The sequence below is a fragment of the Malurus melanocephalus genome, unplaced genomic scaffold (assembly GCF_030028575.1).
Source record: "Malurus melanocephalus ecotype Western Australia unplaced genomic scaffold, MMel_1.1 scaffold_8, whole genome shotgun sequence".
Taxonomy (NCBI): domain Eukaryota; kingdom Metazoa; phylum Chordata; class Aves; order Passeriformes; family Maluridae; genus Malurus; species Malurus melanocephalus.
In genome coordinates, this window is record NW_026623240.1 from 4,029,873 (window position 1) to 4,100,779 (window position 70,907).

The 70,907-nt window shown below is 41.3% G+C and overlaps 3 protein-coding genes across 3 annotated transcripts in view; 2 read left to right on the plus strand and 1 right to left on the minus strand.

The window, feature by feature from the left end:
• COL24A1 (collagen type XXIV alpha 1 chain) overlaps nt 1-14,422 on the plus strand; it is a 110,820-nt gene extending 96,398 nt beyond the window's left edge. The window contains exons 48-60 of the mRNA XM_057374503.1: nt 103-210; nt 1,717-1,824; nt 1,912-1,965; nt 2,260-2,322; nt 3,459-3,512; nt 4,341-4,376; nt 9,233-9,268; nt 9,364-9,390; nt 9,557-9,622; nt 10,342-10,510; nt 11,228-11,337; nt 12,449-12,664; nt 13,168-14,422. Of these exons, the coding sequence (XP_057230486.1) occupies nt 103-210; nt 1,717-1,824; nt 1,912-1,965; nt 2,260-2,322; nt 3,459-3,512; nt 4,341-4,376; nt 9,233-9,268; nt 9,364-9,390; nt 9,557-9,622; nt 10,342-10,510; nt 11,228-11,337; nt 12,449-12,664; nt 13,168-13,314 (1,194 nt within the window). The 3' untranslated portion in view covers nt 13,315-14,422. The remainder of the gene's footprint in view (nt 1-102; nt 211-1,716; nt 1,825-1,911; nt 1,966-2,259; nt 2,323-3,458; nt 3,513-4,340; nt 4,377-9,232; nt 9,269-9,363; nt 9,391-9,556; nt 9,623-10,341; nt 10,511-11,227; nt 11,338-12,448; nt 12,665-13,167) is intronic.
• A 1,758-nt stretch (nt 14,423-16,180) lies between these two features.
• On the plus strand, nt 16,181-48,360 carry ZNHIT6 (zinc finger HIT-type containing 6). The gene is made up of 10 exons (XM_057374517.1): nt 16,181-16,274; nt 17,476-17,541; nt 17,627-17,733; nt 17,816-17,901; nt 19,150-19,253; nt 27,147-27,215; nt 28,010-28,090; nt 28,599-28,679; nt 41,821-41,945; nt 44,367-48,360. The coding sequence occupies exons 1-10, from the start codon at nt 16,207-16,209 to the stop codon at nt 44,450-44,452; spliced, it is 873 nt and encodes a 290-aa protein (XP_057230500.1). The 5' UTR covers nt 16,181-16,206; the 3' UTR covers nt 44,453-48,360.
• Nucleotides 48,361-54,621: 6,261 nt separating this feature from the next.
• CCN1 (cellular communication network factor 1) lies at nt 54,622-56,748 on the minus strand. Its single transcript, XM_057374532.1, has 5 exons — nt 56,624-56,748; nt 56,298-56,514; nt 55,612-55,959; nt 55,274-55,476; nt 54,622-55,164 (listed from the first exon to the last, which is right to left on the minus strand). Exons 1-5 carry the CDS (start codon nt 56,681-56,683, stop codon nt 54,865-54,867), a joined length of 1,128 nt encoding a protein of 375 aa, XP_057230515.1. The 5' UTR covers nt 56,684-56,748; the 3' UTR covers nt 54,622-54,864.
• Nucleotides 56,749-70,907: the final 14,159 nt, after the last annotated feature.

Below are 70,907 nucleotides of genomic sequence, written 5' to 3' on the forward strand. Positions count from 1 at the left end.
CATGTGGTTTTGACTGATTTTATGTTATTTGCCTGTTTCAGCATACAACAAAAAGCATGCTTGGCTGTTCTGCTTGTAATCCATTCTTTTCTATTTGTTMAGGGCAATAAAGGAAACTCAGGCTTACCGGGTCTGGCAGGTTAYCCTGGAGCTCGAGGTCCCAAGGGAYTGCCAGGCATGCCAGGGCCCATGGGAGAGCCTGGGCTAAAGGTACACACATGGCTATCTTGTTTAAGTACATTTTTGCTGATATTATTTATTCTCTATGCTGATTTAATGGCTCTGGAGCCACCATACTACTGTTAATCATGTGAGTAACAGGCATCAAATCCTATTTGGAGGGTAAAGCTACAAGTTTTGTTTACCTCATTTTATAAACTCTAACTTGAAAATAGAGACCTCATCCATCTGAATGCTATTCCCAGCTCCAGCAGCCATCAAAACCCTTTGTATTTATTCACTCCAGCTTTAGGGTCAGATATTTCTTGACTTTTATTTCTAAATTTCAGTAGCTACTAKAACAGTTGGGGTGATTTAAATATCTAAGCAATCTAATAACAGAAACTTACCATAATTTCAAGCCTAAGTCCCAGATTTGGGGGCTAATAAGTGTTTCTRGGATGTCAGTTTACCACAGGACTTAAATTGTTTCCGTTCAGTCCTGTCAGAAAGAAAGAAATCTGAGTGTGCAGCTCCAGGTACTTGATATCAGCACATCCTTGTATTAATTAGACTCATTTCAGTTTTAAAACAAGTAAACAATGGAAACATTACAGATAATTTTCTTCATTTGGAATAGAATACATAGAATTTTCTTCATTTAGAATAGAATTTTTATCTAAAATAATTATTTTTATATAAACTCATTTTCTTTGTAACATTTTATTGGTACACCATTCTTTAAAATGTTTTTGGAAACTGTAAATACTGACTTTACTATCTTTTCATTAATATATTTTAGTATCAATTGTGTTAATTATTAGTAGTGTTTATTGTCAGTGCTCTAAGTCTGAATTTTATTCCTTTACCTCGACAATGAGCTGTAGGAGGTAGTTCCTGCTCAGAAGTGCCTGCAATCTAAAGAAGGCAAGGAATAGATGAGTTGAGGAAAAACTGTTGCCACATACAACAGAATAAGCATTCAAATTGCCAAAATTCAAGCCAAAATACTGTATTTGTTAGAACACTGAGGTAAATCCAGGGAAGGAGAATAAGCACAAAGCATGAAACCTGTATATTCACAGCCTTTATTGCAGCTTTGTAACTTCCTGAGTTAAATATGACTTCTATGTATGTGATAGCCCTCAGAGGATTTGTCTTGCAGGAACTTGTCCAGTTTATATTTGAATCAAAGTAAGTTTTTAGTGTAACAGCAGGAGTTCGACAAGTATGCTATGTCATGCCCAGAGGATTATTTTTTAAATTTACTTTTAACCTCTCTGTTCTCTATTTCATTTTGTCAATTTTACTGCTTACASTGGGGGATACCATTCTAGAATTGATCCAACATGCATGGCTTTAATGTTTCCAAGTCAGGGAACAGTCAAGTCACATTTGCATTTTAGTGTATGTTTATTTTTCTGAGGGAAATAAAACAAATGGAATAAGTTTATTTCTTAGAGAGAAAGCATGTTCCACACTTCTGACAGGAAACCTGTATTTATTTCTATAACTTCCATAATTGTAATAAAAGACATATTTTCTTCTTACTGACAGGGTGAGAGAGGGCTTCTAGGTCATCCAGGAAAGAGAGGCAAAAGAGGCTTTCCAGGATCACAAGGTGACCAAGGACCAGCAGGAGACACGGGGCTGAAAGGACAGACTGTACGTAATCACAGTGGTTGATGCAAAACAAGCAGTCCAAGAGCTACCAACGTGAACTAATAGTAAGGATGCCTGCTCCTGTTACAGGGAGAAGATGGAGATCAAGGTTTAATGGGGTTTCAAGGATTCCCAGGTCCAAAAGTATGTGCTCGTTCTTTTCTCTTAGATTGTAAGCTATTTACAGAGTGAGAACATTATGAAAGCATAGAATTAATCAGCTTTAACAGTAATTTTTCAAAATATCTCTGAACTGTTGGAACGTGGCAGGCAGAACTGTGTACTCCCTGTTTAAGGACAAACATTCTGGGTCAGCGCACTTGGTGTTTTCACTGTTATTGCTCTTAGAAATTATGTTACTTTCACTGATTACAAGAGTTTGAAACAAGTGAATAGCTAATTTCCATGTTTGATTAAATTGTTTSTTTGCATTTTCAGGGTCCTGCAGGGGACATTGGCTTAGTTGGAATTCTGGGCCCGAAAGGCCCAACAGGMCAAGTTGTAAGTGTTTCACTCCATGAAAGATTGTTAGGATGGTTTGCGAGTGGCACACATTTTTAACATAGGGAATCATCTTTTTTTCTCATTAAAAAGGCCAGAACCCTGTAAACAAACTTTCCTGAGTCTAGATGCTTGTACTGCAGCACTGCTCTGGTTACATCATGCTTACAGACACAAACAGAAAATTAATGGGCCCTTAATCTCAAAAGAAAAAAGCAAGCTCTGCTGACTAATTGTGGATCTCACAGTGTAATTCCACCTACCCAAGTAATCTTATGACTGGTAGTTCTTTGTCTATTGTGGTTGAACATTCTTCTTACTGGCAAAAGTTCTGATTTGATCGACTATGTTCTCCAGCAAAAGCAAAAGGGGTCAAACTATGCCTGCAGTAAGACAGAGTGGTGCTCAGGCATTATTGATTAATAGGTAGACTGTTGTTAACGAACATTTTATTTTTATCTAAAATGTTCCTAACCTTCATTAGCTCATTCTTCATGACATTCTGCTTYGCTACTCACCAAAAACGTGGAAGCATCTTTAGCATCCACTGAAGGCATCAAGTGTGAAATGTTGAAGCTTGGAAGGCCTTACTACAAAACGTTCTCTCACTGCTGCCTTTGCCATCACAGAACTGAGTTTGTTCAGTTTATCAGATGCAGAGCAGCAGCTAAAAGCTGCTGTTCTAAAAGCTACTTTATTTTTCTAAAAATTCCTATAGAAGATAAACACCAGAGGTGAGCAGTTTGCTCATATCCAGGGAAATGGAAGAGTGGCATTTTAGCAGCACTTACAAGAGKACTTGTGGGCAGTAATGCAGTTCAAGACAAAGTTAATTGTAGCTCAATAAATATGTGGTCTTTTGTAATCAGAATACTTAGGTTTCCACTGTTTTTAGTGCATCAGTTTTCACATTCTTTAATGTGTGTGAGCTTTCCAAGCACAACTACTACAAATTATTCAAATACTTCCCTTACTGATTTTGTTGCAACATGTACTCACTATTTAGAGAGTATAACCATGATCTTTTGGATATTAGACAGGTCTGTGTGCTGACAAATTTTAAACCAGGACATGTCCTGAGGATTTTCTTCACTTTGGAAACATGGTGGACTAATAAATTCTTTGCTTGTTTACAGGGATATATTGGCCCTGTTGGTCAAGAAGGCCTAACAGGCCCAACTGGTAGGCCTGTAAGTTTCCTTTCACTGTTGCCTAATTTGGTTATTTCACTACTGTTTTATCAGTGGAAAAGAAAGAAGATAAATGTCCCTTCTATAATTCTTTCCATTTGTCAGGAAAAAAATCAGTTCTTTGTTATGCTCCATTCTTTTCAATTGCACTGAGGAGAAAAATCTTTACAGTTGTGTGCATTGTATGAATTTTAAYATACTTCATATTGGATGTAAGCATTTGTCATTATGCTTAAGAAAGCATTTTAGTTGAAGATTACTTCTACATGTTATGAAATGTAGCCATCAAGATCCAAAATTTTTCCAGAGAAGAATTTTATGATTGTTGCCATCCTTGGGAACACAATTTAGATGCAAAACTAGTCAAAAATAGGGACAGAAAGACAGTTTCTAATATGATTAAAAGAGTAGAACTAAAAATGGAATAAAAACATAGATGTGGTGAATCAATTTCTYCATGAWGATGGAGAATACTGAGTTATGTTCTCTAAAGATGGTGAAGCATTGATGTGTTGAATGTGGATGAAAGTATGGAGGAAACAGTTGATTGGCAGGACAACACAATTTAAATTACTGAGAGGAAACATATTTGCAAGCTGAAGAAAACAGGTTTCCACATATCCTCATATCCACAGGAATTACAAGGTGTTTTCAAGTAATTTCATTTTCTAGTAGTACAGGAAAATTCTACCCACAGAGMTGTAAATACYTCCACAGAKGAGACTGGACTTTTCATGTGAGCAGCATAATTCTCGTGGATATTAATCTGCTTATTTCAGTCCTAGGCAGCTGAAAGCATATCAGATTAACAGCTGCTCTTTCTTGCAGGGACCGAGAGGTGAAAAGGGCACAAGAGGTGAAATGGTAAGATGAAACAACTTTTGTGCTTTCATTTTTTTGGCTGTGTGAAAACTATTCCTGTGTTAGGCTGAATGTAGTCCTGCGTGCTCTGAATGCCAGGCAATTGTGCTGAGCTCCTGGAGAGCCCTGGCCAAGAAAGCTGGTGGCCTTTGTTGGAAACCTGACCTTTCCTTGTCCAAGTTGACTTCTGGAGATATGCCCTGCTGGGCTGTGTGTCATACAGYAGTCACAGACTCCAAATCTGGCCATGTTTCAATCTAAAAGGAAAATCTCGTGTCACACTTGTCAAAGGTCTCATGTCTCACAGCATGCATGCACACGTTCATAGATCTGTTTCACCTTGTGTGGAGAGGGAGAAGCTCAGGAGAAGTCTAGACCTGTGGGGAAGTGTCCATGCAATGTATTCCAACTGCAGGAACTATGGGCAGTACTGATAGGTTATGAATTTCCCATCTTTCATTTTTCAGCAAGGGTCATTGTACATTCCTGAATGTTGGATTTAATTTTAAATTTGTGTTGGAGCCAGTAAAGTCTCCATAAAATTAATTATGGCTACCTGAAAAGTCATAAAGTTACTATGTTTACAGCAAATATGAACACAAAGTTGATAACTATGCTATTACCTTCTATGACAGGTCTATTATTAGTTCATTTTCCAGTAACTATCAGATGTGATCTTGTTCCTGTTACTCTTACCCTGCCTTTCACCCCATCTCACTTTAAATCATTTAATTTAATTTCACTTATTGTATTTTGCTTTTGGCAGCCACCTCCAAAAAAATTCAATCTAACTGCCTTGTAAAAATTTTGAAGATCAAATGAGAAATATTCAAAATGTCTTAAAGAATTGAAGCTTGGAATGAAGCTTCTTGTCTATGACTTGGAGAACTCTCCTCTTTGATTCTARTGCTCTTGAGGCAATTGCTATCTCAGAATATGAGGAAAACTAGTTTCTCARTTTGTACTGGTGWTATCCATCTTAGCTGTCTTTTTCTYCTGTTTGTTCATAAGAATTGTTATGACTGCATAGAGCTAAAAATGCTGACACTTAAAAAATAATCCAAAAATAATCCTTAAAGAAACATCCAAAATGGTGAACAAGAAACATCTGTTTCCATTATTGGTGCTGGTATTTAAGAAGTTATTTCCTAAATAAGTTCTTGAATTCATTAAGATGAGTTAATCTAGTCAGGCTGTCTTCAGAGGAAGAATGTTTAATTTTAAATCATATACAGTGGCATTACTTTCCCCCAAGAAAGGGATTTATTTCCAGCTACTTTCACATACAAAGGAGACAAAATTGTTTTCATCCAACTGTGTATTCTGAGCTTTAATTTATAGCTTTAAAATTTATATTGGCATTCTTCCTAGAATCATGTAGATTTTAGCCTTTCTGTAGTATATTTATTTATATTTTTTAGTCTGTCAGGGTTACAGTGTTTGTCACGAGAAAGAAATGTCCTTTTATCCCCAGAAAAACATAGAATGTAAAATCATGACTTCTTATTRAGGTCAATGGTGAAGCACACATTTTTTGTTAAAAATACTCTCTTCAAGGGTTTTTAAAGTCTTCAAAAATATGAATGTCCTTGGGATTGCTCATGCTTTCAAAGTTAAACATATGTACTTTTATGTGTAAAATCAGGGCCTCTCAGCTTTAGAAAAAGATTGGGATTTTGGCCTTTGAACTTCTGTTCAATCAAATGGAGTGATTAAAGAATTAAAGAACACACTGAACCTAACTGGTTTTGTCTCTGCCTTTGTTTTTGTGAACTGGAATTACACTTTTCTCACTTAAATKCTAATGCGATCAAAGGTTAAATTAGGTAGATTTGTAAAAGTAATCCTGTACATTCCAATGAAACATTTAGCAATTAACTTAGTCCATGAAAAGTGTAATTTAGCCTTGTTTTTCTGCTCTGCAACAGAAAGAACATTGGTAAAAGCCCTACTCTGTGCAGTATCATTATATTTTAAAGATTTGTAAAGATAATTGCTATAGCTCTCTGAAGTTTTAATGCATTTAAGAAATGTGATATACCACAAAATAATTCACTATAGTTAACAATTAGCATTCAGTATTTACCTTTCTTTTTCCCATGGGTTTCACTGGCAAGGAGAGTGTGGATCAAGACAAATTACATTCCTCTTTTGCAAAATGCTTTAAACCAGTTGGAASAGTGCAGGTTTTTATTTTTAAAACATTCAATTCTATCTCAGAAACCTCTATAAATTTGAACTGTTCTTGTCCCAAAACTTTTTGAGTCTTGAAATGGTGACACATGCCAAGAATATAGAACATTAACTGAAGCATTCAGTCATCTGAAAAATACACTGGAATGTCTAAATCTCAGCATTCAGAACAAGGACATCTATTCATCAGAGAGCAGTGATTACTTAGGGACAAACTGTTGAAGACTTTGTACCTTTCCTTGACTTGGTATTTGCATAATCAAGTCCTGAACCAAGATAAACAAATCTGTCCTTACAATGTCAAATTTGTTTCTCAAGATTTTTTTTCACACTTTCTCTTTTATTTTATACTGAACATACTTGACCGAGCATGATCAGACATGTCAGTAATATATTCACATGAGACTAAAGGTATCCTGGAGCAGTTTAGCAGCACTTGAACACTTGATCTGACTCATTAAATGTGGAGACAGTCTTCCTAGCTGGCATTCAACAGTGTGATTCTGTGAAAATAAATTGATTTGCAACAGCTGAGGAACTATGCCAAAATAGTCAGTGTAATCTTTGTAAACTCATACCAATCTTGTAATAATGAATAACAACAATATTTTATGTGTGCTTAATAGTAGTAGGATTTCAAAGAAAATGTCAAGCTGAGCAATAATCAAACTCAGAAGAGTGAAAGAAAGCTAAGTACTCGACACAGAACCCACAGCGATTTCCATAATACTAGTACTACATGTGCTAAAATTACTTGTTCTTTTATTTCCATTTTCCAACATTAATGATTAAYACCTTTTATAAAGACATTAATAATTAAATATTTACCTAAAAGATGGCTTCCAGTCCCTTCTATTGGTGTGAGTGAATGAACATTAACAAAAAGGGTCAGGATGTATCAGTTGAAATGCTGAAAGTGTTAACAATTCATGGAGCTTATTTTATTCAGATCTTCTTGGTTAAATATCAGAAAACCATCTATTTAAACATCCACAAATTGCTTCCTTTTTGCATTTTCTCTATTCTCCAAAGAACACATGCAAGACATAGATCTTGCCTCAAAGCCATTTAACAGTCCATCAACATAGCCTTGCTTAGAGCTGGTGCTTGGAATCATATGATGACCCCGACTTTTCACACTTCATAACCAGYACCTGAGCCCCTCTGGCATGGCCATGGCGGGTGATGCCCAGAGACATTTCACTTGTGCAGCTCTCATTGTGACCCCTGCTACTACCATGTGCTCTGCCTTAGGACCTAAGAACTGATAAATTTGCAGCCTCAGTGACTTAGGTACATTACTCCTATCTGGTCTGAGATCCTTTCTTTTAAATATACATGAATTAATACGAGATGGAATCTGACCTTTCTTTAACCATTTCCAGCTGCCCTTGCTTTTGGCASAGCCCAAGTTCAGCAGTTGCAGCATGAAGTGACACACCCATCTTGCTTGCTGTGAAATCTCACAACAGAAACTCTTATTATTACATCAAGTGATTTACAACTTAATTCCTATTTGCTGGATCAGTTTCACAATATTTGTCAGCATGACCACATCACATAAGATTATTTCCCTTTTGGCAGAGATTTAGTTACTAGCGTGACCATACTGACGTATGAGGGCTTTCACTGGAACAGCTTATTGTGCTCAAGTAATTGGTACAAGCATCACTGACAAAAGAATGTTCTGCTTAAATTGACTTAGCTGTGTTGACAGATTTTTACTGATTTAAGGTGCAGATCAAGCCCATGCCTTTCATTCCTTCTCTTTTGCCTGTTTTAAGGCATTGCCATTTATTCTTTTCCTTGTCATTGTGCCATTTTTTATGTTACAACTCCTAGAAGCTTTGAGTACATAGAGCTTAAAGATAAAAATCTAACAGAGACACAAGTGTCACTGCATATTAATAAATACTCACAACCATTCCATCTTACTGTRAATAGTTGATTAAAGAAAGAATAATTCAGATGGGTTTATGATATTGGAAGGGACTGTTCAATCCTAAGACAGCCTAAAACTTAGACTTGAGGATATGTGCATTTTAGGCACTGTGAGCTAGGGAAAAGCAATTGTTCCTTCTCGTCCTCTCCTCTGCGATCACCTACACACTAAAATGATGCCACTTGCAATGAGAAAATAAGGGCATAACTTCTTGAATGAAAAGGAAGCCTGCCATATCACTGTAAAATAATTAGTGTAACATATTCTGGCTGAAAATTGATACTGTTTATAAATGAAGAAATGCCTGGCACATACTCATGGACTAAAGTGGACCAGTTAGTTTTTTGCGATTACTGAAAACATTCTTTACGATGCTTTTATGATTATTTACCCCTTCTAGTACTTATATTATCAACATACGTATAACACTGGCACAATATATAGCACATTATATATTAATACTTTCTATGACATCTAATGTTCCCGTCACATCCGAAGTAATGGAGAGAAAGACAAACAAGGAACCAGACAGTGCAGTAGTTCCAACATGAATATTCATATGTTAATAGAGTAGGGTGCTTTAACAATAGTATCTAAACTTTACCACAGCTGGTATCACACCTTCCTTGTACACGTTGGGACACTTTGTGACTTGACAAATACATAAATGTAAAACTAGAGATTTTTATATATAACTATTACATTCTGTCTCCATTTTTTGTAGGGGCCTCAAGGACGGCAGGGCCAGCCTGGGCCACCTGTAAGTGCATAAAAAACTGTGCCTCTATCCTTCTGCTATGATTGCACCATAGAAAGATGTGAAGCACCTAATATCTGCTTTTTCCTGCTTTCCAGGGACCACCTGGACCACCAGGACCAAGGGTAAATTCTGTAGCAACCCAAGCCTACGATACAGTGCCTTATTGAAAGTGAAAATAGCAGGACCCTCTTCAAATGCACTACTTGTTGCAGTGCTCAAAGAATTTACCACCTGCATCATTGTATGGTTTTGTTCATCTTTTTATATTCCGAAATACCTGTTTTTCAGAAACAAGTGGATCTCAATGCTGCTGTTCAAGCTTTGTTTGAGTCAAATGCTGCCTTGCAGATGGAGGTATATATTTAAATGTATTTATWTTATCACAAAGGGTATACAATTATAATTTTACTTTTTGAGGACAGAACAGGGTTTCTTTTCAAAGACTTAKTTTAAAAGGAATAATGGGTAGCAAGTAATTGTAGAATGTCATGAAACATGCTAGGACTTACATAGTTGAAATTAACAGAAACCTCTTTTGTTATGAGAGGTGGTAATGGAAATTTACTGACCATCACAGTCCATCATATGGACTCTATCTGTTCAGACAGAGACAATAAGAGTGGTATTTAGGGTTTGATAAAAAAAAAAGTCTGCCTATATGCATATGGCCCCATTGATTGCAAGAGAGTCCCTTACATGGGTGAAGTCAAATAAATTCGTATRTATTTTCTAGGTGAAGCCTAAGAGTAGATTTCACTATTCAAAATCTGAAACCTCTAAGTTTACTTTTAAAATGTGCCCATTTTTTTCCCTGTATCCATATTTTTATGCCAATATATCAGAATGACAAATTTGCATGACCTAAACCTGCCTTAACACACTGCTCTGACAATTTTAATAAAGTATACTAATTTGTTTATTGGGATATGTTATCTTTACTCTGTTTTACATGCTGATTGCATTCATATAAACACTTWGATTCTGTCTGGCTATTCAATGGCCATTTGACCTTTACTGCATATACTGTTGTGACACTTCTTTGTGGTAACACGTTTGCTAATGGCCCTTGGCAGAAATACCAGAATACTGAAGTAACTTTGCTAGATCACAGTACAGAGATATTCAAAACGCTCCACTACCTTAGCAATTTACTGCACAGCATCAAGAATCCTCTTGGCACACGGGATAACCCAGCACGCATCTGCAGGGATTTGCTTAATTGTGAACGTAAAGTGTCAGATGGTAAGTGCCCACTTTCACTAAAGCTTGAACACAAGTACCTTTGGTGTTGCTTCCAAATGTTGCTTTCTACATTCAGATCCTGATGTGCTAGATTTAATGATTTTATTCTTTTTWATTGTATTCTGTTCAGTGTGTGCCTGTCACACCTGTCTGTATTTCAACTTTAAGATAAAATTTCTAAATTTTAAAGGTGGAAGCTGTCTAATATTATATAAATATTAGAGACAGATTGTATCTATCAGTAAACAGATGTATCTAGAAAATTTGAAATTTGTTCCACTTTTGTCATTCCAAGTTTTCCAGGTTTTTTTAAGCTAATCTTGCAATGAATTTTGTGTGGATCAGATTTAGATTCCTAATGAGAAAACAGTATGCAATGCATTACCATTACCACTCTCAGATACACTGACAGGTGTTGTACCTCAGAAGTTCCTGAATATTTTTTATTTAGAAATATTTAGAATATTATCTCTAATAAAAAAATCCCACCCTATTTGAACTGGTATCATTGTAATTATAATGGTATTTTCTCTCAGTATCTGTTAATAGTATAATTTTTATAGTGAAAATATTTTCATGGTCCTTTTCTTTCATTTCCTTGTGAAGATATGGTGATAATACATGTAATATTTGCCAAGAAATATGAATATTTTAGCAAATTGTTTAGTAGTAATTATATTTTGGTTTTATTTTCTGTCTGGAATTATATACTAATAGGAAAATACTGGATTGACCCAAATATTGGATGTCCTTCTGATGCCATTGAAGTTTTCTGCAACTTCACTGCAGGTGGTCAGACATGTTTAACACCRCTGTCTGTGACAAAGGTATGCATTACTCCTAAAGAAGCTGTGTCTGTGCTTGAACTCTAAACAAATGCATGCTTATTTACTTAACTCATGACAATGTGCTAGATTTGGGGGAGGGGGGGCTGGGTTATTGTGCATCTGTTTGGAAGGACGTGTTATATATTCTGGTACAGAAGTTACAAATTTTCTGGAGCCTATTTATATTGGTAATTCTCACGGTGTTCATTTACTCACCTGTGCTGATAGAATTATTTTATTTTGCTTTATACTTTGTTGTRCAAGGCCTGAAATGCTTTTAAGCTACATTAGTATCTCATCACTCAGGGCACCTAAGTGTAGAGATGCTGAGTTTGTTACAAGGGGAAGGATAAAAATTATTACTGCTTTCCAACACTTAGGTACTTTCAAATGCCATTGATGGAGACTTTTAGTTTTCTCTAATATCATTAGTTCATGCTCCTCTTTACATGTAGTTCTTGAACCCTTGGGAATATAAATTTTATGTTTGTGAAGTTTTGCATATACACTGCAGTCATTGAAGAGCATCAGAAATGCTCTGAAGTTCACATATGCATTCCTACATTTGGAAGATCCCTGAATGTGAAATAATGTTGGAGAAATTGTTGTTGAGTAATGAGTAACTGTATATTCTGTCTAAAATCAAAATATACTTACAAACTTTTGCATTTGTAATGGGGTATCAGTATTGCCAAAACCTGTGGTKTGAGAAGACTAAACAGCAGAATGATGTGGCTTCAGTTAAAACACTGCTGCTGATAATATCTTTGTTTGAATCATAAAAGCATTTGTTTCAGTTTCTTTATTTAAAAATAGTGTATTCCGACCAGCTGTGCTTCAGCAATGTTGGAAGCATTAGCAAATGTTTCTATTTAAGCTTTGAAAACATCCTATGAAAGCTTCTGTTTATAGTAGTCACTGTAATAGAACCTAACATCTCCCCTGAGGAATGCAAATCGTGCTCTTTGGCATTGACCCCAATGTATATAAACATGTATACATGCTGCCATGCCTGAACATCACACTTACATGTTCATGGCACTTGGTGTTGCTGTGACCATTTAGCACAGTCCAGCTGTAATTCTAACAATGCTTTTCTATCGGAATTTAGCTGGAGTTCGGTGTTGGGAAAGTGCAGATGAACTTCCTTCATTTGCTGAGCTCAGAAGCAACCCACAGCATCACAGTCCATTGTCTGAACACACCCATGTGGGGATTAAATAAAGCMGGTGGCCGGAAGACATCGGTTACCTTCAAAGGATGGAACGGTCAAATATTTAAAGCAAATACGCTACTTGAACCTAAAGTGCTTCTGGAYGAATGCATGGTAAATACCCTTTAGTATCAGCATTATCAAAGCAATGATGGAGGTTTAGACATTACTAACTGTTTTCACATTACTAACCTTCTGCTGATAAATAACAATCTAGATTCACATCCTTTAAAGCTTGCTTCTTTACGTAGCTCTGCATATGCCAGCCATTAGATACTGAATTCACCATCTCTTCAAGGGTGACAGCAATTGCAGTGATACAGGGTATCTATACTTGCTGTTCTCATCCTGTCTCATGTATTTTGAGACTGGATGAAGACACTGCAGAGATATCAGCCCAGAAATAGAGATGTCCTCCGGAAAATTAGAAACAGTTACCCTCAAAAATGAAAATTCAGACTTCAGAAATTGCATTTGTTAAATTACACAGTTTCTTTAGGAACTTGTAAGAGAAATGTTTGTGTGTGCTACTTCTCTTTCATGCTGTACACACAATTTTCATTTGTGTTTTGAAGCTCAACTTTTATACTACTCTAATATTTTTTGGTATTTTGCAGATTGCAGATGGCAGCTGGCGTAAAACACAGTTCCTTTTTCACACTCAGGACACAAATCAGCTTCCAGTTGTTCAAGTTAATGCACTTCCTCACCTCAAACCAGGACAGCAGCACTTCATAGAAAGTGGCCCAGTATGCTTCCTTTAAGATTTCTGTCCTAGATTTCTTTTTGCATCGACATGGAGTTAGTGCATAGATTGAATACGAAAGGAATGATCCATTACAGGCAAAATTACAAGGAAGGTGAAGATTCATTTCAAATGTTCTTGGTTAAAGAACTTCAGGAAGAAAAAGACTTCCTCCTAAGGAGAAATGGCATTGAAAAATGAAAGAAAAAAAAAAAAAAAAAAAAAAAAAAAAAAAAAAAAAAAAAAAAAGAAAAGAAAAAAAGAAAGAAAGAAAGAAGGAAAGAAAGAAAGAAAGAAAGAAAAAGAAGACTAAAGCAATTTTCTTAAAGTATTTAAAAATAAATTTATTGGTGCTTTCTTGCATAATTTTTTTGAATGGAGTACCTGAACATGGATTTTTCAGGACCTTGATCAAGTGTTCTTAGCAATCTTTTTATAGCACTGCACAAAAACCATCCTGAGGAAAGCTGGAGACACATGATACTAAGGAGCAATACCTGCTAATGCTCCTAAATGTGCAATAGATTTTATATGAAAAGTGAACCATGCCACAGTACAGTATAATACATCTTCTTTTCTTAAACATTATTTTATTCTAGTCCTCTGTGGACACACATCTGAACAGATGGCACACTACCTCTTTTGTGTTTCCTGTCCGTGTTGCCTTGGTGCTCTTCATAACACAAGGTGCTTGTGGCCTTAACAGAGATTGAGTCCCTTTTTATCTTGCAAACTGTATGTGCTGGTTACATCAGGATATGTTTCTGTTTTAAAGGTACCTATTTTAAACCATTGGTCACATATTTCACATAATGAAAACATTATTTATGTGGATTTCTTGTTTAAAATATTTTTGTGTACTATTTTGGAAATGGTGTATAAGACAGCATATTGTATATGATGCATATAGTCAGAACCGTTTGCTTTACAGCCATTGTAAAAATTGTTGTAGAACTACCTAAAGTAGTCTTGACCTTGAAATTCTGTATTCCAGTTAATGTTGCTAATGCCAAAGCCATCTTAAGATGATATATTCTGTATATATTTTGTAACTTCTGAAAAAAATCTACTACAACATGTCTTCTGAATGGCTGCTGTTAAATTATAATCAGCATTTCATCCTCTTAGAAATTCCATTTTTTTTCAACATTTATTAGATCATTTTGGGTTTTTTAAATTAAGCCTAAAGTGTTCCATGAACTTTTTTAGAGTAAAAATGAACAATTTTACCATTAGGAAATGCCCTCTTTATATTGGTATGCCTCTATCTATTACCAGTTCGAAGTGTGCTCAGGAGTACACGGCAAGGTGATACTGGAACGTATTTGGGAGAGCCCAGGAGTGTTCAAACAGCTTGTCTTGATCTGCAGGAAGCCACACCTACCAAAGTATAATAAAATAAGCTTCCAAGATACCTGTTTGTCTTTTACTATTCTGTTTCATGTTGTATAGGTCATTCTTAAAAATTACAAAAATATTCTAGAAGGGCACTTGTGTTAAATGGCAGTGGTTCTTTTCCCAAGGGGAAATGTATATGCTGTGTGCCATGGAATACTTCTGGAGGAGCAATGTTTGCTTTTACGTAGTAATATACAAACGTATCCCATTTTACATTTTGTATATAAGCATCATTTTTGACCACTTTGAGCAAAAGCTGGTAAAATGAAAGACAAAGCAAGATTACAGAGTGATGAGAAATTGTCTCACTTTTTGCATTTTCAAGATTAATACACTGACATTATGATTTGACATTTGCTCTTAGTTTGATTTTGGAGATGATATTTTAAACGTTTGACAGTATTTTGTAAGATTATCATTTTTTAGAGAAATGTCTACTTCATGTATATTTTATATAATAATTCATCTTATTGCCCTATTTTCGAAATTCTTAATCTCAGAAATCATCTATTTTAAAAAACAAGGAGTCTTAAAAGGCTGCTCGGATGTATGTGCATTTAYGTAGGTGAGACAAAAATGTACATCCCACGCAGAGAGCGGGGACGAGGGGCTGGTGCAGTCTGGGGCCTGSACAGGTAAGGAGCGATGTCCCTTGTCACCTGGACAGGGAGCGCCAGCGCTGTGTGCGGGTGTGCGGCACAGTGCGCGTCATGGGGAGCCCCTCTGCCCTCTGCGCTGCGGGGAACCTCCTCTGTGCTGTGGGGAGCTCCTTCTGTGCTTTGGGGAGTCCCTCTGTGCTGTAGGGAGCCTCATCAGCGCTGTGGGGAGCTCCCTCTGTGCTGTGGGGAGCCTCCTCTGGGCTGCGGGGAGTCTCTCTGTGCCCTGGGGAGCCCCTCTGCACTGTGGGGAGCCCCTCTAGGCTTTGGGGAACCTCCTCTGGGCTTTGGGGAGCCCCCTCTGTGCTTTGGGGACTCCCTCTGTTATTTTGGGGAGCCTCCTCTGTGCTGCGGGGAGCCCCTCTGTGCTTTGGGGCGCCCCTCTGTGCTGTGGGGAGCCCCTCTGTGCTTTGGGGCGCCCCTCTGTGCTGTGGGGAGCCCCTCTGTGCTTTGGGGCGCCCCTCTGTGCTTTGGGGAGCCCCTCTGTGCTTTGGGGAGCTCCTTCTGTGCTTTGGGGAGCTCCTCTGTGCTTTGGGGAGCCCCTCTGTGCTTTGGGGCGCCCCTCTGTGCTTTGGGGAGCTCCTTCTGTGCTTTGGGGAGCCCCTCTGTGCTGTGGGGAGCCCCTCTGTGCTTTGGGGAGCCCCTCTGTGCTTTGGGGCGCCCCTCTGTGCTGTGGGGAGCCCCTCTGTGCTTTGGGGCGCCTCCCCGGCCGGCCCCGCGGCCTCGCAGCTCCCGGGAGCGGCGGCTCCGGGACGCCTGGTGCGGCTGTGCTGGTGCTCGCTGCCGCCAGGCGGCGCTGCCGCGCGGGAGAGGCCGTGCGTGCCCCGCGCCGGCCCGTGAGGCCCCGCGGCGCGGCCATGGCGGAGCGGGACGGGCGCGGCGGTGACGGGCGGGCGGCGGGCGGAGGGAAGATGTCCCTGCACAGGTACGGCGCGGCCCTGGGAGCGGCTGCACGGGTTCGGGAGGACAGCGGTACCCGCCCCGGTGCTCGGCCRGCGGCACTGTGCCCTGCAGCCCCCGGCTGCTCTCCCGCGGGTGMGGCCCGGCCGAGCGAGGCACCGCGCAGGAGGCGCCGGCAGAGCCTCGCTGGAGCGGGGTCGGGCAGCGGGAAGTGCGGAGATCCTGCAGAGCCGGGAGAGGGAATCCCCCTTGAGTAACTGCCCGTTTCTGTTGTGCAGGGTTTGAAACGCCTTTTCCGGTTCTTAGAATGGTTTTGTGCTGTTAATACTCAGAGCTCGTGAGGAGATGGTATTGCTGAGCTTGTCTTTCACGCCGTCGCTGCCAGCAAAGAACGAGCACGTGGTGGGGAGAGGAAGAGGGATGTGTTCGGGCTGACATCCCCTAGTAGCTGAAATGGTGGCGTAGTACTGTTCTTGAAAAGTTTACTGATGTGGGGGAAATGTTACTTCTCTTTTCCATTTGTAAGATTTTAAAAGGAATGGTGATTATTTCAATTGACATATCATGAGCTGTTTCCTAAGTGTGAGAGAAGCATCTGCTTTAATAGCCTGGTTAAAAACATATGTAGAGGAATTTAATTTTTCACTGGTATTTATTATTTGTATTGATAAGGCTTCCACATTGTTACTGAAAGATGCCCTGACTTTGGAGTTTGCACTGCTGACAGCCAGAAGTTGTTTGGCTGACTSTGTTGTCCTTTTTTTCCAGTGAAAAAAATGGGATTATTCAGGCTTTAGGTGAATCCTTGAGATTTATTTWCCATCTGCCTAAAACTGGCAGTATTATAAGTCAGCATGGTACRGTGCACATTATATGTGATGCAAAAGGAGAAAAGCACTGATACAACTAGGCCACAAAKCATAAGCTGATAAAGGCTTGCTGTGCTTCCAACTTTGTAGTTAGCATGTAGGGGTTTTTTTTCTTTCAGGCATCTTCTGTGCTTTAATATGTGTGTGTTTGGAGATACTCGCCATAGCTTGTGTTGTTTGCCACCTTTCTTAATCCAGGGTATTTGTATTTTCCTTTTCACCTTTTCAAGGTGCATATAGCTTTTCCTGAAAATGCTGATTGATGGCCTAATGCCAGGTTGTTGAGCAGACACTTTCATAGGCCAGTTAAGTGCAAAAATGCTGCCTTTATTGAAAAGTGTTTTTTACTTCTTTCAGGTGTGAAACGTGTAGCAAAGAAGAAGCTAAGTACAGATGTCCACGATGCATGAAATATTCGTGCAGGTATCTATTATGTAAACTTTGTAGTTCKGGTTATTTTCCCATTCATATGCTGAACATGCTAATGTTTTCCTTTGTGTCATTTCAGCCTGTTGTGTGTAAAGAAACATAAGCTTGCACTGAGCTGTAATGGAGTCAGGGATAAAACAGCGTTTGTCKCTGTAAATGAGTTTACTGACTTGAACCTTTTGAGTGGTAAGAACATACCTTGTGTGTTTTGAAACTCAGGTTTTACTAGGTTGGCACTACATTTTTCTTTGTTCTTTTTAACCTTCAGATTATCGTTTCCTGGAAGATGTAGGAAGGACAGCTGATGCTGCTGCTCGACACTGTATTGTGCACAATCCAGCAACAAAAAGACTCGTAAGTTTTTGGTTATCCTCTTKCTCTGTTGGAATTAAGGTAGGCTACCTTTGAATTCCCACTGAGGCAGTCCCAGTCCAGATTCCAGAGCTGGTACCTCTCTTACGGATGTATGATTGACCCTGAAATTTAGAGCCAGAAATCAAAAGAAGTCTCTAGTTTATGCAAKAACAGTGTTGATGGCTACCTCCAGTTGTTTAGAAGAATAGGTTGTTAACAATATGCATTCTTAAAATTTATGCATGACCTCTGTTGCTGTTGGATRATAGATGTGTGTTAAGAAAGTCTGAATGTTTCCTTCCACCTTCACAACTTTTTTKAATTTTTAAGTACACACTTCCCAGGTAAACAGGATTTATTAATTGCCTAAAAATTGTTACATGCTTCCCTATATGCCAGATGAAGRCAGCTAGAACTCTTCGAAGAATAAGTGTTAGCAACACTGACATAAAAAACAGTCTTCTAACAGAGAGGGTTTTTTTGCTGAAGCTCTTTCAGCAACCAAACACACTCCCCGAACTAAAAACAATAAACAAATCAACACAACCCAAAAAAGCCCAACCCAGTCTACTCCAAAATATTTTGACTCATTGATAAGTCACAAAAAGGGATCAGGGCCGTTTTGTTTTCCGATCATGGGGACATATCTTGAAATAAAGCACTAAACTCTGAACTCAAATTGGTGACAATAAATTCAGAAGACTCCAGCTTCCTTTGTGGCTGGAGTGATACTCTCTGTGTGTGTATTTAGCACCATGATGTGCTGAAAATGTGTGCTTAAAATGGTGAGAYGCTGCACAGGTAGCAGTTTTAGGGATGTGGTACTGGGCATCTAAATGGGATGGTGCCCTTAGTGGTACCTTCAAATAGAATTTGTCAGTGGCTGAGAGGGTGCTTGTGCATCTGTTCTGTTAGCAAGGTTGTAACCCTAAAAGCATCTTCTTGGTGGTATTGCACCCACAGTGGTCACACTGTGACTTTCTTGGTGTGTCAAAGAGCTTTTACTCTGAGGAGGTCATTGGCATGTTCTTTTTTAATAATAAAATAAACTTACAAGAATATTTCAGAGAGTTTCTAGGTTTGCTTCATTTTTTTTTTATTCAGGATGATTTTTTAAAATTTCAGGATAGTTCATTAACTATGGCCTTTTCTACAATTTTCTCATAATTCCTGTCAGCTTTTTATTGCTTAATTTTCAGGGGTTTAATATATTCAGAGGTTTTTTTWAAATGTTTGTATTTTTTCCAGTTGTACTGCTTGAGGAACAAAGCTCGAGGGTGTAATATTGAGCTAAAAACACTGCCCGTTGGATTTACAAAAAGAAGAGAAAATTCCACCACCTTCAATTCCATGTGAGTCTTCAGTAGGTTACAGTCAGCATAATTTTATTTTCACTGAGCATATAATGATGAGAATTTGAGTTCATACTAATATGCTTGCTTTAAAATCTGTTAGGTGCACCTGKTTTTTTTGCAAAAGCTATTTAAAATTTAATTCCTCTGGTTTTCTTTTTTTTTAGGTTCTTTGAGCTCAGTTTTACAGCTTACATAATTTATGTTTTGTTTTGAAAAATGCTCTCACTGAGTAGCAGTAGGAAGAATCAGAAGTGCTGTTTTGTTTTTTTTCTTTTAATTAGCACTTAGGTATTTTGCTGGAAAAAGAAAATGGTTTTTTAGAGGTTTATGATAGAGGATTGATGTAGAAGGCTTGCACAAATCCCTGTCTTTGAAAAGGCTGAGTTCAAATCTGAAGAGGTGCTTCAGTACCTGTGTTGCATTCTGTGATGGGAGTCRTGCTGGAGAATGTAAATATTTGATACAGCACAGCTTAGAGACAAGTGCAGACAGACAGATACAAATCCAAGAAGGCGGCTAAGGAAAACTTTAAAAATCTTTCCCTTTATCCACTCTGTTTTTTCTCTGATATCCAGAGTTTGTATTTTAAGGTATTTTCACAGTAAAAATAAAAAAAATTACAGAGTAGTTAGTTGTGACAGAAATCAGGCCTACAGTTTAGCTCAGTTATATATTGGGGGAAAATATAAATAAATGCCTTCTGAACTTATCACAGCAATGATATCCCTGATGGATCTGATCCCCCTGATGGCTCCTTCACTTGTTTAGTTCAYGGTCTCAGTTTTGGTGACAAATTGTGTTTACAGAATGCATTTTCCCTCCATTCTGCTAGCTGTGCAGTGTCARTCTCTGGCTGGCCACCAGAGGTCTGTCTCTGACAAAGAAATAACCCACCTGGAAACTGCTCAACACACCCACCTGGATCATTTCGGCAAGTCTGGGGAAAAGCATAGGGCTTTGGTTCTGCTCATGTAGTAGTTTTTAGCAGAATCTTAGTCAAATAGATGTAGAAATGTAACTGTTTAAAGTTAGGTATTTTACCTATTTTCTGCTAGAGAAAACTCAGTGTGAACCAATGAGAAGAAAGGAAATCTGAGGTATTTTCTCCTCCCTCTGCCCCAGATTTATAGGTCACTGAGCCTCCCTGCTTGGAACAGATCTGGTGGTAGTTCCAGGCCTTTCAGAAGTCTCTCTGCATTGATTATCCTTTCTTTGGCTGCATGATTCTTTTACAGATCCCTTTTACTAGTCTCATGATGTTGAAGTATCTCAGGCTTAGAGCTGAGTTTCCCTTCTGTGGAGAATTTCCTCAATGTTATGGATAAAATAGTATAAACACACTTAACAAATGCAGGGGAAGGAGTAGCCTTCAAGAACAAGTGCAGGAAGGCCAGGAATACTTGTGTTAGTAGCTAAGAGGACAGAAGAATAGAAAGGGCACAGATACAGGGAGATTGGACACTGTTGGGAAGATCTTGGGTGTGGTACAGTGCTGTGATGACAGTTGTTTGYCTTCATGAACCATGTTCTTTTTCCTCTAGAAAGCCTTTTGGGTACACACTGAAACGTGGCTTACGTTGGGGACAAATTAAACTTTGAGCAGATTGTACTTTCATGTGTGTTGTGTACTTTGTGTTGTTTTAACAAGAGCAGATTTAAAAGCTTAAGAGAATGGGACAAGGAATGTGACTTCTTGGTAAATAAGCATGGAAATATTTCACAGGCTGTCTGGGAGAATGCCTTACTGGTTGTTGTCCTTCATAAAGTTGTGGGGAACTTTTGTTGTTGCTGTGGAATGGTAGCTTTTCTGGGACTTTTAACATCCCACCAGAAAGTGTTTGATAATGTTCTCTGTTCTGAAGAGGATAGGAAATAACTGTCTTTTTCCTGCAAATGCTGTCCAAGGGTATGGAATATGCTCAGTCATTATTACATAAAGGATGTATTTCCTCTCTATTTCTGCTACTGTTACTTACACAGCAATGGGCTGTTTGAATTCAGTGATGCAAATTAAAAATTAACATATTTTGGTTTTTGGGGGTTCTTTTTGGGTTTTTTGATTGTTGGGTTTGTTTTTTGGGTTGTTCTGCTTACTCTCTTTAAATGGATTGTAAGGAATCGAACCAGTGAATATCAGGCATTTAGGACCTGTCTCATGGAACTTCATGATACGCATAACATTTTGTTGAATATCGCATTGAAATGGGGTAAAGTTGTGCAAATAGTCACATGTCCTTATATGAGYTTAGCTTACAGTGTTTCCCTCTCCTGTAGATGTGAGCTCTTTCTCGTGCTGTTTGTCAGTTGAGATTTGTAGGCAGATTGCTCCAGAGGGTGGAGGCTGGAAGCTGCTCAACATCTGTGTGGAAAACTGAGAACAGGCTTCTCCCATGTCCTCTTCACACTCCCCCTGCGAGCCAAGCTGTTGGGCAGTAAAAGGCAGCAATGAGAGTAGTCCAAAACTAGGAAGTACAAGATGTATTCTTGTGTCATCCCCTGCCCGTGCCAGTGCTGCAGGATAAATCAGTGTTGTTTCGATGTGTTAACCAGTTTCTTCATTTCCTGGATTCCATTACTTTGTTTGCTAAATCTGGTGTTGTGAAAGCATACGTGCTAATGCTGGGCAACACATTAGACTGATGTGTAATATTGAGTGTCTAGGTAATGGAGGGTCATTAGAAAGTACAGTTTGAGTCCAGGGTGTGAAATCATGGTACATCTGACTTACTATTCATAAATTATTTTTAATGTGCTGCTTCACACTACATTTCTTGTGGTGCCTTTATTTTCAGTACACTGWGAGTTCACCACTGAATGCATTCTGCCATGGAGTTGGTGGGGTGAATTGCTGGGATAGGAAGCCTCTGGGAAAGGGGTCAAACCAAAGGTGAGAGCATCAACTGGGGAGCTCCAGCCAGGAGGTCAAACAGGAAGAGGGGAATGAGTTTGCAGCTCTGTGGCTCCTGGTACCCTGGCAGGAGATGATGTGGTGAGATACTGAAATGGAGCATTGCAGTTCCCTGTGCTCTGCAGCTTGTGCTGCCCTGCCCCAGCCTTCCCTGCTGCTTGTCCTGCCATGGGCATCTCCAACCAGCTTCCTTCCCGCTTCATTCACAGCATCTCCCAGACAAAATCCTTTTTACCTCCCCTSTCCACAATGAGGGGCCAGAGGGCTRCAAATCTSCCTTGTAGSAGGCATCCCTGCAGCCTGAGAGCATCTGCTCAGGGGTGTAGGTGGGAGAAGGAGGAAGCTTTTACATTATCTCTCCCCTTTAATTTAGTTGTGAGAAAAAAGTACAGTGGCGAGATTTCGGATTAGCATCACTTAAGAGTTTATTAGTGTTAGACTTTGAGGTACACCTGAAAGTTCTAAAATGTCAACTCTAATCCTTTGCTAGGTAGAGATAATTAAAATTATTGTTTGAAGTGTTGATGATTTTGAGAATTAAGCAGGAAGTTTCCTGAGCTGGGTTTTGATTAATATTGCACCACTGGAACTGTTAAACTTGAATGTAATTGTTACTTAGTACATAGTTTTGCTTGCTTTCTTGGACCCACCAAGAAGAAAGTTATGTTACTAAAGGATGTTGAGGAAGGCAGTATTATCAAAAATTGTATGTACTGAATGCCCAGTACTTCAGTTAAACTTCAGTGAGAGATTCTGTGAGAGCATTGGATATTGTCAGATGAAAGGATAACTGGTCTGTCATTAAACTTCATGTCCTTTTAGTSTCTTTTATGAATTCAAAATGACACAGACAGGAAATGCTACAGTATTTGCATTTTGATGAAAGATATCCTGTATACTAATATAYTAGTTGCTAAATTGAAACAAAGTCATCAGTGAATCACTATCTTTGACAGGCTGTCAGCAAAATATTTCTGCAGAGATAAAATTGCAGATGGGAATTTTTGTCAATAAATATTTTAGTTTGCATACATATGTACGCACACATTTAAAAACACCTTCTAAGCATGTTTAAAACAGTTCTACTGCATTCTAAACAAAACTGAGAGGAAATGTTTAGAAGAAACCTAGATAAGAAAGGTAGGGAAGTTAAACTTTACAAGATATTTAATACATTTTTGAAGATTTGCATAAACATTAGACACTTCTACAAATTTGCCAAGGCACTTAACATGTATGTCCAAGTCCAGAATCCTTTGTAGATTGGCCTTTAATTCCCAGCAGCTGTACTGCCTACAGTCACAGGTTTTTGATCATCTTCCTAGGTACTGCAGTAACTATAAAGGCAGTGAGAATTTTTGCAGTTGTTCTGAGAGGCAGCTGGAGGAGACAGCCAATTGGTATATACTGCTCCTGTCTTTGTAATATCAGAAATAAAAATGTTGCCATTGTTGCTCTAAAAATTGTTAAATCATTTACATGTAGTTCTGGGAAAACTACAATTGACAGAAAGTAAGTTTTTGGAAATTTTAAGGGGAAATAAAAGGTAAATAGATAGTTTTCATAGAAAACAGTAGCTGCGAAACAGTCTGTGCAGTTCTGAACATATTTTGCTTCTACATCTCATGCAGGGAGAGAGAGATGCTTGGCTACTCTTTTTCCCTCTGATCTATTTCCATGCTTCTGAAGTAGCCAGAATAGGATATGAAGCCAAACGATGCAGGGATGAGCTATGATGCTGCTTTTACTGACATCTGTGATGTGCCTGTGCCTCATCTAGCTCTCTGCTGTTTGATTGTTTTATAGTCAGTGCCCTGGTATCCGAAAAACCAGGGCACTGTTGGAGGAGCATTCTGTGGCAGCAGAGTAGCATGGAATGCTTTATGGAGTGAGCTGTTACTCAGATGCAGATGACTTGCTCAATTAGGCRTATTCGTTTAGAAAATGAACATAGTATATGTCTGTTGTATGTGAAGGAAATGCTACCCCAGTGAGCCATCATGGAAAATGAAGTCAGTGAGATCTGGAGCCAGGATATCTAACTTTAATCAGAACTTGTTGTGAAGCAGCTTTGATAGCATCAACTTTGACATCAAGTTTTCTGGGCACAGATCAGTGATGGTGAGGGATATTTCACTTCAAGAACAGGCACCTAGCAGGTTGTTTTTAAAGACTTCATTGGACAATGAAGAGTATGAGGCTATTCCTGTTCCAAGCTTCCTTTTTTCTTGCCTGCTTCTATCCTGTTCTTAATCTGTCTTGCCTCTTTCTGCTTGCCATTTACTTCCAGGTAAGAGTACTTCAAAGAGAGATTAAGTCATTAACTGCAGTTTTGGTATTAGTTTGCTGAGRAAAAAAATCAACATTTCTACTTTTTCAAAGTGGAGCTTTTTTAGTAGAAATGAGCATTTTAACTTTAGCTTCCCTGATTCACAGCACCTTCTGTGCACTGTTCCATAGACTAAATTGTGCCTGGAAGTGGGAGGGAGGATGGAAGTCTGAGAAGAACCCTCTTAAGCTGATTTTACAGCTGCAGTGATGAACTGAGTCTGCCTCAGTGAGCCCACAGGGAACCAATCTTGCATGTGAAATGAGGATGTGCTGTGTGAGAACCATTTGTACAGACAAATGAAGAGTCTTCCTAACAACAGGTAGCAGATAGCTRGAAGTGTTTTTCTGCAGCATTTCTTTTTCAAGTGTTTGTGTTCGAGACAGCCCTCTGGGCTACATATATGTCTCTGTGAGCTGTGTCATGGTTTGTCTGTCTCATTGCTTTGGCTGTCTTGATTTAAAGATTGAAGTGTCACAGGAAGGATTGGTCACTTAGAATAGATAAACATGGCCTGTTTGAAAACAGTTGTGGAAGATGGTGAGTTAAACGAAAAAATGCTAGCAAGCAAATAAAGTCCCTCAACTGAACAATTCTTACACATTTTAATAAATTAAAATGTGTAAGAATGTGCCTATTTCTCTGTCTAAAGCTTACTAACTTTTACTCAAGTCTCCTTGGGAAAGTGCTTTGAAATAATACCATTCGGTATTATTGACGTGTCTGAGAGGAGTCACAGACTTATTAATCGCAAGGGAACGGAACTGGTTACATAACCCTATTTATATTCCAGTTTGCTCTGTGTGTATGGTAGCATTGGTGCTTCTTTCACCTCTCAAGATGAAAATTGCAAAACCTTGTTTCACTTGCCGCGCAAAAAACTTGCAAAATTCCAGTCACTGATTCTGAGTTATTTCRAAACATTTTGCAGTTTGGTAACTTAAGGCTATCATACCAATATGCAAAATAAAATTCATGCAGGCAAATACTATGTCAGCTTCTGGTTATTTGTTTATGATACATGATTAATACTGTTTTCTGCATTATCCTACAGCCCTGGTTGTACAGTCTTCTTACCTCTTTCAGACCTGATGTTCTCTAATTGCACCTTTTCATTCAAGGAAGGCATTCTCATTCTCAACTTTAATAAACATGGGCAGAGAGAAGGGAGGAATCACAAGGCATGCTGCACAACTCTGCTGAGGCACACACATTGCTTTGGGGGCCCTGGGTTTCATTAATTGCTTTTATTCTAATTGTTACCTTCTTGGAACTGGGGGTTCCTGTTTGCTGTTTTTTTGGTAAATACTAATGCATCTGATTTTACTTATAATCCAGAAAGTACAATTCAGCAGTAAAGCTCAGTTTTCTTCTAGGAACAACTAGATAAKGGAATTATTTGTTTGATAAGCTCATTTTATAAAAGGTACTTGCATTTAAAACTCARTATCACAGTTAATTGATCTTAGCAGCTAAGTTTACTATTTTGCTGGTGGATGCACATACACTCATCTCTGCAGCCAGCTAGAACCTGCTGGATAATGTGTTATCTGCCTGATAAACAAATTAAACATGTTGGAACAACATCGTGTTTACTTTTTATTGTAGACCAGAATCTTTGCATAACTGAGGGTGGTTATCATGGATACAATGATTCATTGGTCTTAAATAATGTTTWAAAAAGCAGTTTAAAAAAGAGGTACCATTAGATGTCCCTGTGCTTCCCATAGGTGTTTGACCTCTGATTTCAGAATCTTTGCTGTTTGTCGTGAGTGTGAATTTCTGAACCAGAGAAAAAGGCTAAGAACCTGCCTTGTGTTTTCTCTTAGATTGTGCTTTCTTTTAGGGRATTCTTGTAGAAAGGTTTCTGGAGATTTTCTGCAAATGAGCAAAAAGGCAMATAGAGACTGCCTGATCTAGCAAAGTGTTCTCTCGGTAATACTGTCTTTCGTAAGATGATACTGCTCTCAAACTATGCTTCCATAGCTTCTGTTCTCAGGTATGAATTWTGCTAGCTGGAAAGGGAAGGTGGTCTCAAAAATAGGAACTAACATACCAAAGAAAGGAATGTGACATTACTGTCTGTTTCTCCCAAAAGTTTTACGATCTTTCTGTAAAACGTTTGTTCTAACTTCTCTTATCCATGTTATGCCAGAAGGCAACTTCCTTCCCTGGCCATGACACTCATTTTCTATTGAGGCCATCACTGCTGTGAAAAGTTGAGTCCTCTGTTTTCTATAGGACCTGATGTCAGTTGAGGCTCTGGCTATTACTGTTTCAGAGGTTTGGTAATCTGATGGCACAATCCTGGGTGATATGTCAAAAAGTAGTTTCCTTTTCTGAAGTTAGAGGACAGTTGGATTGAACTCCCTTTTATAATGTAAAATACTGTTGATCAGTGAATTGGTGATATCTTACCTATATTTAGTAGGAACAGATTTTCATTCCATTAAAATTGAGCAGGATGTGGGAGCATTATGTTTTTCAAAGGACATCTCAGCTTCTCTACATGCCCCTTTTACTCTTCGAAGTCATTCAGAATCTGAAGTATGTATTTTCTTCTGCCACAATGCTATAGACTACCAAGCTTTGTAGAAAAAATAAATAGTAGTTGTTACTAACACTAAAAATATGCCTTTCTTTTTCTTTTCAGGGAGAACAAATTTTACTGGCATTTGAAGCTCATATTTCCTCACTGTCATGCTGAATACACTTTAAAAGGGTACAGAACTTTAAAAAAGATTTTTCTAAAGTTTAAATTATTAATCTGCTGAAGTGGAACTGCAAAATATTTTGGTCGTTTCTTATCTAGATTTGTTATACAAGGTAAACTCAGGTATTAATTTTAGTCTTAATTAAAAGGACATTTAAATTTAAAAAATACTAAAGTTGTGTAGTCCTTTGCTCTTTGAAAGCAGGCAGACTTTCCAAATCAGGCAAAATGTTCAGTTCTTATTCCTTTTCTCTATGTAAATAGAGAACTTGTATATTCATAATAGTAATACCCCTACACCTAACATATTCCAATCTCAAGGAACAGATGTTCAGCAAGATTTCCCATCCCTCCTCACCTACATATTGAAGCTGACCTTCATACAGGGTGAAATGGTTGCATTGTTTGTTTTGTAGGAAAGTCCACAAACACATATTCAAAAGGCGAAAAAATGGGCTTTTGTTGACAAATCTTCCTTTTTTTCCTAGCCTGAAGGGAGGTGAGAAGTATGCCCTTGTCTGCTTCTGGGGTTGCAGGAACAGCATGTTTCTTTTGCAGGATTAAAAACAAGAGATATGCATCTGTTTACTCCTCATGTGTGCCTGTGAAGTCTCAGTGCTGAAATTGAGATAAAGCTGCCCGTATCTATGCAGTATTGATACACATTCATGATCCTCCCATAAACTACTCAGCTGTGCCACTGTAACATGCTAATACACAGCTTCCTCCAAGTGACTCATAATAGATACTTGTGTTCGTGATGAATGATGTCTCACATGCTTGATTTTTATCTTTGGTGAAAGGGTGCCTGATGATAAAATACTTGCTGATATCCTCAAGCCATACATTGATCCAGTGGAGTCAGATCCTGTAGTTTGTCAAAGGTGTGTATTGAATAACTTTTCTGCCTACTTGATCTAGTGCCCTAATAAAAGAAGGGAATGGTTCTGAGTAAATGGCTTAAATTAGCTGCACTTTCAGTTGGCAGAGCTGAGTTCCCAGTCAGGAGTAGATCTTTAATTCCTGTGAAAACCATCTTAACATTCACCAACCAACCCTGGGATATAGCCACTACRTTTAAACAGGAAAAGATAAGAGATTGACTCGTGACATAAAAACCAAATAAAGCAACTGTAATTCTGAAAAACATAATCATAATTAACGTCAGTGGGAGTGATATTACACCTTTTCTTCAGAATTATTAGAAAAACATACTAATAATTATAAGCCTAATTTAYAGGAAACACTTAATATGTGACAAAGGAAAGTTTCCTTATCTTCCAGGAAAAAGATACATTAATTTGGCTGTTGACATGCATAAGATATCCATCTCTTATGGAAGAAAAGTTATTGTACATCATTTCTACATCTTTGCTCCTTTTTTTTTTCCAGATTAAAAATCTACACAACATCTCCTCAGTCAGATGTACGAATTTTAATGAAAATAGAAAACAGGAACCGAAATTCTGTCAGGTAAGGTGGTTCTTTAGCATGTGTGCTTACTGTACTTACTAACTAAAAATAACAAAAAGATACAACATGTTTCTTATTCTTTAATATTTATTACAACTGGAGACTACACAATCTCATGGATTAAACTTCAGTGAGTAAATACGAGTGGTCTTTAAAATGATTCAGAAACAATGCTAATTCTGTGTCTTTTAATACATCAACACTGAAATTTMAGTGCAATTGTTGAGTGAGTGAGCTGCTTCAGGAGCAGTCCATGCCAATGTAACAGAACATATGTTTATGTTAAAATTCTAAATAACTCTATTAACCCCAGAAATTTAGACATCSGTTCCCTTCCAGAAGTTCCTCTGTAGATATGTCAGCCTTCCCAAGGGAGTTGAAGTGATAGTTCATAAAGTTACCACTTTTAATCACTGCAGCAAAATGTATGTGTTTTTCAGAATCTGGTCACTGCATTTGAAATAACACATTTTTCTCAAAGTTACTTGCTCACCATTCTTCATGTTACCATATTTCTGGGTGTGGGCTTTTGTGTCTTCAGAATTCAAACTTGTGCAGAATTGTTTTCTTTGTTTCCAGAACAGAGAGTAATCTTGAACTTCAAAATTAAACTTTAAAAAAATATTTTTTGCTAGTATAAATACCATTCTGAACACTCCACCCTGTTGTCATTGTTACTGAAAAGGATATGTATCAGCTTAGTATCATAATTTACTGTGGTTCACCAGTGATTCCTAGTTAGGCATCTGAAAGTACTTTCTTGTCTTCAGCTGCAACAAATGTAAATAATATGCTTCCCTGAAATACAATACATTATTTCTAAGGGGGGAATAAAAGTATATTAAAAGAATTTAGCTGTAACTTAGCGTACTGATAAAGTTCCTCCTCTGAAAGGAAAGAACAAGGTTTGTTTGAGAGGATGGGGCTGCTATGTCAGCATGAAATCCCTTCTGTCGACGCAAGCTGTGTCTGTGCCAGCAGGCACTCGCAGTGCGGTTGTTGTGACAAAGGATCTGTGAGGGAATTCAGGTTTTTCTTGTAGCTGCATTACAGTTAAGTAATAGAGAATTTGTTTTGATTTCTTCTGGTTTTGGTTCCTTGCCCCTGAGTTAATTGGAGAGTAATGGCCCTTACTCTRTGAACCAATACCTGGAATCGCAGTGAAAGTTGAACAAAAGCAGAGTTGAGATGGATCTCCCTCACCTTTATCTATGTTTCTTTAACATAGATAAAGCATTTACATAGTGGGAAGCATTTRCTGCTGGTTTGTGTAGCCTTGAGTGCCACTGTCAGCTCAGTGTAATTTCTCACCCTGTGCCTCCTTGTTCTGTGTGGATTTAGGCTGTATGTTCCCGTATGGCAAAATTCTTCTGCACTTTGTTGGGGAGACTGAAGGAGTAGGATTGGTGTAGGCTRCTCATACATAGAATAAATCTACCTGAGTGTTGTCTAATCTACAGCTTGTGTGCCCACCAGAAAAATTTCTCCTACACAACACTAGATACTAGAAAAGTTGTAAACATACCTTACTATKTCAGATGTTGACAGAGCACAGCAGACCCTTTTGGAAAAAAAAAACCTCTTCGTACTTACAATTGTGTATTATTGAGGAAGTGCAGCGGTGTTTCAGAGAGTATCTAACCAGGATTATTATGGGTTATAAAATGTTAGTCTTCTGGTTTTAAGATAAGTATATTACAGAAGGATTTTAGTATTTCCTGCAATTGTTTATGAAACARGAGTTTRTGGTTTAGTTTCGGCTCTTTTCTGTGTTTCGAAGCAAGTCAGCCTTTTTGTTTGAAGGTCCTCTGTAGAATGCTTAAATTTTTGGGGGTTCATTTTTTTCTTTCTCCAGAATTGTAAATTAGCCATGAAGTACCTATTTCCACTTTCTCACAGGAGTTCTGCGGAACTTCAGAAACTCACTGGTGTGCAGATAYCATGGATAACTGCCAAACRTGGTTCTTGCTTTCTAYTTGCTATGTRTCTTTGATCATCAGKGGTGAAAATTCTTAGAGAAYTTTGTGATAAGTTCTTATATCTGTCTTCTCTAAAACCAGATTGTAAGACGCACTTTCAGTGTGAATTGGTAGCACTCCACAGTTAATTGGGGTAACCCAAAGCATAATTTCTTCTCATGTTTTCTCATGCTACCTGTTATCTCATGCTCTATAGTTTGTTACAACTGATAGTCTTCTCATTAGTTGCACTTACTTTATGAGGAATCTTATGAAAGAGTATTTCAAAAAAACGGTGTTACGTAACTCTCTTCTTCATATAAAACCTTTGGAAAAAATCTGTGTTTGAATGGGTCAGAATAGTTTTCTGTTTGGTTCTGTTTGCTTCCATCACCTGTTATGCAATATTTATTTAGTGGTTGGTGTTCATTCTCTCCTCAGCTGTAACTGTTCCAAGAAAGGTTTAACTTCTGCTTCTTGGATGATTTTCACAAGTCTGCATTCTTTTATAAAGTGGTATTTTCTTCCTTCAGGATAAATTAGTGTCTTGACTATCTTCACAGCTTTATTTGGGATGCCTTCAAAGTGACTTCATATGGTAAGAGTATTGCTTTTTCCAGGAAAGGAAAGGTGCAATGGCCAAATTACACAGTGTGGTTTGGGAAATACACCTTCTCATTTTCCCGAGAATAACCTTATCAGGCTTTGTGTAACCAAAAATACTAACTGAAGCRCAACCAGCCCTTCCCATAAAGAATTCCTTAATCAAAAGATCCTTRGTATTTTTTATTAGTAAGTTAATAGTCGATAGTTAGCTTGTTTTGTAGCTACAGATGCTTAATGAGAAATTTAGCCTTATCGTAGAAGATGATCCTATTTCTAGAAGAGAAATAACTGCAGCTTAATTTGCAGTAGTTACTTTCAGAGACAATTACATAAATCTAAATGAGGTAAAACCACACAACTATCTCTTTTACTGGGTTCAGTAACATCTTGCGTGAATCTAGAYAGTTGACACTTTAATCACATGCATTTAGTTTAATAGAATTACAAAATCATGTTTTCTTAAACMTTGATGTTGGGTCTTTTGTATAGTAATGTTCTTTTTTGGGGTCCTCAGAATAACATATGAGTGTTGTTTCAGAATAAGTTCTTCTGGAAAACTTTTKGGGGATTTGAAGTGAGGAGTAGGTACAGAATATTTAGGTGCCTGGAAAATAGCATCTGTTTGGCTTTAARAGCTTTGCCAAGTCCACTGCTTTCAGTGGACCGCATCCGTGAAGGAGCTGGAGTGCAGAGCATAACCAGGCTATATCCAGTCWCTTTCCTGTTGTAAAACCTCCACATCATACAGGGATGGATACAGAATCAGTTGTGGAATGGTTTTCTGTATCGGTAGTACTGGTGCAGCTCATGCTTCAGTTACTCAGAACGCAGCAAATACCAGAAGGATTTTTGTGCCAGTTCCAACATCAAGGGGCTTCTTAACTCTCTGTGGTGGCACTGGCTGGGGCACATGAGAATAATGGCATGTTTGCCACTTCATTTTTGTGGACCACATGGAAGAAAATGTTCTAAATAAGTATCAGAGGTTCTCTTCTACTAAATCCCATTGTTTTATGATGGTGAACACTTACTTTGCTTTAACGGATTGAATTCATTTGCTTACCAGAAGGCTGGATGATGTTAGTAATTTTGGATCACCTCCCTGTCCCAAGATCAGCTGGCAGAAATGAGARTTATTTCCTTGGATGACTGAGCTCTGTGCTCTAAGAGAATTTCCTTTTGTAGTCTATTGTTTTTAAATAACTGAGSGTTAGATCACATCAGTAGGTCACAGTAGTCACCATAATAGATTTAGGAAGGTGAAGCTTTCTGCTTTAGTCTGTGAAAATAAGCCAACAGACTTCTGGAAAATCATTGTGGAATTCAAAAAGTAGTAGAAATKTAATGGAACCAAATATCTAGATTATTTCCCTATCTTCAAAAATGCCTATTACATACTTGTTTTGTCAGTTACTTTCAGATATTTTAAAAACCCTGTCATATTGAAATACTTTGAAAGTAGTCCCAAGTAATGATCTGTTAATGTTTTCTTTAATTTTTCATACTGACTTCCTTGGGCACTTCMTTCTGCATTATCATTTATGAAAAACTTCATGTCAGACCAAGAGAGCTTATAGTCTTTAGTTTCTGCTTTTCACACAAAACTCAGTTTCTTTAAAAAGTCACTGCTGTTAATGTGTTGCATGGATCAATTATTTTTATTATCATATTATGACCTCTTTTTTCAAAATATTACTTCATCTGGCAAAACGTGCTAGAATTGGCATGTTTCAAGCATTATTTTCTCCTTTGCATTTTCTGCTAATGTTGAAAAGTGTGGGGTGTTTTATTCATGATTCTCCAGTCTTACTTAGGAAGCAATTTCTTTTCACATTTGTGTARTACACAGTATACATGAGACAGGAATTAAGGATACAAATCCCTGGCTGAACTGCTGGCCTTGGCATRAGTTGGAACAGACCCCAAGCTGGCTTTAACCTATGCCAGAAGATTGACAGTAGAATTCATTACTCCTCTCTAGCTTGCAGCAGCTGGCACAAAAGCAGCTCTGCCAGCTTTACAAAAGCAGGGAGCCAGCTTACAATAGCCATTCTTCACTGCACAACTGTAGTCAGGCACTGGTGACTTCGTGCTGTTCAAGGGAAATAGAATTTGGTCTGTAGTCTGTTTCTTAAACACACCACTCYTGTGTATTAATACTTGCTGCTGTTTTTTCCCAGAGTTGGATTTTGGTTTGTGGGGTTTTGTTAATTAAAGCTTTAGCTTTTCTGACTGAATACTTCCTTACATTTTTCTGCAGATCATTTCAGGTTTCCTAGTTTTTTACTGCATCCATTTCAGTGTAATTTTTCACATGCTCCTTCTTTATCTGGGCATCAGTCTCTGCTGACAAAAGCAATGCAGAGCAGCAGATGCCAGGTTACACAGCTTTTACTGTAAAAAACAGTCACTTTCCTTCCTAGCCACTTACATTCTTCATTGAAATCCTGTCTTACACAACWTAGATGGTAAGCAGAAAACTACTCATTGCTGAGTATAAGTGTGTATGGTCTGAATCTGTAGCATGCATAGCTAAATGTTTGTGATGTCTGACTACAATTACTTGACCTTTCAAARGATTTTTGGGATGATTTCAAAAAAACCCAGAATTTGTCCATCTTACTATCTTGAGCAATCTTTTTTTTCTTGAAAGGGATTCCTTTATGAACCAGTAGACGCCTGTTTTTTTAAAGTAACAATCCAGTGTTTTGTAATCCATGCTGAATTCTTTTGGATGAACTGTTTTATAATTAATGGTATTGCATTAGGGTTTCTAGAGTGTCCCAGCTAGAGAGATGCTGACTGAGASATTTATTGCACAGAGATTTATTTGAAAACATAACCTCAACTCCAAAATTCTGGTATCTATATTGCAGCAAGTTAAATACAGACAGCTTGCAGACTKGGAATATGTAAGTAAAGGGGTGGAGAATGAGAGAACAATAAAAGTGTTACAGTTGGCTTCAGCCAGTAGTTTGACCTGTCCAGTCATGTAGTGGTGTTCTCTAAGCTCCATAGGCAGATCTGAAGACCTTCAGACACTTAACACTTGCGAAGCAGGTAGGCAAACCCCAAATTCTAAGCCAGAAAGAAAACTGTGCACTGTATCGTMTTTTTCATCATATGGGCTTAAAGCATGGGAACAGCCAGCCCAGCACATGCACAGGCATATTTTCTGATACCTTAAAATTTGCATTAGTAAAGACTTTCAAGAACAAACCTTGCAGGTTGCTCCAGCCTGCCATTTCTAGTGGAGACCAGAGAGGAATTCCTCCGTATGTAACTATGTAACATATGTATAGGTATGGAAGTTCATCTGCTGTGTAGCGTGCACATATRAGGCAGACTTGAAGGCAAGAAAACAGGCTATAAAATTCAAGAAAATRCTATAATTGGAAAAATCCTGTTGAATAATCTGCTGCCCTTTGGCTGAGGGAAGGAGCTGGTAAAAATGAGCTATAGAGTCCAAGTGGTGTTCAAACTGTTTGTCCTATTCCAGTCTAGAATAAGTGTTGTGAGATGTATTGAGGGGYTTAATTCAACTCTGTGGGTTGCTGTTAAAATATTTTCCTGAAGGAAAAAGACTATTTGCTGCTGGTTTCTTGGAAGAAAAAAGCCGTGAGAAGCTGACTTAGAGTTAGCATAGTTTCTTAATTTCAGGGACCAGGAGCATGGGAAGGCTGAAGAGGCTTCTGGAAGCAAAGATACTGGCTGTCATGGGCAGTTGAAGTGACAGGCTGAACTTGGAATCTGCAGCACTGTGGAACATGGCAGCATAGCCATCAGTGTTTTTACAGAGAGAGTAGAGGAAAACTTCTTCACGTTCTTGTCAGGAAGGAGAAAACCTGTTATTTCCTCCTGGTCCTGCCAAAGGGGAATCCCTCTGTTTTTTCTCTCTTTTGACGGAAGTGAGCTAGGGCTGATTGTTTCAGCGCTGCCAAGTAGGGAATTGACCTTCCTGCTTGTTTCCCAAGAGAATAATTTGTTTTCTTTATTTCATAGCTTTTAGTCTTCATTGTAAAGCATTGGTAACCTGTTACCTAAATGGAATGTTTGTGGCTATGTGCTTCCCATGAAAATAAGTAAAAATTTGTTTCCACCATTCAATGCAGTGTTAAAAGTATTTAGATTCTTTCCATATGAATCAAATTTGGAAGTTAATAGTTACTATTTGGGGATTCAAAATTAGTGACGTATCAATTCTTCCTGAAGTGGAGTTTCRTTAGATTGGCCCAAGTATAATAACAAAAGTATTGCCAATTTGCAATTTATTGCCAATTTCTCGCTAGTTTTATATTTGTTTATTTAAGCTTTTTCTTGTACTACATATGCCACTGATACCCTTTCAGTTTTTGAAACTTAAAGCATTCATGTGCAGTAGGCAGCTTACTGTCTTATTAATCAGAACTTTTCCCTTATGAAATTCCGTATCCACATAAAGTCTTCTGGCTGTCGTTAACTTAGGCAGTTTTGTTTCTTTATCAAATTCATATAGTGGCTTTACATGATTGTGGTTTATCCTTTTTTAGCATGTCAGCTCTATAATATTTAAAGAGTTGTAAACCTTGAGCTTTTGAGCAGTTTTTGAAGCTGCCTGGCTTCACAAAATAAGTGAATTCCCWTGTGTGTAAAGAACTGTTGCTTTGATGCACTTGAATTACAGCATCTTTACTTGCTGCTGGATTTTTTTTCATTATGTCTTATGAGATGGGGAAAGTATTTGCATTCTTGAAGTTCAGAATCACTTTATTTCTGTAATCTCTGCACCAAATTCTGCCAAACAAGAAACTGACATGTGCTGGTTCCACATTTTCCTTTTTATTTCCTTTTGTTTTGTTGTACTTTGTTTTATAACTAAAAGATGCAGAATGTTCTGTACTTCTGTAAATCTTCAGATCATTATTGTGATCCTGAATCCTTTTACCACATCACCCGTAAAGCTCAGTCCACGAAGTTGTTGAAGCAGTTGCCTTATCTACTTCATGGTTTTGCCATCAATTGATACATTTTTCCATTATCATCATTAAACAACTTTTACTGTGCTGTTCTTCCTTTGTGCAATTGCCTCATTCTCAAGAGGCTTAAACAAAGACAGACCTTGTGCTTCTRTGGTGATATACTTGTATTCTTACTTTGTTTCTCTCTCCTTTCCATTAACTGTTTAATATTATATTAATAGTATATTTTCTAGGGTACAAGTGAACAAACCAATGAATCTTTTTGGACATCTGCTTTTGTGTCAAATATTTTAGGTGACAGTTGGTGTTCCTGCTGTCTTCACCTGTGTATTAGTTTTTTCCTTCCAGGATGTTTAGACTCCCTGAAATACGTTTGTAATAAGTGGGGGTTTGTGAATTTAGCTTTTCTTTTCCCCATTTTACACTAGAATTTTCAACAGTTCTTGGATTTCCCTAGTGGCAGAGCCTCTTACATGAAATAGAGGAGACCATGGTTTGTTACAGTTTGTCTTAATATGGTCATTGTTTGAGGATGATCTGTGGCTGAAATATGACAAGGAAAAGGAACAGCTTCATGGTTTTCTCATTAATTGGATGAGTATTTATGTACTCTGTGAATGTAGATGCTGTTAGGAGATGGTGATGATGTCCAAGAGGCTTTCCTGGTATGCTGGCAACTTTTYTTCCTGTACTTTTTTAGTTGGTTCGTAGGAGGACTTATGGTCCAAATGGTTAGTAAGAGAAGGTTTCTTGTCCTAATTTCTGCCCACCCCCCACCCCCCCCCCGAAAAAACATATTTTTGATGGAAATRTTACTTAAGATGGGGATTTGACTTGAAAAGGCTTTGGGCAAGCATCTGGTCTGTATTGGTATTGATTAAACTATGCAGGTATCAATAATATAGAGGAGAGGTTAGTGAACATTTGGTGAGGCAAATCATGGAGGTCCTAGACCAGGAGAAGAAACATAACCAAGAGTGGAAGAAAGGGGTAGACGGTTTTAAATACTTCTGTAAATGGTAGTATTTTTTTTTCATATTAAAATATCAGCTTGAACTAAGTTCCCATTCTCTTTCTTTAGAAGAGTGTTGAGGCAGAGTATTCCTTCATATTGTTTCGCTGYTGATAAGAGTTAGTTATAAAGGAAATGTTATGGCAAATAATTTGTTTGTTTCTTTGTTTCTAAAATCTCTGGTTTTTTTCCTCATTGAGTTTTCTAGTTTTTGCATGTGTCTGGACTAATAAAATTCACTGGTTTAGGTTTTTTAGAATGTCAGAATTCTAGTGACAAATATAAGTATTGTGCATTATTTCAATACATTCTATTTGCTTTCTGCAACTTTCCTAACTAATTCAAGAGAGCATTTGCCTACTTCCATGTTCACCAAATCATAACCACACGAAGAAGTTATTCACCACTTAGGAATGAAAGTCCATCTGTTAGTTATTATCTTTGCTGTACTGCAGCACTTCACAATGAGTGCTTGGGAGAGACTTTAAATGCTGTACCCAGGCTTTGCCCCCTTCTAGGCAAATGCAGATACCTAGAAAATGCTATCCTCTTTGGTCTGGTGAAAAAAAATCCTTCATTCTTCCCATAAGTTAGCCTAGGTTTGTTTGTGGATTTTTAGGACTAGGCCCAAAATAGATAGCGTGATTTATTGTATCTGAGTTATGCCAAGTAAATACCTCGATGTTTCCACTCAGTTCTAGGAAGAAAAATCATCTTYGTGTAAAATATGTGCAAGCAGTTTAGCTGGTCTCTCTCATAGGGAAATCATGAATGTCATTACACAAATAGGCATTTTGGTAATATTTACAATTATGTATATATCTAAAACTTGTTTGTTCTCTTTTCAGTGTCTAGAGGACTAAACTAAAGAAATAACATTGTTACAATTTATCTTTAATTCCAGATTGCAGATTTTTCTTTCTTATTATTAAAATCGGAGTTCCGGTAGATGACATTCAGGAAAACCTGATCAGCAGGGAATTTCCTGCTGTCTGAATTCATGGAGACGAGTTACGCCACTGCARTGATAGCCACAGGCTCATTTGAGGGGAACTTGTTGTGATGCAGTGACCTAATGTGGCATTCCTGCCTGTGGGAGACAGATTAGGAGACTGAATTATTGAATTCCTGGAAGGTGGTGGAATGACTATAGATAGTGAAACCAGCCTTTGCAGGAACTCACWGATGCTATCAGAAGTGCACAGCTTCATGAATTTCAGTATTTTGCAAAAGGTAACAGAACTCTTCATAGAGTYCATATGGGAACTGATGTGGGATTGCTGAATCTTGTTAAATTTTCTCAATTGTCACAATTTTTGTAGGCTTTTCAACTGCCTGCTAGCAGGCAAATTCTATTTGATTTTGGTTCTTCAAAAAGCAATTACTGTTACTTCATTCCAGCTAAAATCAAAAGCTGTTGCCTGCTAAGATCATCTCTTYGTGGTCCTTATAAATTGAGTCATTTCTTATTAAGAAAATATTCAGGCCTATTTATTGCTTTGCGACATGGGCATAAAGCTTTGCTTGGGGCAAGAAAATAATCAGGAAAGTGCTTTATTASATGGTGGGTGTTGTTCAGAGAGGCTGAGGGAATGTAAGGAAGGGAGAGAGAAAATAYGTGGAAAATAAATACCAGGGAGGAAGGAAGATTGAGAGGGAAGATACAAAGAGAAGTCCTGCTGAATACAGGGATTGGGAAGCCATAGTGCAGACAACTTATGAATGGGGCAGTGGGAAAAGAGAGAAAGCAGGGGGAGAGTTTAAAAGAAAGTTGTGAAGATAGGTGTTAAGGCAATTTTTTTGTTGGTGTGGTCAGGTAGTTTGGAGCCAGACTTATCTCAAATTCAGCCTGGTATGAAGGGTTTTAGGATGACAGCCTCAGTTAAGTTGGTTCCTGCAGCTGGTCCTGGAGCATGGAAGAGTCTAAGCAAAAGAATACAGTTCTGCTGGTTGTTCTTCATTTTACTGTGTTGTACACTGAAATGTGCAGTGAACAATGGTTTTGAAGAAGGTTATGGCTCCTTATGGKTTCTTCCTAGGCAGGCTACGTAGACCCAATGATAGAAAATAAATAGGTAAAAGTGGTGATAAAAAGATACCTGGTAATGTCTGATTGTGAGGTTCTCCCTGTTCTATCTCCTGCTTGTGGTGAGACCAGTTTGCTGTACATACAAGGAAAGGTCTGCTATTCCAGTGTTACTCCACATCCTCAATTCGTCCTCGTGCATAATCACTGCAGGAAGTTACAAGACTTGTGAAAAGGCAATTTCATTTCATTTTTCTCCGAACCAGGTCTAGCCTTTTCGTAAGTAAAAATTTAAAATGTGTGTGCATGTCTGTGTGTGTGTGTGTGTGTGTGTGTGTGTGTGTGTGTATGTTAGCTTCTTGTTAAATCCTACAGGGCAGTCTTCTTTTGCCCATAGGCCTCTATTTTTCACCCTCTGACCCTCTGGTGTATGACTTTGTTCTAGTTCTGGGATGAAATTGGGAACATTTTTATCATGACAAGGTCTTTCAGAGATAACCTGAAAAATCAGTCTTGCTCAGGAGCTTTGGAATTGATGTTTTCTTTTGAGCTCTCTTAAGCATGCACAGTCGAGGAAGAGCCTGACAGGTGGATTAGCAGAAAACCTCAACTTGCACTTGTGTATGTAGTAGAGAATGTGGTAGACTGAGTTCTTTTGGATAGCACAGACAGTAACAGACAAGTTAAATAAGAGAAGCATTAAGCTCCTTTGTTATATTATTCCTGAAGTTTACAGCCCACATTATGCATTAAAAATTTAGATGTTTTCTCTGTCACTGTCAACCAATAAAATTTACTTTAACAAAAAAAAATAAAGCTCTGACTCAGTGATCTAACACTTCTGTAATTTACTATCATAAAATAGGTTTAAGTGCAAATGTTTCATCCTATGCCAAGCTGGACGCTAAAGATGTTTTGTCTAAAATATGAGATAATGGAAAGTGTATTGTGGCATGTGAATTACTTTAGCCTCTTGGTGGTAAATGTTTGCTTAACCAGAAAGGAATGTGTTGAGGTCCTTGCCAAGGGAAAGGTATTGCCATACTTTGCATTTAGAGTACTGTAAATAAAGCAGTAAATATGTTTCAGTTCATGTGTGTTAATCCACAAGTTATGAATGCATTGATTCAATAAGAAATGTAATATACTGATAACCCTTTTAAAGGATTTCAGTAAGAAGAGGTCATAATTACTATGGCTTGAGAGAAACATGAAACCAAATATTTTCATGATGATTTGAAGTTGAATATGAAAGAATTTTTGCTCCAACTAAGTTTCCCTTAAATCCCAGGAACTGAGTTCCTGGTTTACCTCCAATATTCTTCTTGTGTGCTGACTCCCAGTGTACTGCTTTTAATAACACGTTATTGTAAATCATAAAGTATATAATTTCCTTCACCTATCCCATGTTGGTTTTGGCAAAAGAAAACACAGCTTTATAATATGTTAATGATCAGAGGAGGTAGAGCAGCTATGGGAAATACTCCACGTACTGCCTACAGTATATTTTGGTTTTGAACTTCATTTGCCCTTAGCTGATACAATAGCTTAGTGGTAATTTAATAATGCTACTTACAGAAAGAATTGCATAACTCAGATTGCAGTGTAATAATATCAGAGCATCCTTTGGATGCCGCAGTTACAGCAAGTGAAAGCAACAGGGCCCCTCTTTGAGAGGCCTGTGAAATACCCCTTCCTTTCCCCAAAATCTCACATCCAGGTTTCTAGTTAGAGAGCTGGGTGAGAACATTGAGAGAGTAATTGTGGAGAGGATGCCCAGTTTACTTTTCATTACTGTGGTATCATTTGTTATGTACCTGGTTTCACCCTCTGGGGTGAAGAGGAGCCCTTTCCTGGGAAAGGATGCCTGTCCAAGTCAGGTTCCTCAGGAGCACAACATAGATGGGGATTTCTACAGGGAGCTTGTTGCTGATGGTGCTGTAATCAGAGATTYGCTCTGGCATAACAGGGTTATTGTACCATCTTTTAGAGATTACTGCTGCAATATTCCTGTATCAGAACAAGGGTCTCTCTTCTACAAAAACAGAGCTCTAAGTGCTTCCAGTATACCTGTGCTTTAGTAGTTGTTCAGATAAGCTTTTTATTTTATCTTCCCAGGACTTCACTAGTAATTCATAAGCAAACATGATAAATAAGGTACACTACTAACCGTATAAATTGAACCTGTACTCTTAAAGCCCACAAGTGGAATATTAAATGTTATTTGTAATTTAGAATAAGATTTTGATAAATGTATCAACTTTGGTAACCCTATATCCATATCTGATGTGCTAAAGATGTTCATTAAGATATACTAAAACATTTCAACCCTTAAAAAATTTGACTTTCATTCTCCTTTTGTTCCTTATGTTTAGATATTAGGAGGGTCAAAAAAAAGTATGTTGTTGGAGAATAAAACTCGATATGCAATCTGAATTATAAAATAGGTCTTCTGGACATGGTATCACCTGAAAATCATGTGRAATACCAGAAAGCCTTTTACTTTTTTTTTCCCTCAGCAAATGTACATTATGTCCTTGCTAATACTAAAATCCAAAGTAAACTTCCTGTTATTTTTAAGGTACAATGAACTGGATGCCAGTAGAAGCCTCCGAGACAATCTGAAAGGCAAAGTAATAATTGAGTATCCAACATTATTTGTAGTCTTGAAAACATTGAAGAATGACATGGTGGTCCTTGGCCAAGGTGAGCATGTATTTATTTTCTGTTATGTTATACTTGGATATTTGAGTTATTTAAACAATAGTTAAGGATATACCTGCTAGTAATGTCAGAAATGAGCAATATGTCTTACATTTTTCTTTTGAAGCTAAAAGATTGCTATGAAAAACCTCTTCTTTTGTCATGTTTACAGAATATAGGAGAAAACGACATATTTTCAGGTTGCTTTTGTAGTTGCATTCACAGATATTTGCTGAGAGTGCAAATCTTAGGTTAACCTCTAGACTGTCCAGGGAGAAGTCTCTTGTAATCAGAGAAGTGTTTTATCCCCTTCCTGTCCCCTATGAAATGACCTTTCTGCTACAGCATCTTCTGTGTTTCTTGCAGTCCAGTTTCTTTGCCATGTATGGCTGTTTGTATCAGTAGCCTGTTCCTCCCAAGCCATCCATCCTGCTCTTGCTTATCCTATTCCAACCAATGCTGCCTTTCCTCTGTGCCTCCTGGTGTGCCTGGAGGGACACTTGTCCCACTCGCAGCGCCTGTCCGGCTGACCTCCCTCTGCATTCCAGGCAAACAGCTGCCACTCTGATGCGTGGACGTCTGGCAGTGTCTGCTGAGCATGGGGGCTCAGGCTGCCATAACCCTGCTGACCCTGKGTGCCAGGGACCCAGGCTAGAATAAGAAGCAAAGTCTTGGGGGAATTGAACTGCTGAAGTTTCTTTACTGAGTGATCTCAGATCTACCCCCTTCCCCAGGAAAAACAGAGGCAAGTTTTTGCAGCCACAGCAACAGGCACATGCTGGGGAAAGATCACCATTCTCCCCGAGATCTAAGTAGTAACCCCCAAAGACTGGGGGAGAGCTAGAGCTGGATACCTTCAAAGAGAAACTGCTAGGATTTAATGAGTATGAAACCTTGCTCTTATCCTTCTTTTCAAAAATGGCAAAGTATTTTGGCTGAAACTTTCAACTTCATAAGGATTGATGAAGRAAACTGCCACTGACAAACAGGGTTAAAATTTTACATTATAAGTAAACTGCAGACAGTTACGGTGAGGTTTGGGCAATCTTAATTTATAGGTAATGCTATCAGCACCATACAGATAGGCTCTTTTTTGAGTAAAGACAGTATATAATTCCTTCTAAATTTTACTGTAACAGATAAAAGTAAAGCTAAAATCTGTCTGTTGAACTTCGCTGTGAGTCAGAAGATTGCCACATTCTTTTATGTGATGTTTTGATGCTTGACTTGCTTAATAGCAAAAACTACAGGTGCTCTGATTTCAGCATACAAGGTCAGTCATGGCTGAAGATAGTAGGGGATTATAGAAGCTTTCACAGGACTTAGGGGCAAAAAAAAAAATCCTTACTTTGTGCATTACTCAGTACATATCTGGCATATAAATGTTAATTGATTATACACTAGATTTCATGTAGACAAAATGTGACCTCTGATGTTTCTGGGTGAAATGCTTCTATTTTCTTGAACAAATTCCTTGGAAAYTTTACAGGTGCACACTGTGTCCTGTGTATTATCCATGTTTGCCAGCTGTAGAACTTATCTTGACAAGACAGGAACTATACTTCATCAGCTCCCTTTTGGTAACATTCTCTTAATGAAGYCTCTGGTGCTAAATGTTCAAAAACATCTTTAAATTCATAGATCAAATACTGAAAATAACAAYGAGAGCAGAGTGAATCATGGGCCTGCTTTGCTGTAGTTTATTTTTGTGCTGCTTGAGTGCCACCAACCAGTGGCATTTGGTGACCTCAGTGAAAGGTGACCAGGGTCAGTRCTTGTTAAAGAAGGATCCATGGGGTGTGAGGCTGAAGACCAGTTTTGGAAATGGAAGTTTTGCTAGATGATCTCAGCAGAGCCCAGTAGCCATGCCCTAAAGCACAAGTTACTGTGCGCCTTGAGCCTCATCAGCCTTAGCTCATGGATTTRCATAGCTCTTTGGGATGCTGRAACATGTGGAAGAAGCACAAATCATTTTCATTTTCCATTTCCATTTAGAATTTCTCTGTAGTTCCACATGTGAACTGAAATGCTAAGAAAAGTGTAAATTATTTGTAATTCATTACAGTTGTGATAGATGTGTGTAGCATCCCAGAAAATAATATTTAAAACAAGTCAAAAGAATAATGTTAAATTTTCAGCAGATGAAGAGTTTTGTGGGGGATAAATACTCTGCTTTCCTACTTGTCTGAAAGACCAAAATTTAAAAGGTAAAAGGAATCCTCAACATTGTCTTGCATTCTCCTTTAACAAGGTCCTATCCAGGGCTTTATCCCATGTTATGAGACTGGTTATGTCGCATGAAATAGCTGTCCCAAAGGAAAGTGTGATTAAAAGGAAAAGAAGATACGGAACTGTTTCTCTTTGATGAGCAGACAACATTGCTGAAACTAATTGCATGTTTGTTTTTGTGTTCTATATCCTCAGATGGCAGTGAACCTGCAGAGAACTCAGACAGTGAAAGCTCATCCCTTTCATCTGTGGAAGAAGGGGAGATTCGGGACAGTTCATGACAGTTCTTTGAGAGAAGAGGGTGCAATGAGCCTTTATTTTTTTAATTATTTAATTAAAATTTTTTTTATACAAATAACTTCCTAGAGATTTGGCTTAACTCCCTTTGCTAAAGGTAGCACTCTCAAAGTGCTTGACTGTTTTTGGTTTTAATAATGCGTATTTAGGGATGTAAATAAAAAGATGGGGAATTGTGGTTCCAGAAGAAAAAAAAAATTCTAATTGCAGTCTTTAATTGCACCAGTGTTTTTTCCTTTTTCCCTAACCAGCTCAGTGCTAAATTTTTGGGTTTAAATATCTGATCACATATTTGTATTTATATGTGGATTTGAGTCTTAATGCTTACATTTACTGGGGGAAAAAAAGCACAGTTGTTTCATTAGATCARTTTTCCTTTTACTGTTACACACTGTTCTGTGTAACACTAAGCTGCTGAAAATGGTCTTATGTTACTTTCGACTTTAATTTTCTCTGGAGACATTTTGGGTGCTTGGTGCAATACTTAAACTTTTTTTTTTGTTCCCTACTTAGTTGCATCTTATTTCATGTTTTAATGGACAGGTCAGACTGTGTTTTCAGGGTGGCATGTTGCTGTGTTTTCAGTCTTCTCTCCAGATCTTCTAAATTAGCATGGATTTTAAAATCCATGGAAATGGATGCACAGACTGGCAGTAATGCAAATAATGCTGGACTTTTATAGAATGCTTGTGTTACGCATCTCATATTCCTAGTACCTACAGAAGTTAGGTATTGTAAATACTTACTGGCATATCAGCTATATTTACCTACTTAAATAAATCRTAAAGGAAAAAAAAATCCTGTATTGTATTGTCTGCTGACAGTTGTTGAATTCTGAGAAGGTTCCTAGATCACAGACCACTTACCCCTGTATCCAAGTCCCCCGTGCCTGTGGGGTGTGTTGGAGGATGGGAACAGGAATGCCACAGGCAGTGCAAGTCAGGTGAGCCCCTCTCCTCATTGCACCAGGGCATTCTCAGCAATCAGCATCAGCCTTCACTTTAGTTTTGCAAGAGTGTGGCCAAGCCAGCGTTTGTAAAGTCTTCAGGACATAATCACTCTAAAGAGCTCTCTGAGGTTGTTGCTGCCTTTGTAGTTCCCYGGTCTCTGTCTTCAGCTGGAGACAAGCACCTTTGTGTGTGGTRGCCTGGGGTGTGTGCTGAGTTGCTGTGAGGATGATAYATCAGTCATGTATGTTCTTCAGCCWGTGCTGATATTGTAGGTAGAAACACAATAGAAAGCAGTGAAGGAACTTGTGGAGGTAACAGGAGGCTGTGGCAGCAGTACAGGAGAAAGCTCAGGCTTCCAGGCTCTCAGTCTGGGCTTCAGGGCTCCAGGCTGCTGGGTCCTCAGCAGTCAYGCTGCATGGAGGGGTTTTTTGAGATGTTTGAAGTTTTATTCCCTTYCCAAAGAAATTGCAGTTAAAAAGTTGTTTGCCAGGACATCTCACTACTGACATTTGGACAGAGCRTCAGACCTTTGTAGTCTCACACTACTTTTTCTCCTGGTGGTATCRTGTGTCCTTTGTCTTGTGTGTTTTGTAACCTCTGGTAAAACAGGAAAGTTTTTCTTTTTGCCTGGCAGTAGCCACCTGTGCTCTATTTTCTTTCTTAGTCATTGTTGGTCCTCTGCCCACCTCTTGTTTCAACATTTGTTTTTTTAACCCTTTTTAAAGGACCAAAATTCTTAGCTATAGGTGCTGCTTTCATATTTTTTCAGTTCAATGAAAGTGAATAAGCTTTTCCTAATCAGTGATTGCTGCACACTGACTTGGTAGCCACAAATTACTTTAGAGCAGTCTTGAACTCATTCATAGTAATACCAGTAAAAGAGCAGAGCAGCAAAACTGCCACAGTTCATTTGCCARAAAATGTTTTATCTGGAGTAAAAGCATGGCATTTGTGTTGTATTCATAGCACAGTAACAATAAGAGTGCTGCAAATACTAGTGTTGATCTGCATGTGTGTGTGATTAGTCTTCGGCTGAGGAGCACAGATTTCTGATTTGCATTACTTTCCTGTGCTCTTGGGGGTTTTCATTAATTGTACGAAAGGGTTTGCCTGTGGGGGTTTCTTTTCTTACATAAATCTACTTTAAGCTTCTTTGTGAATCAAAGACAACATAATTTGTTTTTAAATGAAGATGCTGTTAAAGCTATCCTTCAGATTTAAATCCTTCTCTACCTTAAAGAAGGCTTTAAAAATGATTGAGGAGCATTCCTTTGGTGGTTACTAGAACTTCTCAGATGAAGCTGGGAATCATCTTCCAGAGTTCARTCAAACTGAAGCCATGGTAGCATTTGCCATTCATTCCTAGGTTACTACTTTCCTATTTTTACAGTTAAACTAGTTTGAATAAAGGTGATTCATCAAATACAAACTGAAATGCATATCAGATATTTTATTCTGTTTTCCTAAGCTTTTTCAATTTTTCTTTAWAATAAGAAATCCAAATTCTTCATGTTAGTGGTAATTCATAATAATGAGGTTACTGATTTAATCTAAGTTTATGCACTCTTTGGCTAGGCTGATGTTTCTTACCAGGTTCATAGGCAGYTAAGGAAAGTTTTTTATTTCTCTCTGAGTGACTTAACCTGGAACAAGCACCTTGTAATAAACTGAAGAGAGAAAAAGCATCTTCTATATATTTGAAATTCTGGTCAAGCACTAGAAATTTGAGATACGGAGTTGAGGCTGCCTTGAAAGCTTCAGTTATGTCCATTTTGAGAACATAGTATTGTAGTCATRTTACACAGAGATCCCTACAGGAGTCTGCCTTGATTCAGAACAGAYCATGTCTGTGAATGAAAAGTGTGTGATGTTTTAATCTTTGTCATTGAACACCAGCTTGCCCTGAGTGCTTGATTTTGTGCCTACTATGCTTACTCATTTATTTTCCTCTAAGAACTATTTGTCACAGAAGGAACAAGCTATTTCTGTGTAGCGTTGTTACAGCATTTCTTTTAATGTTTGGACTTTTCAGCATGCTTGAGCTGAAGGACTATCAGCTTACAAAGAGTAAAGGCTCTTGTCTTGAATGAACACACTGCTTAAAAAAATTAAAAGCTTAATGATGTCATCCCTTTCACAAACCTTAAAGGACAAAAATAGAGCATAGCTAAGCACACAGCAATAGTTGGGAGGCAGGACTGAGTCAGCCATGGGAGAGAACTTGGTTCTTTTCCTTTTTTGTATAACTTCCTGGGGGTATGAGGCATAATTGAGTTGTCATGGGTAAACAACGTTCTGCCCCCTCTCAGTGTAACAGCTCAGTTTTGAATGAACACATTCAAATTCTAAGTTTTGCTGCATTTATCTTGGCATTAGGAATTGTTGATCCGTAGAGGAAAAGAGGGGTCATGCCACAGAATCTGTGGCTGGCACTGGTCTTCAGAGAAATGCTGGACCAGTTTTTGTTACTCCAGTCAACAGTGCAGTTTTACTCTGCTTAGGGAAAATCTCTAAATTTACAGTGCAGAAAGTGAGCTCTAGTCTGAAGCTGTACATGGATTTCTAAGTTCATGGGRGTGCTGATAATAGGTCCAAGCTACGTGTTGTGTATGAGCATAGCTGGGATTCAGTCCTTGCCCTGCCAGATCCAACTGTGCTCTGTTGACATCTGTAGGAGCTGAGAATGTATAACACCATACAAGAGCAGGCTTTCCACGGGTAAATATACAGCTGTGATGATGTAACTTCAGACTCTGTTTAGTCACAAACATTCTGCTTTTAGTCCCACAYTATTTTCCTGAAAACATTTATTCTTCCGCCCTCCAAAGGAAAAAATATCTTGAATTTATGTTTATGTTGTTGCTATGACATTCAATTAAACTGTATGCAGATGCAGGTTCTGTTAATAAGAGAAAAAGAAATGAACTGTATACTTCTGAGAACAAAGAACTGTGTTTGTATTAAAATGTTGCTATGGCAGTGCATATGGTTTTATTTGCTAGAAATCTGTGGTGAAATGGAAAGAAGTCACATGTATGCAAGACAAGAAATGGCAGCAAAAATAACTCAAAATAAATGAAAGGGAAGTTACAGATGACATGTAAAACCAGGTAAAAAGACAGAGTTGTTTTGCTGTCTGTCTGTCTTGTCATATGAACAGAAGTGTGTTCTCAGTGTGCCCCAGCAGGTCTCAGAGATCCACAGTGCACTGACTTTGCTCTAGTGATGCTTTTGTTGTAAGAGCTTCTTTCCCKCAATGGCCCTGTGCATTGTTGMTTTTTTGTTGTTGCTTTGGAAGCGAAGTTCCCCTGGCTTGGTCCTATTTCACTTCTGCTAACTTTTCCTGCAGGAAAGCATTTTCAGGCTATCTTACTAGGCTGAAAGCAGGCCTTTTGGCAGGAAACATCAATAGGGTTATAAAGTATGGAAAGCCACTAGAGCTTTGCCTACCTTTGGGGTAAGGGGATGTCTTTGTGAACTCATGACAGAAATGGYTCCTTTAATTCCTTATTTTTTAACTGGAACAGTAGGTCTTTATCTAATCCATTTGCATGAGACTTCTTTTTGCATCAGCTGCATCAATACAGCTGTTTGTGTGGTTTCATGACAAATCAGAATGATTTCAAAATAATCTGCCAGAGAAGGAGGAATAGAAATGAGAAGGGAGAAGGAGATTAAATTACTATACTGGGAGCTGACTGCTTCCTGCATCATTCCAGCTGATGGAAAAGCAAAAGTGTTTTTAAAAATCACATTGCTACTTTCTTCCTATCATCCCTGTTCTGCTTCATGGAGAAGGAGGAAATGACTGTGAAAGCTGCTTTTGCCTTTCCCACTCCTTGCTTCCCGCTTCTCTCCTGGGTCTGTATTGTAGCTCCAAAACTTGTCTGTTTTTCCAAGAGTGCATATAGGGAGTAGAGCTATGCTAAAGTGGGGTAAAGTGTCAGTGGATGAGGTGTAGATACTAGTAAAAAAGAATGGGTGTGTGGCATTAAAAGCTGACCAAGAAGTCCCCATCACTTTGACATAGCCAGGAGAGGCAGCCCTGGGGTTATCAGGCACACTGTCAGTTCTGGGGGTATCAGGCACACTGTCAGTTCTGGGGGTATCAGGCACACTATTGCCAGCTGGGAAGGGAGGGGATTGTCCTGCTCTGCTCTGCCCTGGGGCAGCCTCACCTCCAGTGCTGGGGGCAGTTTTGGGTGCCACAATATAAGAAAGGCATTAAACTACTGGAGAACATCCAAAGGAGGGCAGCAAAGGTGGTGCAGGGCCTTGAGGGGAAGCCGTGAGGAGYGRCTGAGGGCACTKGGTCTGTTCAGCCTGGAGGGGACTGAGGGGGGACCTCACTGCAGCTACAACTTCCTCATGAGGGRAASAGGAGAGACAGGCACTGATGTCTTCTGTGAGGTAACCAGTGACAAGACTCAAGGAAACAGTGGGAACCTGTGTCAGGGGAAGTTTAGGTTGGATATCAGGAAAAGTTTCTTCACCCACAGGGTGGCTGGGGACTGGAACAGGCTCCCCAGKGAAGTSGTCACAGCACCTTTGATACTCAGGTGTGAGTCTTGGAGTTTCCTGCACAGGGCCCAGAGTGGGACTCGGTGATACTGTTTTGTCCCTTCCAACTTGGCATTTCAGTGGTATCTTGTTGACCCAACCTCTATTTTCAKCTGTGTTTGGGCATCCATATTGATTTTAGTGGCATTGTTCCACTACAGCACAAGTATCTGCCTYTGTAGAGAAAAATACATTTTCCTGTTTCAAGTTCTTAAGAGACTTGCTGGTTTTACAGCCATGACACCTTGRTGTCTGATTTTTTCGAGTCAGTGAGCTGAGTAGGATCTAGCCTGGTTGATTTGAGATGCTGAAGAACATGAGTAGTTTCAGAGAAACTGGTGCCTTTGACTTTGGCTGGTATATTCTGATTAAAACTGCATTTGTCAGAAGGTGAAGTTGTTAGTATACATATCCCAGCTGGATTCCCATCTGGGTGAATGTGTGTACCCTACCTATGAATTTCTTCTGTCTAGTAAATGCAAACTTACAAAAGATTGTGTAATGTTTTCCTCCTGGATGGTTGCTAACATTCCATCCCCTAAGTGGTTGTACTTCAAGAGAAATGAAGTTGCTTATGTGAATGGTGCCTTCGGGTCTTTCAGGATCTTCTCCAATATAAATTGTGTACATGGAAGAAACTSTATGTCATTTTATGGGGGGAAAACTGTAGCATAGTGGATGCCGTCTATTCAGTTTCTTGGTGTTTGGTCTTTGCAGGATGACAGACAGATGCTTACTGTATCATTTTGTTGGTTGGAGTAATTTTTTGCAGGATTTATAGTTTCTAGATTCCAAGTCTCACTGCATTTGTTGTCTGTGCGTCGGAGTGCATTTCTAGGTATCTCCAAAGCTAGTTTTATGTTACTGCTTTCAGTCTGACACCTCCATATTTCTGTGTGCTGTTTTATTTGTGGCTATGTGATACAAAGGAGCAAACTGAAGGCGAAAAGGGGTACATGTCTACATGAAAGAAACTGGCTTAAGGCAGAGCAGCTGGTAAAACTACAGCCTTCCCTTGCTGTGTGCTGAGCACTTGGAGCCTTGCATCGAAATAGTTTCACTGATTAAACAAGTGAGCTAAATTGTGCACGTGCATTTCTGCAGGATCAGCTCGCAAGGGCAAGCATCTGGCAAGAGCAAGCCTCTGGTGTGACACATTTAACTGCTTCTGTATAGGTAGGTAGGTTTGACTTCCAGCCGTGAATGACTGCCTGCTGCAAACGTTTTTGTTTCAGTCCTCAAGACTTGTGACAGATTCATGCCGGTTCAGTGGACTGGAAATCCTCCTCCAGCAAACCCACTGATCACAGGGTCACTGCCTCTTCCTGCACAGCCCAGTGGCTGCCCATGAGTAGCAGGGAGAYGGGCCTGTTCCCAGACAGTGTCCTCTGGAGGGTCAGGCAGCCCGGGGAGCTGATGTGCCGTGGGCTGTGCCGTGGGCTCTGCACTCATTAATGTGTGGATACAGACATTCTCAGCACCACGAGGGTTGCTCGGTTGTCCCACTGTCAGTACAGCTTTTCCTCCACCCGTTGCTGTTTCGGGAGAGCGAGCTGGCCTCATCCCACGAGGACCTAGTGTAGTCACTTGTAGTCACACTGTCTTGTGTGTTCCTGCCTTCGTTTCCTGTCATGGAGCACTTACAGAAGCTGAAACTTTGTCTTCTCTGTGTTGTCTTCAGTAGTAGGGAAGATTTGATGTGTGACCTTGATACTACAGCCACCATCAAGCCATTGTAAATAATAAGCGCGTGCAATACAAGGCTCCGCATTCCTTCCATCCTAAACCTGTAGTGTGAGAAACGCTCCTTGTGGCGGCAGCAGCGGATTCGGCCGAGTGCCCCGTCCCGGTGCGGCGTGCCAGTGCTGGGAAGGAGCAGCCGAAGCACCGGGGCAGCCAGGAGAGCGGCCAGAAGATGGCTGGGGCAGGGCTGCTGCAGAGGGGCTGCTGCTGGAGCCTGTGCTGGAGCCRCTCTCCCTGCTGCCTTCYCCAGCTCCCCCGGCTCTGCCTGGCTCCMAGGAGCTCCACAYGGTGCTGRTGGCTTTACTTTCAGGGTTCAAATTCGCTCCAAATGCACAGCGTCTTGTCATGTACATKGYTTATCATGATCCTAACTCTTCATCTCCTAGTATTCCTCTGGAAGCAGGATATTGATTTTTGTAGTTACTGACAAGAAATACAATTACAGTTGTGCTCATTACATTACTTGTAAGCCCTGCTGCTGCACTTCATGGAACCTGACCTTTTGGTCCCTTATATATCCACACCTACTATTTAGGGTTTTTTTATTCTGCTGGAACAACAGAGGATATAAAGGTTTCAAAGCAAGAGCAAAGATGACATAAAAAATGACAGTGATTCCTTATGTAGTGTTGTAAAAGTAGCTTTGTCATGTAATTGTGAAATGCAAAATAGAAGAGAGGGCTATATGGATGATGATCAGTTGGTGTGACAGCCCCWCTTTGGAAGACTTGCAGGTTTTTTTAAGTGGGATTCATTTTACTCCCTTTGTATCAGGATAATTTCACTTAGTGTATTTTACTCTTATGTTTATCAGACTTGCCTCTGCAGCCCTTGTTCTCCCAACAGTAGATTTTTCCAGTAAGCAGAATACAGAATCACCTCTTTACTTGGGAAAACAGAAAAACCAAAGAGCAGGTTGTGAACCCCAGGGCCTGGCTAGAGCCACATTTTAGGCAGGAGTCGGCAGGGTCGCTGTTGGTCTGTGATGTGTTACAGGTACGGTCTCTGTGTACATAGAGTGTAGTTACACATCCATGTGATTGTTGGGGAGCTGTTACTTACGYTGGTGTGGAGATGGATGTCATTCAAGTGTAGGTGACAGTGGGGATGGCGAGGAATGTGCCTGCAGCTGCCGGGTGTCTAGGAGCAGTGAATCCCTCCTCTCCCTGCAATAACCCGACATGGAAACCTGGTGGTTTCTCAGCGAGCAGCCCATGTAGTGAAGTGTTCAGTGTTCCATCCACATAGAGGCCAAACAAAAGTGCTTCTTTGTGCTTTACACTTTTGTTGTCAACAAATACTGTACAGACAAGTTTAGTTACAGCTGAGACTGGTGGCCAGGTGGTGAATTCCAAAACCAAGCTCAACTTTTGAATGCCTTCAGGGAGAAAACTTGACTGAGCAAACAGGGAGGGCTGTAATTTCTCAGGCAAAGCATTAGCTGCCAGAGATAAGCTTCTGAGATATTTGGCTATTTATTTTATTGAGATATTTATGTCTAATTAATAAAAATTTGACCCTTAACCAATTCTGCTTTTAACTAATGACACTGGATGACACCCCTTTACAACTGTAAAACCTCAAAATGAGTCTCTGGTTTTTATGAGCAGTATCTTTCTTACTGAAGATTGTAGGAGAATATTTTGACAGAGAAACACCCACACAAAGAGAAGAAAATAATACCCTTTTGCACGTTTCCTTTCACTCTCATCTGTAGCACAGCTTTAGGCTAACCAGAAGAGTACAATGGTGRATGCTTTCTCAGATCTGGCTCTAGTTCATTTTTTTAAATGTAATTTTTCTTACTGCTTGCCAACTCCCTTGCTTAGCCAAATGTCATCTGTGTCCCACAGAGTAAAGTKTAATTGCGTATTTAAAAAGTGGGAAGTGAGGGAAAAAGTAGCTCCCTTGCTTTCTACTCTATTGGACAAGTACTTGAAATTCCTCACATTCTTCTCTTGTTAACAGTATGTTTACTTTTCATCACTGGGTTATTAGGATTAACAAAAGTCATTGCTTCAAGCTCATTTAATTTGAATTTAGTGAAAGCAAACTACCTCCTGCAGCCTGTAGGAAGCATTCCTCTGCCACAGAAATGTGTAATTTGCAAAAAGCAGCCACCAAAAAAACGTGAGACCTGACGACCACTTCCAACCAATGTTCAACATCACCGTGCATGCACTGCATTCTAATGAAGTACCTTATGTTGCAAATTCCAGGACAGTTTGAATAATCTGACAGTCTAATTAACATTTCAGTCTATCAAAGATTTGCATTCAGCACCAAGTTCTTTCTGTGTATACTTTTTAGAGCSTCAGGTTGCAGACTGCAGACACCCCTTCAAAACATCATTTACCAAAGAATTACACTTTGCTTTTTAATCCATTGCTTACAGTAGAACTGTAAGAGAATATAAACTTTTCAGAATTCAAAGTTTTCACAGAAACATCTTGCATTTGCTATATTTAAGTCTGTTGCCTATSAGAATGCTCTACTAARAGTAGTTAGGTAAATATTTCTTTATTAAATGATTAATTCCATAAATAAATTCTTTTAATTCATTGAATATAAAATTAAAATCATTTACAACTTATTCCAGTATTACAGGGGCTGGAAGGGATAAAAAAACTCAGAGAAAAAAAAACAAACAAACAAAAAGCTACTGTTTGATAAATAAAATACTCAGCTTTAAAACAACTGATTTCTGTTTGCCATAAAACTACAGTTGGTACATAATAGCTGCCACTGTGAACACCCCACAAGTGCCCACCTCAGGAAGGAATGTAACTTCCAACTTAGTTGGGAAAGGGTGGGAAAAGATTGGAGGGAGAGGGAGAAGCATAGTGTTAAATTGAACAGGATAGAAAAGTTTTCATAACCGGAACAAAACATTTATCACTTACAAACAGAAAACAGTATATAATTAGATAAGGTGCTCCAAAAAGAAGCAGTAAAGTTGCTCCAGTACTATGAAGCTTTAAGTATGCTTAAAATCTCTGTTGCATTAGTGTCCAGTTGCACAGTGCACTCCTGTAACATCTCGATGTTGCCCTCAAATGGGCAAGGCACCATTTCCATCAAAGGTCCTTTCTCCATGGCTGGGTACTTCAAAATTCTGTTTTGCATCCCACCCCCAACACAACTCAGTCCCTAAATTTATGAATGTCGTTGACCAGTCTGTAGTAGGGATAGGCTTCGTTTGCATGCGGACAGTTGTAGTTGCATCGGCACGACTGGATCATCATGACACTCTTGGTGAAGGTTTCCCCGTCATCGCAGCGGAACCTGACCTTGACAGTCCTGGTCTGCTGGGGTGTGCAGCACCTGCCATCCACGCAGGAGCCACAGTACTTGGGGCGGTACTTCTTCACACTGGAGCATCCAGCGTAAGTAAACTTCACTGGGGAGGGGGACTTCCTTGTCTTTGTGCATTTTTTTCCCTTCTGTAGAGGAAAGTTAATAACATTATTAGCAGGAGATTCTTTTCCAGCCTTTACCCCCTACCTGAAGCAGCTTAGAAAGAAGAGGAACACCAGAAGAATCTGTATTTACCTTTAGGGAGGCATAGCTGGGCTGGCCACATGGTCTCACTTCACATATCCTGGTCTCTTTGATGAGCTTGCAGTCAGGATTGTCGTTTGTCACCCTCGTGGAGATGCCAGTTCCACACGTCTTCGAGCACTGGGACCAAGAGGTTGTTTGCACAATGCATTTGGGATTCTCAAAAGCTCGGCTTTGCGGCTCGGATCCAAAAACTATAAAGAAAAGGAGGGGTTAGTCTAAGTATATCCTCTCACTTTGTTTCTTGCTTTCCCTTGGCATCTAAGGAGTCTTACAGCCACCCTCTGACCTCCTACCCTTAACTGTCACCCAGATAAACCCACACTCACCAGGTAGCATTTTCAGGCCTCCCTTCACAATGGCAATTAGCTCATTGTTCCTGGTTAGTTCGCCTTCGGAATCGTCTGGACCAAACTCTTTGCTGAAAAAGCCTTCCAGCTCCTCAAGCGCATCCTTGCTTTCGTCACAGACCCATTCCTCGCAGCACTGCCCGGGGACTTTGACCAGCCTGGGGCTGGAGCAGCCCAGGTTGGGAAGAGAGAGCTCCTGCGGGCAGAGCGGGATGCAGCCCACAGCTCCATCTATGCACGTACACTGGTGTTTACAGTTCGGCTGGAAGCTCTCGCCGTTCTGGTAGATTTTGGAGTTATATTCACATGGTCTTCCTTCAGACTGTGCTGCAGAGATCAACAGGAAGGGAAAGAAGGAGGTAAGCGGCGGGAATCGCTGGTTTAAGCGCAGGTATTTGCTGGTCTGTTAAACTCAATGTACGGCGGAGCTCCCTACAACCCCCCGGGGACGCGGGGCCAGAACAATAACTTAGTCAGGAATCACTTTTCCTTATGTGCGTTTAGCGGAGCCCAGACATACTGAATCGCATTCCAGACTGCTGAAGTCATGTGCCTTTCTGCCAAGCTACCGACAACAAAGCATAACCATACATGGGCTCGAAATTACCGAACCCCGGCACCGCGGGGCGCGGGGTCCGTCCCGGGGGAGCGGGGTCGCCGCTTACCTCTGCAGATGCCCTTCAGGGCGGCGGGGCTGGCCCCGAAGTTGCACTCCAAGCCCTTGGTGTGGTCGCAGGGCTGCGATCGGCTGCAGTCCTCGTTCAGCTGCTTGGCGCAGACCTTGCAGCAGCCGCAGCCGTCCGGCACCAGCCCCACGCCCGGGGCGCACTGCGGCGCGGCCGCCGGGCACTGGCACACGGCGGGGCAGGGCGAGCCCAGAGCCTGCGGAGCGGAGCGGAGCGTCCGGTGAGCGCCGGGAGCCGAGCGGAGCCACCCGACCCGCCTCCTCTCCCTCCCTCTCCCGGACCGCGGCRAGAACCGCGGCACTTACCAGGCGGGCCAGGCAGAGGAGAGCGGCCGCCAGAGCGGGACGGGTGCCCGCGGAGCCCATGTCCAGCGCCGGTGCAGCGAGAGCCCGTGAGAGCGCGGAGCGGGAGCGCGGCCGGCGCGGTCTGAGGCGGCGGCGGGCGCCACCCCTTATATAGGGCGCGGGGCCGTGGTGTGCGCCGCTGCGCTGACGTCGCGCGTTCCGGGCCGCGGCCGCGTCCAGCGCTCGCGGCATCCCAGGAATGCGGCTGGCGCGCGCCGCGGCCGCCCCGCCCCGCCCGTCTCCCGGCACCGCGGCCGCCGGCGCTACCGCGGGGGGTCCCGGCCCCGGCCCCGGCCCCGGCCCCTGCTCGGCTCCCCGCTCCCCGCACGGATGCGCCCGAGCGCGAGAGTGTCACCCGGAGGGACCGTTCGCACCCGGGGATGTGCCGGTGGCGCCCCGCGACCAGCCACCTGCGCGGGCGGCAGCGGGGGAGCTCCCCGGCCCGCCGGGAGCGCCCGCCTCAACCCCGCGCTGTGACATTGCCCCAGGGATCAGCCGGCCGTGCCGGGGCTCGCTCCGTGCTGCTGCTGCTGCTGTGCGAGCGAGAATGCAAACGACTGCCAGAGCCCGGGAGCCTGGCGATGCCCGGCGGTACCSAGGGGCTCTGTTTCCAGGCCAGGAACGGGATGGCCACGCAGTGACACCCCCCGCCCCCCATCCCCGTCAGCCCGTGTATCCCCTGGTTCAGTGTCCCTCACTCGAGTTGAGCGCCCTTAAATTGCATTGCCTCGTTGAAGTTTAATATTTGGGGATAGGGAGGAGAGCTTTAGCTTCTGTTGTGGCGTCTTTTCTTTTCCTGGCTGTAAGTACTTCCAGATGGGATTTGGACCCCAGACGTAACAATATTTCCATATTTGGTATAGCAGTAGTCCGCATTTTTCACATTTTTCTGCTCTGTTATCCAACCACAAAGCATTCTTGACAGCTTCAGATGTTGTTAAATATAGCCTTAACTTCTGTTCCCAGGGCAGGAAATTCTTTGGAATTCCTGTTTTTCACGCAATCTGTCTATCATGATTTAGGAGAACTGTGCTGGAGGAGCCAACTGGCGGTCTGCTGCAGTTCGCTCCTTTATTGAAATAGCCCAGCAGTTGGGTCTGCTGCCCAAAGGCGTTACAATGAGTCCCCATTCCAGGGATTTTTCTTTGCAAATGAGATTACTGTTCCCGATACAAGTTTGGGGTTTTTCTTGTCGCCTTCAAGGCTGGAAGGTAGAGAAGCGGATTCAATGGATAGGCRAAAGTTTGCAAAAACCCCTCCAAAGCCCGTGAAAAGTGTAAGGGGAGGGGGCGAGGGGAAAGCKGGGAGGGAGGGATGCGGAGAGGAGGGATGTGATTAACCTGGTTGCGGCATTCCCGTACAGCGGGTGTCCCWGCGTGCCGCCCGCCCGGGACGGGCAGCCGGGGACGGGAGGCGGCCGCAGCCCCGCCGCTCGGAGGAGCCGAGCCCGCTCGTCTCKCCTCAGTGCCGCGGCGAAAGGGTGACAGAAAGGACGGTGCGCCGGGCTCCGGTAAGTGCCGCTCCCGGAGCCGCGGGCCCGTGTGCTGTTCCCGGTGCTTTCCCGCAGCAGCGGGRACGATGAGACCCTGCCGGGACAGATGAGCGGGGTCTGGGTTGCTGTCTGGGACGGCGGGGGCTCTGTGGGAGCCCGGGCGGCAGCGCCGGTGGTGTCCACTCGCCATCGCACACCTGCTGCCGCTGCCGGGCCAGCCCCGGGGCCGCGGGGCCGTGAGGACAGCCCGGCTGGGCCCCCCAGTCCCTCAGGGGCTCCGCGGGAGCTCGGGGCGGGCAGCGGCACCGCCGCTCCGGGGCCCGGCCGGCCTGGACGGGTGGGATAGGGCGAGGCGGGGTGGGATAGGGCGAGGCGGGGTGGGATAGGGCGAGGCGGGGTGGGCGCTGTGGGACGGGGCGGCCTCTCCCTGCCAGGGATGGATGCCGTGACCCCGGGGACGGGGCGGTGCCGTGGGTGTCCCGCCGGGGACAGTGATGCCGCTGCCCTGAACTCCTCCTCCTCCTCAGGGGTGTCCCCACTTCTCTTCCTCCTCCTCAGGGATGTCCCCACTTCTCCTCCTCCTTCTCAGGGGTGTCCCCACTCCTCCTCCTCCTCCTCAGGGATGTCCCCGCGGCGCTGGCCGGGCCGGCAGAGGGGTTCGTGTCCTCAGCACTGCCCACCCTCCCCGCGGCGGTGGCCAGGCSCCTTCCCAGGCCAGGCCTGATGGAGAGCTCCCGTTGTAGGGGTTTTCCCTCCTCAATTTCTTGTCTTCATGRTTTTCTTTTCATTCCAGCAAAATGAATGTTTTACTTTGTGGTGGTTTGGGGGGTTGGGAAAGGTGTTGAGATGGAAGCTCCAGACACTCTTTGCCCAGAACTTGCGCTTCAGAAAGCAGCGGTGATTTCATTCATTASTTGTGTGCATCAAAATTTGACCAGAAAGGACAACAGCTGACAGGGAAAACCTGTCCTTAGTCATATGCAGCTGTCTCTGGAGACTGCCCATTTATACCATGTAGTGCCATTTCTGATGACAGGAGTTATTTTATGTGTCCATCAAGAATTTTAGAGAGACCACCGATAAGCTTTGATGGTTGCCAGTAATGGCAGTAATGACTTTCTATCCCTAGTGATTTAGCTGAGCCCCAGCTGGTGACAAGAAGGAGCAGGGCTCTGTCCCATTTCTGGATTCCAAGCTATCCACTGTGTTGGTCTTCCCTTGGTTTTACAGGTGTATGGGTTTTTCTATGGTACTTTAGGTTTGAAAATCCTAAGTACTTTTTAGATGGGGGATCTGACTGGTACCTTTTCCCCAGGATGATTATTTATGCAGCATCATTATGATGAGGGGGAAAACATATCTGATTCAACACCTTGAATAATGAAAACTTTCCMAAAAAATCAAAAATTTTGAAAATGAAGAAGTTAACGCACCATTTTGTATGTAAATTGGCCAGTTTTGCTTTTTAGGCATTTATGCAAACACTTGTTTGTTTAATTACATCTAATTCAAGGACATTGCTTTGATCTATGACTTCCACAACGTTCAGCAAATGCCATGGGAAAAGTCAATGAATAGCACCTTTTCTCACCTGGTTTCATGTCTTRCCACACATTCACACAACTTTGATGGGAAACTGTAACTGAACCTACATTTGCTCAAGAAAAGGTCACTTCGAAAGCTTTGAAGAACCTTTCAACAAACCTGTCAAGTGGTTGACAACACTTGAGATACGTTGAGTTTCTCTGGAGTTCAGATTAGCCTCTGACCCTTTCCCTGCACACACTTCCCTSTCTTAAACCATGACCCAGCATTTACGCTCCAGGTTGCGCCTGCATGTCCTGGATGTACATCAGGAAACAGGAAGAAGTTTGGAGTATCTTCCTTTTTTMGATTTTGTTCAGTGTAATGCACTGTTCCAGACCTTTGTTGGCCTAAGTGAACTGGGAAATATCCCCTGCTTCATGTCACAAAGAGTATTTTATTGGTTTCTCACGTTTTGTGCTGTAGGGAATCACTGGGACCTTGGCTAATGCTAAGCAGGAATTTGAAACTGTTGGCTTATGTAGCAGCTATTACAAATTTACTGAAGTATATCCTGTCATTTCCACAGGCCTGTGTCTCTCCAGGGAAATKACTTTCCAGAGAAACAAATTAAGAAAAAATAACTGGCCTAATTTCCCTCCACCCAACATCGKTTTTTCACAGCTGCGCTCAGTGACTGAGGCTCCCCCAGGTGCTGGTGCTCCCATGGACAGTATCCAGCACCAAACAGAGCACACCAGAGGTTTACAACCACGTGGACTTGGGAGAAAGATCTTACTARATCCAGCATCCAGCCCTTTTTTGGTACTGTGTTTAATTTCCTCTTTCTCATTCTCTTTTTCTTTTGCTGACCCATTGCTGCGTGTTTCTTCCATCTCTCCTACTCTTTCTTCTCTTTATTCCTGTTCCAGTCTTTTCCCTGCGTCCTTCCCTCTTCTGGTATGTCCTGGTTTTGGCTGGGATAAAGTCGATATTCTTCCTAGTAGCTGGTACATTGCTGTGTTTTGGATTTAGGATGAGAAGAATGTTGATAGCATACTGTTTCTACCCTAAGTTGAAAACTTTTCAGCTCCTCCCCCCACCCCACCAGTGAGGCTGGGAAGCAGAAGAAGCTGGGAGAAGACAGAGCAGGAACAGCTGATCCCAACTGGGCTAYGGGACATTCCATATCACATGACACACGGTCAGTATATAAACTGGGGGGGAAGCTGGCCAGGGGCCACTGCTTGGGAATGGACTGGACACTGCTCAGGGGTGGTGGGAAACCACATTGGGCATCACTTGTTTTGTATATTCCATTACTTTTATCATTATTATTATTATTCCATCCTTTTCTGTTCTATTAAACTGTCTCTACCCAAGCCCATGAGTTGTTCTGTTTTTCCCAACTCCCTCCCCTGCCCCGCTGCAGTCCGTGAGTGGCTCTGTGGTGTTGAGCTGCCTGCCGGGTTAAACCACGACTGTGTTTACCTACCTTGGGCTGGGCCTCTCCCGCAGCCTCTGCCAGGCCGCCGGTTCCTGCTGCACTAAATCAGTCCTCCCGGAGTCAATGGCTCCTCTCAGTCACTCACAGGAGGTGCAAATCCAGTGGGGCAAATTAAGCATAGCATTGCACAGGCAGARCAGCCAAGTAGCCAGGAGGCTTCAGCAGCTAAAATTCAAGTGGGTTCAGAAGCTTTTCCTTGCTTTGATTTACTCAGAGTTTATGCCGAATTCTTTTGAGTATGGCATTTCCTATTTGTTTTCTTCCTCTTCCCTACTGCCCTCCCTTCAGCTGTGTTCATGCCTGYCAGTTTTAGTACAGCCTGTGCCTTGCCTGTGGTTTCTAATATTTGGGAGGTTTGCCTTGCAGTATTTGTGCACTGAGAGACTGTGCTTTGTAARTGTGCTGCATTTTCCTTTGCTGCTGTCAAGGTGTTGTGGAGGTTCCCATTGTGTGGAAGTGCACAGGGGACTTGTGAGCCTCCTCACCCAGCAGGGAAACAAAGGAGGAAAATTTGCTGTCATATTCAGCAAATGTTGAATAAGCATGTTGTGCTTATTGCTGCTTCAGTGTGTGAACTACATGGCAATACTTGCAGCTTGCATGAACACAAGGGTGTCGGCAAATTACATGGACATGAGGGACACAGCAATGTGACAGAGGCAGGAGGCATCCCTGCTGATGGTCACGGGCAGTGTGCTCCTGTCAAACCCCTGATGGGCAGTGTGTATGTACTGCATGGCTTCCTCACACAGAGCTGGATGCACAAACCTGGAGCAGTTACAGCCAGCTCCTGCTTAGCTCCTCCTGCCCAGAGACTCAAAATGCCTTTGTCATGGTCATTCAAGGATCTGACATTAACTTTATTTCAGCACCAGCAACTACCATTACCTCAGTGAGATGGGTGAATTACTTACCCATGTTCTTCTACTCCATGCAGGTGGACTTTAACACTAGGCTACATCCAGAAGGTGCAGTTTGCATCAAACACATTCCCTGTAGCTGAATTTTGCAATAGAAAGATAATGAGATGTTTCTCGCCATGCCACAAAATAAAAATAATAAGGTGGTCTTAGCTAGCACCTGGCTGCACATGGATTTCTTAGTTATGTCTGTTGTTTTCATCCCATGCAGTCATGAATCTTGCAGAAGGTAGCCTGTAATATCTTTATAAATTCCAGAAGAGCATTCACAGCTGTGTCTCAAGCCTTTCATGAAGGAGGCTGAGGTGTCAGGGGCAGACASAGGTTCTTTCCCAGCATCTGCTGAGATAAAGGTCTCAGACAGAGATTTCACTGCAGAGGATTAATGATCCCAAGTGACCCCAGTAGACAYAACTTTAAACTTTGGTCCTCAGAATGGAGGATTTCCCAATGGAGCAATGCATGTGAACTGACATCTGCTGAGACAAAATAACCAAGCTCAGAAGAAAGTTGCTCATGATGGCAGGGAGTTACTGGAGCCAGCTGAACCTGAGCTTGCAGTCAGTTGGGCTGTGCCCAAGAAATCCTTGATCAAAGCACACTTCCAGGCTGTGCTCCATAATGGTTGTCAGCTGCTGTCTGCCTTTGTCTACAGCTTGAGTGCACCTCAGAGACAACCAGCTCCTGCTTGTRTCTGCGTTGTGGGACTGTCTGCCCAGAGCGTGCTCTCTTTGGTGGGGTCAGGTTTGTTTGTTTTSTTTTTCTCCATTTGAAATATGTGACAAACTCTTCTTCCCCTGAAGGGGCTTTATTTCATTATAACTAATAATCACAGCTACATTTCCTTAAGGTTAGTCTGTGTCAAAGGTACGGGAACCCTTTGCCTTCCTGCTGATGCYTTCCCTCCCTCCYTCCCTGCTGTTTATGACCTGACGRAATAATTTGCTCTCACTGATCAGTGGACATTCAAAGGAGTTCTCTAAACTTTGTTTTTTAATAATAGGTATTTTGTAGCCATTTTTCTGGGAAAAATAAAAGAGTATTGATTAATTATTTTTTCTTTGCACGCAAATGGGAGGAGAGCATGCTCTGGCCGGATGCTGAACACACTCTGCCACACAGTGCTTTCTGTCCCTTACTGCGCTTTCCAGGTTGCTGCTGGAAATGTCACAGGATTAATTTCAGAATCCCCTGAGATGCCTGTTGGCTTTGTCCAGAATCATTACTCATTCTCTGCTATGTACTTGCTCTCTGTTACTAAAACACAGTGAGATTTCAGTTGTGTTTGCTGCATTATTGTTCATTTCTGTTCTGCTCCATCAGGGCTCCTTCCCTTTGCCCACCAGGATGTAATGTGAGCMCCTTGCAGTGGMATCTGGCTGTGTTCTCTTGGGCACRCTTATTTCATGGCACACATGAGCTGAGGGATGCAAGGAAGTCAGCCACAGCCTCTTCCAGGGATATTCCGCTGCTGGAAATCTGTTGCTTCTGGTCTGTGATAGTGCAGTGGAAAAATCAATAGCAGACAAATAATTAGACACGATGTCATCCTTGCAGATAGGAGGCCTTGCAGACAGCCAGCAGATCATGTATATGCCTTAAGAATGCTTGTGGAGGTGGAGTTATGATCCAAGAATGTGCAAATAGCTGCCCATCCCAGTGCTACGTGCCTGTGATCGGGAAGAAGTGCTAAACCATCTCTAGACTGGATTAACACCCAAACACAAAGGATTTGTCTTGTGCTGGGGGGCTAGTTGGGGTGATTTGTCTAGGTGAACATGAATGGAATCTTTCCTTTACCTTCTCTCTGCTGGGGACTAAAATAAAACAGGAGGGAGTGAGTGAGCTGGTGGGCTGCTCTGAGGAAGGGSCCACACCGGGGCTCCATCAGCAGCTGTGTGCAGTGCCTCGGGGAGAAAGACACCCTTCTGAACCAGCCAGGAAACCTATCCACTGCTCACTGCTTTCCCAGGGACCAAGGTCTTCAGGAAGTAAAAGGTTAGCAGGGACTATCAGCAGACTGCTTTGGTGCTGAGACTTTTTATGATTGCATTAAGATCACTTTTCCTGTTGTTGTACATAAATTATGGCTCCTAGTATCAGTGTTGAGATGAAAGCCGAAGTTCTTCTGCATGGAGCAAGCATTAAAAGCTAGCTGATATATTAATTGTAAAAGAAAATTAGTGCTGGCCATCATCTTTCAGAGAAGTTTGCTTTTKTATTTTAATTCTTTTAACACTTTGCATCCATCTTTATTCTTTTGTATGCTGTCAGCTAGGTGTTTGCCACTGTCCTCTCTCACTGCCTAACCTGGAGTCTGCTTCTTAAATCCTCCASGAGCTCAGATTTCAGACTTACAGGATAATTTAGGATCAGAGCAGAAAAATGGGGGATAGGATGGGTCTTTCAGTGTGTGATAACATGATAATATTTGTAACTGGCTGTGAGAGAAGAGTCTCTGGTTTCAAGGATGTACCCATGCAGCCTTTAACAGTGCCATGTTAAAATAAAAATCATTGATTAAAAGTGTGCCTTGCTTGTGCTGCTAAAAACACTTCTAGATTATACACACTGAAACCAGTAAATATTTAATGTACAGGTTTACTTTTCCTGGTTTATAGAGAGCTCAGTGGGCCTGACAGAGCAGCTAGACAGATGTGTTCATAGCGCGCTCCCCGGGCAGGCACAATGCTGCAGTGTTTGGCCTGCGAGCTCTGCAGGGATATGCTTTAAAAAAAATAAAACTGTTCCATTTACATTGGGGGGGAAAAAAATCCTGAGAATGTTTCTATTAATATTAGCTGGTGTAAAATCCCAAATTCTACATTTCAGGCCTTACATACTTCAAAAATAGAGGACTGGATGGTGGGGATGTGGGGTAAGAAGTGTTTTCTCGCTTATGTAGCCAGGACAAGGGACAGTCGTGGTGGCAGCTTTTCTGGCAGGAGAAGAGGGCTGAAATTGCTGAAATGCCCCTGATGAAGGTGGGATGGGAAATGAAGAGTTCAGGAGCAAGCAGAGCAGAGCAAACCCTGTGCACGRGGAGCTGGGAACACAGGCCAACATGCAGGACTTGTGACTTTCCATGGACAAGGAGGTGGTGCAGGACCACATCTGGGATCCTGGGTTTTTATCAGAGGGCATGGTTCTAAAAGGTGAGGGGGAAAGCAAAATGTGCGGAGCCCTCTGCACGCAAGAGGATGGACACACCTCCTACACACATGAGATGCTGACAGGAATGGTGGGGAACACACTTCCACATTGAGGGGTTTTTTAAATTGTTTTGTTTGGGGTTTTTTTTTGTTGGGTTTTTTTGTTTGTTTTTTGTTTGGGGGGTTTTGGGGTTTTTTATTAGTTTTGGCATTGGGTGAGGCATTTTCTGAGGACTAACTTCCTTTCAGTTATAGTGACATTAAGGCTGATATATCTGGTCAGAATTAATGACATCAATTAATTAGCACACATTAATTAACTGAAACAACTGACATTTGGGGCTCTGGAAAGTTCCCAAAGAATGGATGGCTGATGACACACAGGGATGGGGCCATCCCACATGTTCCTGTTCAGTGCAGGACAGCATCACTCTGTTGGAAGCAGCTCAGCACCTCTCCTTCCTGGGGCCTTCCAGCACAGGGCTGAGGGGCTGCTTTACTCTCGAGCCCTGCCTGCAGCTCCCTTGCCTGCCAGCTCCTTTTGGCAYGAGCACGATGCTCAGACCACCCATTGCCCAGGGAACACCGGGAAAGGAGGTGCCAGGAGAAGGGGGTCCTGTGCCGAGCGCTGGCACTGCCCAGCAGCACTCAGGGCCTTTGCACATCCAGGAGAAGGGCTGGGACAGCACGGCCTTTCYTTTGCAAGCTGAGCTACAGCCCATTTCTCATTAGGGCCCTCTTGCACCTCTTTGCTGCGCATCAGTTGTGAGCACTGACTCGAGCAAACCCAGCCATCCTGGCCACAAACTGAGACTCGCTGATTCCAGCAGCGCTGCTGGCCTGGGGCACTCTGCTGGCTGCTCCCTGGAGCCCCATTCCCTGCATTTATGACCCCCCTCCCCACATCCCTTGATGCTGCAGTAAAGCAAAGGCTCCCACCCGGGCCCCCAGGGTAGCAAACAGCACATTAACCCACTGTGCGACCTGGCAGGGACTGGTGACTCTCAACGGGYTTTATGGACACTCTTGCCCAAGTATCACACGTTTAGGAGCCTACACAGTCGATGCACAGTCAGCTCCTGAAGGGCAGCTGGCACGGTGACAGTAGCCTTAGAAAATGAACTAATTGTCAGCCCCAGTCTGGATGTCACCATCATTTTAATGCGAATGGACCTTTTCCTCAGCCAGCCTCCAGTCTGAATGGGGAGCACAGAAACATCCCAATATTTATGGGATTTTAACTAGATTAGTTACAAACCTATAAAGCAAAGAAAGAGACAGTTCATCCAGTATTGGGGAGGGGAGTGTTAAAAATGCCACCTCAGATAAAATATTATGGGAGCTGAATAACTCTAAATAAGAACTGCGCCTATGAAATAGCTTCTTATGTGAGCTTGGGATGAGGGCCAAGAGAATGTCTAGGGCTCAGGGAAATTTATTAGCCCAGATCAACAGGATTTCTGGGACTCGGGAGAGGGGATGGCAAAGAATTTGCCTGTTGGAGTCTGCACTTCCTCCATTCATGCCTGCAGCAGGAGTTTCACTTGTAAAACTTTCAAGATGGTTCATTTGCATTTTTTGAATTTTCTTGGATCTCATTAGCAGCTGCAGTTCTGACCTGGAACTTGGGAGAGCTGGGTTCAAACTCTGGATTTCCAGAGTCTGACAGCACAGTCTTGGGCAAGTCATTCACCTTGCTGTGCTTCAATGTCTCTCTGCAGAGAGGAGATAAATGTTATCTCCTTGCTCCTGGGGGTCAGGRGGGTGAGCTAAGGACCAGGTACCCGAAGCAGAAGTGAGAATACTACGGGTGCTTGCGAATGATAGGAGCATGTACAGAGCAGCTGCAGAGCACAGGGTGACTCCTCTCAAGGGGAGGAATGGTATTTTTGTGGGGAGCAAAGGTTCTTCCCTTTGATCCCATTCATTTTTGCCAATGCCATGATTTTCACTAGTTTCACCCTTATTTTGTACCCTSTGCTGGGGCAAGCTGGATGTTCTGGTAGGGTCAGTGTATCCTGATGATATCAGGGTCATTTTGGCTATGGATTTATATTTTAAAAGGTCACGTGTACATCAATAGCACACAATTTGGGAACCTACCTCCTTTTATCCCCCATTTTTCATCTGTTTCCCATTTACATCCTTTTGCTATTCTTTACCTGCATCCAGCTTTCTGGCGTCTCCTAGATTTGTCTTCCCTTATGCCTTCTCTTTGATATTTCTGCTTCTACCTCCATSCTCACTTCCATAGTTTGTCTGTGTTTTATTTTTCTTATCTTCTTTTTGGAGCCCATCCTTAGCCTCTCCTATATATTTCCCTTTTCTTCCCTCTAGAGCCAAGAGCTTCTCAGTAAACAGCATCCCTCTCCCTTCTRACTCATTGCCCACTGACAGTGGAAAAATTTCATCATGAAAGTGATGTAAAAACCTCCCAGTTTAGAGTRCAGGGTAGGTTAGAATGACCTCGCTCCGCCTGTCAAATGAAGAGCCACAGAGTCTCTAATTCCTCAGGCAGTGCTTATTTGCCAGTTTATCTCATATTCAGCTGTTCTTTGCCCCCACAGCAGTATCAGCACCTCAAAGTGCTGTGGGGATGCTGTACCATGCCCCAAATCCTCCTGCTCCCATCCAGTGGCTGTTGGGAATGTACTCAGCCAAAGTGTGGGAAAACTCTCAGACTTGAACTTCACTTTGTATTTCCATGCCATATGAAACTCATTGAATGTTTGTCTGTCCTTTCACATGGCTGCTGCTCTTGGATTGCACTGACATATGTGAAATCTATTTGCTCCCCTTTTTAATGTGCTGCTTAGAGTATAAATACAAAAGCAGGCARTGCTTCTGAGGAGAAATAAATGTAATTGTGGTGGTGGTGGTTGTTGTTATAAATAGTGCAAAGGATTTAGAAGCTATTTAGTCTTTTGGGCAGGATCCACAAGTGTTCTGTGTATTGTAACCTTAAAGCTCTCTGTATTCAGCTATCAAAATCTTCCCAGTTATGACTGGTCCAGTTCACTCATTTCTGCTTGGCTCCGGTGCAGGGTGAGGATGCTCTGCTCTTCATGGGAGCAGGACTTGGCCTCCAAACCTGTGCTGTGCTCAACCACATCTGACCTGTGCATGTATAGAGACCTTAATCATGCCAATCATGCATTTGCATGTGCAACCAGTCTATTTGCATAAGGAACCATGGTATTTCCACACATGGATTTTTGAGGTTGGTTCCCAAAATTAGTGCTGCATTTTTCCTCTGCTGGAGTGAATGYAAATATTTATTTATTGACAGAGCTGGAGCTGACCATTTTCCCTGTCCAGTTCAGAGATGTCTGTTCTGTCAGATGAAAACAAGTAGTATTCTGATTTATTTTTTAAATATATTTGTTCATAACTGCATTTAAAACAATTAGTGCCTGMGCTCTGCCAGTCCCAGTAGAGTGCTATATATATTTGTGTGTGTATGTATATCAAAAGGGGCTGAACGCCCAGAAATTCTCTTGGCAGCCCTGCTGTCTGGTTAGAAAAGGAAGTGAGCTACAAAAATTGAACATTCAGTTCTGAGACTTGAAAGCTTTCTGGATTTTATTACTGACTCAACAGGGTTTTCATTATGTATGTGGCCAAGAGGAGAGGTTTACGCAAGAGGAACATATTGTAGTTGAATATGTTTGTAATTTTACACATTGTTAAATAATTGAGATAACTAGATGTCTCCTAAATGGACAAAATAAATTAGGTGTTAGTGGCGGTGTCACTGTGGCACAGAGAGGCCAATATGAAAGAGTGGCCAGCCCCATCCAAAAGCTGATTTCCAGTGCAGAGGGGGCCTGATTTGGCTGCTGAATGACATTTGCTGTTGATGTGAGGAGAGCCATCTTTCCCTCAGCTTGTCTGGAATCCTCTTGCTGACTGTCTGTCCTCTTCTACTCCAGATGATAACATCTTCAGCTTGCTTTTTTTTTTTTTTTTTAACTTTACTTTTTAGTAACCTGGTGCTGTTTAAACAGCAGTTTGAGGCTATGTTTCTTCTGCTTTCATTTTCATGTTAGTTTTAGTAAGAAAAATATTGTGGGAAGCAGATTATCATGCAAAGAGAGAAGGTGTGGGATGCATGGAGTAAGCTGTAAATACAGACCAAGGCCATGTCCTGCTGTCCTGGTCGTCTCCTGCAGCAGGGGGTGTGCTGTTGGATCACACCCGGTGGCCAGTCAGCTCTGCCGCAAACCAGCATGACAGCAAAGTGAATTTCTGTCCCACAGACAACATGGTCCCAGCTAATTTTGCACTTGTTCATGTGATGGGTATTTATTCTTCATTGTCTTAAAAAGGTATTTATTTTTAAACCTCTGTGGTCTCTGGTGCCGTGCAGTCTCAGTGCGTGTGTTCTGCTGTCAGTGGGATAAGCTATCTATGTGTGCCTGTGCATTTTACACGTGGGAAGCCAAGCCATAGGGAAAACAGAAGATCACGGAACAATTCAGGCTGGAATTCCCAACCCAGCCTGAACCTCTCTCRTCCCTGTTTATGCCTAGTGTCTCTCTTGTGTGCTCTGCGGTGATCAGCCTGGCTCTGCCTTATGGATAACCCTCCAGAGGTGCCAGGGGGAATCGCCGACCCCTCCAGTGGGCACTGTGACACTGTGCTGTGGCTGTGCTCCTGCCACTGCCTTTGACAGCAAACTCCATGGTCACAAGAACGTGTCTGACCTCATTTTCACTCTATTTTAAAAACTGTGTAGCTTTGGGCGTGTGACACCTCCAGTGGTGTAAATCGAGCTGGGTAGCCTCTGGTTTCTGCATCTGATCTGTTCCATTTATTTTGTTGTGTGTCTTCATGGTGAAACATCAGTCTCACTGCCCTTGCAAGACATGAGAGTGAAGCAATGTTTATGCAGCAGCAGTCAGTGTGTGGCACTGAACCATGTGCAGGTCAGCAAAGCTCAGTGTTTCCTTGCTGGCACTACATAATTAGTTTCACTGAGGGTAAGCAGCATATGCAAAACAGATCCACGTTTAATGTGGGAAATGCAGCGTGTGCCTGCCCAGCTGTGAGCACCAAACAGATGAGTTTACCAGCCTTTTTCCACTCAGCCCTGTGTTGCTGCRTTGGGTGACCTGTGTTGGGGCTGTGCAGTGGTGAGGGTGCTCGCTGATCCTCACACCCACAGCAGGAGGTGGAACAGCAGGGACTACACTGCTGAGCTTTCCGGGGATGCCRGGGGAGCTTGGGAAGGTAACGGTGTTGATGTCCAGGGAGGTAACTGGGAGTCCTCATCACAACTCCCTCCCTCTCCCTCGCTGCCCGGAGCACTCAGGGGTGTATGGTACATGCCCAGCATCTCCTGGCCCTGAGAAAGTTTTCATTTGTGGCTTCTACACTGAAGGATGTGGGCTGCTCCTGCTTTATATTTAATGTTTATGTATGGTTGTTATGCTGGCTCTCTTACTATAGGCATTTTTGTTAGTCACTTCTGCCTGCTAGTTTGCCCTCTATTTTTKAGTCCACTGGATCTATTGCAGCCAACCACGCAATGAAAGTATTTGTTTCCGAGAGATCAAGCCAGAGGCAGAGCCCAGGAAGGTGAGGAGCTGGGGGGAAGAGGGTGTTGCTAATGCACTGGGAGAGCTGATGGCTTGAGCCCAACTCCAAC

Bases quoted from the DNA above. Each gene is read 5' to 3' on its own strand.
- CCN1 (XM_057374532.1), bottom strand. From the start codon at position 56,683: ATGGGCTCCGCGGGCACCCGTCCCGCTCTGGCGGCCGCTCTCCTCTGC. The intron at 55,960-56,297 runs GTAAGCGGCGAC...TGATCTCTGCAG, and splicing joins CCTGAAGGGCATCTGCAGAG to CACAGTCTGAAGGAAGACCA. The intron at 55,165-55,273 runs GTAAATACAGAT...TTTCCTCTACAG, and splicing joins CCAGCTATGCCTCCCTAAAG to AAGGGAAAAAAATGCACAAA.